This window comes from Telopea speciosissima, chromosome 6 (genome assembly GCF_018873765.1).
Source record: "Telopea speciosissima isolate NSW1024214 ecotype Mountain lineage chromosome 6, Tspe_v1, whole genome shotgun sequence".
Classification (NCBI taxonomy): Eukaryota; Viridiplantae; Streptophyta; class Magnoliopsida; order Proteales; family Proteaceae; genus Telopea; species Telopea speciosissima.
In genome coordinates this window covers 59,244,799-59,316,887 of record NC_057921.1, presented here as the reverse complement: position 1 = coordinate 59,316,887, position 72,089 = coordinate 59,244,799, and the positions used below count along the sequence as shown (strand labels likewise).

The 72,089-nt window shown below is 37.4% G+C and overlaps 3 protein-coding genes and 1 long non-coding RNA gene across 6 annotated transcripts; 2 read left to right on the top strand and 2 right to left on the bottom strand.

The window, feature by feature from the left end:
- Positions 1-16,381: 16,381 nt before the first annotated feature.
- LOC122665289 (transcription factor LAF1) lies at positions 16,382-18,008 on the top strand. Its single transcript, XM_043861405.1, has 3 exons — positions 16,382-16,596; positions 16,961-17,090; positions 17,236-18,008. Exons 1-3 carry the CDS (start codon positions 16,461-16,463, stop codon positions 17,855-17,857), a joined length of 888 nt encoding a protein of 295 aa, XP_043717340.1. The 5' UTR covers positions 16,382-16,460; the 3' UTR covers positions 17,858-18,008.
- An 18,177-nt stretch (positions 18,009-36,185) lies between these two features.
- On the bottom strand, positions 36,186-48,966 carry LOC122664574. The gene is made up of 3 exons (XR_006333357.1): positions 48,955-48,966; positions 43,739-43,741; positions 36,186-36,485 (listed from the first exon to the last, which is right to left on the bottom strand). It is a non-coding gene; the product is annotated as an uncharacterized LOC122664574 (long non-coding RNA).
- On the bottom strand, positions 36,485-38,382 carry LOC122664573 (25.3 kDa vesicle transport protein). Of its 2 annotated transcripts, none has more exons than XM_043860448.1 (5): positions 38,126-38,382; positions 37,859-38,019; positions 37,237-37,368; positions 37,062-37,129; positions 36,485-36,627 (listed from the first exon to the last, which is right to left on the bottom strand). In XM_043860448.1, the coding sequence occupies exons 1-5, from the start codon at positions 38,314-38,316 to the stop codon at positions 36,529-36,531; spliced, it is 651 nt and encodes a 216-aa protein (XP_043716383.1). In that variant the 5' UTR covers positions 38,317-38,382; the 3' UTR covers positions 36,485-36,528. The 2 variants fall into 2 exon arrangements, with proteins under 2 accessions (XP_043716383.1, XP_043716382.1); XM_043860447.1 differs by having other exon boundaries at positions 37,237-37,380; positions 38,126-38,380.
- Positions 43,834-68,885, top strand: LOC122664572 (DEAD-box ATP-dependent RNA helicase 8-like). Of its 2 annotated transcripts, none has more exons than XM_043860446.1 (10): positions 43,834-44,438; positions 54,361-54,421; positions 59,556-59,790; positions 64,145-64,383; positions 65,227-65,478; positions 65,556-65,736; positions 67,171-67,259; positions 67,337-67,410; positions 67,511-67,619; positions 68,631-68,885. In XM_043860446.1, exons 1-9 carry the CDS (start codon positions 44,206-44,208, stop codon positions 67,587-67,589), a joined length of 1,443 nt encoding a protein of 480 aa, XP_043716381.1. In that variant the 5' UTR covers positions 43,834-44,205; the 3' UTR covers positions 67,590-67,619; positions 68,631-68,885. The 2 variants fall into 2 exon arrangements, 1 of the variants encoding a protein (XP_043716381.1); XR_006333356.1 differs by having other exon boundaries at positions 43,835-44,438; positions 67,511-67,667.
- Positions 68,886-72,089: the final 3,204 nt, after the last annotated feature.

Below are 72,089 nucleotides of genomic sequence, written 5' to 3'. Positions count from 1 at the left end.
GAGTTTCTATAGTCCACCAGTTTTTGTTACAAGACAGATTAGAGTTGTAATGTTTTGGATGGGTAAAACCTAAATGGTCCTTGCTCATATGTTAAGTTTCAGTCAGAACGAAATTGCTCATGCGACAAAATAAAGTTTTGAAAATTTATTGAAACAATGAAGTTTTTCTAAAAAGAAATGAACTGTCAAAAAATAAAATGAAATATGCAAATACATATATATAGGGTATGTGGTTGATTAGTGAGTTTGAAATTCGACATGTGATTGAATCAAAATCTTTTTCTAGATATTAGTACAATCGGAATCGTCACATCACCCTTTCATATGGTAAAACTTGTTGATCCAATCAAGACAATGTTTTCGATTGATATTAATATAGTTGAAATTATCACATCATCCTTTCGCCTCCTCGGCCTGTAGGTATTGAGTAAAGAAGCATATTTTATGTGAAGTGACCAATCAACATCATTTTTTAGATATTAATACATGTGGAATTATCACATCAACCTTTTGTATGCTAATTTTTGTTGTCATTCTAAAGAAAAATCTCAGCCCGAGGTATAAAGTAAGGAAATAGGTTTTATGGGTAGTGACCAGTCAAGAAAGTTGGAATTGTTACATCACTCTTTCGCTTTGTAAAACTTATTGTTGGTCTAAGGAAAACTCTCTAAACTTATAGATATAGAATAAAGGAGTAGGTTTTATGGATGAGCCTGTCCATAAGGTATCTATGGATGGTTCACTTATTTATGCCACACAGCAGGCCTACAGGGGGCTGAAATTTTATAGCCAAGTAATCCCAAAGGTCCCTTGTTCATATGTCATGTTTTAGTTCAATAAAGTTAGCCAAGTGGCAAAATTAAGTTTTAAAAAATGTGGGATTACCAATAGGCCATTACAATGCTTAGACTACCAAAAAGGTGCATGACAATAAATAGAATGGTATGCGATTGAACTTAAATACGAAATCTGGCAAGTGGCGAATCCAAACCATTCTCAAGATATACAATAGTTCAAATTGCCACATCATCTGTTCAGATGGCACAACTAAGTGGGTCATTCATAAATACTCTATGGATGGGACTGTCTATAAAATCTTACCCCCAAAAAATTAAAATTGAAAATTGAAAATTTTTATTTTTTTATTTTTTTATTATTTTATTTGTTAATCACGTTAATTTTATGTAACCTTAGGCTTATATATAAGATTTTAAATTCTGCCCAGTCCACCCTATCTTGGCCCATTAACAGCTCTATTTATCGTACTTGCTCATGTGATGTTTTTGAGTTTCCCCTTAAAGCAAAAGGTAAAGGCAGAAGAGCTGAACCTGTGGTCTCCAATGATGATTGCACTCTACAGATAGGGTACCAACCAACTGCATTAATATAGATAATCCCCTGGATCCGGCTCTTTTCTAGAGAGCCCAACACCCAGGGGACATCCACCGGTTAGGTTGTGCTGCACATATCCCGGCACACGCCAATCAGCCATCGAAATGTGTGCGGCACAACCCAGCCATTGGCTGCCCCCCTGGGCACTCCTTGGGCGATGAGCTCCTTGGAGAGGAGCTCCATCCTAATCCCTTACCCCCAACCCCCGGACTCTTTTTTTAAGAACAATACATTACTAGTAATGCAACTGGTCAAGATACCTAAACCTAGAACTTGATTATCAAACACCACAATATGATCCCCCCCCCTCAATAATATGATTAGCCCAACCCCCGGACTCTTTTTTTAAGAACAATACATTACTAGTAATGCAACTAGTCAAGATACCTAAACCTATAACTTGATTATCAAACACCACAATATGATTAGCACAACCCCCCCCCCCCTCCCTCAATAATATGATCACTTGTCCTGATTCATCAATTCCTACCAAGAAAATAGTATCACTCATTTATTTCATTAAATTACTACCACTTGCAAAGTTAATTGCTAAAAATTGTTGACAACCAGGGGAAGTCATAAACTGTATCATAATTGAGTAATTAAACATTTATTGAGAAAAGATAATTAGATTTCTTTGGTGGAAACTTCCTAGTCTAAACAGGATCCATATGGCTAGTTCATAAACCCCTAAAGAATCATTGTAATCTGAGTTGTTTAAATGGAAGCCAAATAAAATGTAGTAATTGTCTAGTCGTTTTCTCTATTATTCTGAATTAGGTGTAATACTCACTTGTCTTGTTCTCTAAACATGATAGAGTGAGTAGTTTGAACTTTGAATACAGCCACTTAACTGGTTTAAAATAACCTAACAACTCTATATTATGACTACTATGATATGTGGCATATCTTCTGACAATCTTTCAAGTTCTTGTTAATAATGTTCTTCCCTAATTGTTTTTGATATAATAAATTAGACAAGTAAGCATTTTTGTCAAGAATGTTAAACCAATATTTTTTTTTTAAAAATCTGTCTCTATCTCTCTCATACTTACATTGTTTTTCTTTGTTAGGTAGGGAGTGATTGTTGTTAAATCCCTTGTTAAAAAGGGTTTAGAACTATAAAGATCTTCAAAATAAGTGATCATCGAACACGAAACGCCCAAAAAAAAAAAAAAAAATTCAGTATTTTCTTATCATAATATTCATAGAAGTCTAAGTCTTAATATTTTTGTAATTGGAATGTTAAACCACATGTATCGTGTGTGGACAGTGTAATCTTTTCTGGGTAGGCACTAGAATCCATTGTTTATATTGATTATGCCCATAAAGATAAGGATGGAGGGAGGGAGGGGGTACTATGATACTAAAGAAGAATAAGAAAAGTTGGTTAGAAAAGAAAAGCCTTCTTAATTAATTATAATATTTTTGTATTAGAACAGAGATTAGTTTGTATTGTTAGGAAGACTTTTGATTATTTTGTGTTTTTAACAAGACTTGTATACTTCATTCGGTGTATAGACACGCCATGAAAACCCATTTGAAGGGAGGTTAAGAACTTTAACGTAACCTTAAGCTGACTCGCCAAATTGTAATATAAAAAACAATTTTGTTTAGTATTGTCTAATTAATTAAAATGTCATAATTTTGGTAAACCTATTTCTTGAAACGTTTTACTGATTTTTAAGAGTTTTATCTGTTTCAGAGTCTTTCATCCGTTTCAAGAGTAACTCAGGCTTGTCAATTTAATTTCATATCCAAAAAAGGATTATAATTATCAGCACAGTTAAAATATGGCTATATCCAAGCTGATTAATATAAACTAAATTGTTAATGTCTGATCTAATCATCGTTGTTTCTTACCCCATAAATTCTACTAGAAATTGTCTGGTTTTTTGGGGTGGGGGGAAGGGGGGAGCAGCCATTCAAGACTTCCATTGCAATAAAGAAAGATGGGTGCAAGATTCACAAGCAACAGGGGAAATAAAATTTCATTTATCAGTTGTTCGAGGAGATCATTTTTATTCACGCCCTTAGGGAAGTCAATGGCGTCGCTGACTGTTTAGTCACCTTAGGCTCTTCTTCACAGTCTTTTTGTTTCTGGCAAGATGTTCCTCCTTGTATTCTGAATCCTTTGTATGCTGATGTTTTTCGAACGTTGTTCCTTCGGTAATAAAATTCTATTTATAAAAAAAAAAAGGAGGAAAAATAAAATCAGGAAAAGACTAAAAAAATTAATTCAATGAGTAGTATATGATGGGCCACAGTTTGAAATTTTAAGGACCAAGTGAACAACAGAAAGAGAAATCTTGTAGGAACTGATTTGGGGCCTTAGCTTGCAAATGAACAATAATGTTCTACGTAAAAATAAAATGAACTAAGTTTCTTCACACGTATGATTGGGTATCACGCGAAAGCACCAATCCCACATCCACTTATAAGGATTGAGGATTTGGGTGTCTTCTCCTTAACGACTAGCTTTAAAGAGTGAATTCTACTTAAGTTCCAACAAGTGCTATTTGTTAGGGTGGTTGGATCTTCTATTGTCGAGCTGCCTGGCAGGACCGTGCTGCCCAGACACGGTGCTGCCCTCAATGTCCGCCTTACCCTTGCCCACACACCTTGCCCGAGTGGGGGTAAAGCGGTCTTTGTGGGCAGCACCGTGTCTGGGCAGCACGGTCCTACCGGGCAGCTCGGCAGTAGAGGATCTGGATCCGAAACTTCGATGATGGAAAAATCCCTCGAGAAAGATCTCGATCAATTCCACGATATGCTTGGAGAGATTGTGGGATTCCACACAAAAGCAATTATCCCGTATATAAGGACCTCTTAATCCATGGTTGACCATTTGATTGGGTTAGAAAGGACATTTCAGCTTGGTAAATAGAAGGTGGCCGGATGTTAGTGATGAAATTCCCTCTTCTAAGAATCCAATCGTAGCTTCAAATTATCTTGGACGAAGGGATTCTCTCTTCACCTTGGGTGGACGAAAACATTCTCCTCCTAAAATTATGCGACAGAAAAGTAACTAAAAGCACTATGTGGGCTTTGTACTTAAATAGACCCTTTTCTGGATTCTGAAACCCATCTTCACGTTTTAGCATTCTCATGGGCCAGGAGTAAGGCCCAAGTAATTGTATTGTCAAATTTAGTGCACACATTGGTATTGGTTGCCATTGATATCGATATTAATACAGATCAATCATATGATTTGTATCAGGTCGGATCAGACCGTTTTACCCTCCAAATACTGATACTGTCGTTTTTTGAATCATTTTACACTCCCTTACTCTAATACCATCACTGATAGAAGGCCACGGCCGATACCAATATCTAAAATGAGAACAAAATGGTGATGACATGGACAATTTAGAAATGAGAGAGAGATGGGCATGAGAAAGGACTTGGGTTTCCTCCAGCTGTGGCGAGAGCTGGAGGATCAAGCCCAGTAAAAATAGGGGACCACCTGTGAAACACCTATGAAATGACCCAAACACCCTTTGTTTTGCTGTGGTGGATCCTCCAGCTCCCGCCACTGCTGGAGGAGAACCAAATTGCTTGAGAAATGCCTGATCTCCCTTCCTGCTGTTCCCTGGTCCGTTCTTTTTCTCAATTCAAAATGGTTCCATGTGAAGCACAATACATGCACTGTTTCACCATAAAATCGATAAAAGCACCTGACCTGGCACCAAAATTAAAATGAAAAAACAAAAAGTATGCTGATCAGATCCAATATTTTATCATAAAGTAATAAAAGCACCCCTAGCTGGCATTAAAAATATAAAATAAAAAAAATTCTATAGCTCTTCTTTGCCTCTTGGCTGCATCTGGTGGCCGACACAATGGAATGTCTATTATACATTTTCCGTATTAGTACTCATGCATTGATACATATGCAATACATATAAGGGGGTATTTAATTATATTTAATTATTAATTAATTTAGACTATGTCTTCTCTACTCATTAATGGTCCAAAATCCAAATAGATACATCATTTGTTAGTGTGGCAGAATAGATGCTTTGTCAAATAAAAAAATTACCTACCCCTATGACTTGGGGCTGTAGCTGATGACCTAATATTCTGTTTTCTTCCTTATTGACGGTGAAACACACACACCCTCTCGTGCTCTTTGTATACATTTTTTTTTTGGTAATCATACAAATCACATGCCAATCCCAATCGAAGAATACCAAATGGGTCGTCATGGACAGTCTAGATTCTAAAACCAACTTTTAAGTTCCATAGGTAAGGCCATTGACCCCAATTAAAAATCATTTCTTTGAAACCTTTTCTCCTCCTACCCCCCCCCCCCCCCCCCCAAAAAAAAAAAAAAACATAAAAAAGAAGAAGCAAATGCGAGCTTATTAATTAAGTGGGCAGTGCAAAGTTTTTGTTAACCTTAGATTTCTACCAGGTGACATGCTAACTGAACAAATCTAGTCCATTGAATGAGAAGTCGTCATATATTAATCAAATTAATATTAAATTTGGGACTAATTCAAGTGTGTGATATACATTCTATTGACATTTTTCTTTATTTTTTTAATGATTCAAAATTATATTTACCAACAAAAAAAAAAAAAGTTCAAAATTATTTAAAACTTTTTTTGTTTTATTTCTACACTTGGCAAAATCTAATTGAACTCTAGTTATAATATATAGTGTTGGGAGTTGGAGTTTACCTTCTATTAAAATTTAAGATTTTACCAAAAAAAATTCTATTAAAATTTAAGCAACAAGTGGCAATTAGGGATGGTGTGGTTCCACTTGATGACCTGTACCCCACCCATCCCTTTGGTTAGAGAATGGATCATTTGCACAGGTGAACATACATGTGAGAGGTAGCCACTTGTCCATTTTCTTTCCATAATTACCCCTCTTCCCCTTGTAAATGGCAAAAATAGAACAAATGATTATTACATGTGAGAGGAATTGGACTCTTTTGATTATTGAGTTATCTCCATTCAAAAATCAAGGGGAAAAACACTACTAACAATTTTTTTCACTTCCTTCTATATTTAATTATATATTTAGTTATTTACTGCATCCTGTAGTTTTTGTTACTTCAATTTCTTTTGAAGAAGCCCAATTTAAGGATTATACAATGGCTCAAACAATATTTTATTTTATTTTATTTAAATATGTTATCTTACGGTTCCTTATTGTCAAAACAAACCTTTGAGAAGAAGCCTTTTATCTGATAGGAGCACTTTCCATTTATACCACTACCCAATCCCTTACTCTCCGTTCAAGAAATAATAATAATAAAAGACATATGATTGAAGCTCTCAAATAGTTTATACTGAGCATAATTTCTTATTATTTTAACTTTTAAGGGTATCAGTATAATTTATTATATTGTTTAGTAGTCTGTGTTACAAAAGGTAATTAGTTTTTTACTATGGTTTTCCCACTCTCATTTTTATTTTTTTTTTATTTTTACTACTACCATTGATTCTATGATTTAGAATATATAAGAAAAGGAAATACAACATTGAAAACAATCTACCAAAGGACAAGAGATCACCTGGTCTCATGGCCTCTATTCCTGCATGGGGGGTAATGAGAGTGCGTGCAAGGATATTAATATGGATAAAATTTTTTATTTCATAGAAAGTAGAAGGATAATTTCACGCACTCCAATGTCACTTGTTTCCACAATTATTAGTTATTATGATCCAAAATCAACTTGGACAACCCTAATCCCAAACTAGATTGGACGATTCAACTAATCTGATCTCAATCCTTGAAACCATGGGTGTCGTAATAAATACGTGGTTAGTTCCACTTTACACTTTTGATCTATACAGTCACTCTTTCTCGTAGGGTGGTGATTGTGTCACCCATAGGTGAGGTGAGCAAGCATGCTCACTTGATTAAATCACACGGAAAAAACACTATCTAGGGGTATTAATGTAAATACATTTATGAATAGAAAATTATATTATAGAAATACCTCTATTTATTTTTGCTTTTGACATTGATCATCATTTTTCCCTTCAAGATCAATGCCACCACTTACCGAATTTTGGATTAGTTTGTCACAATAAGTAATTTTTTCTCTAGTAGTTTATAGTTTACACTCCACTAAACTCTAAGGAGTTTGCACAAATATTTTAAACAAATAGAGAGATGGAAGGTGTCCCATTTTGGAATAGAATCGGTTGTCACTATTTTTCATAAATTATTTGGTGCATTAAATATCAAATTATAAAGCATGAAAACTCTCATTTGTCATTTATTATGTTATTTACAAAAAAAAAAAAACTCATTTATTTTGTTATTGTAAAATGTTCATAATTCTATCTATGAGTAGCTAATGCAAGTTAGTTACATGAATGTTTCATTTATTTTTCTAAATTTATTCACAATAACTAATAAGCAACGAATGGGGCGGGGGGGGGGGGAGAGGAAGTTGTCATGGGAAATTACAAGATTTCATACTAATTAACTTGCTTCAAGTCTAAAAGATAACAATCAAGATACTTCACTATTCTCCATCGATTCAATATTTTCACCCACAAGATTTTCATATTAATGATTTCTAACACAAATCAATTACTCAATGTTTAATAGAGCTTAAATTACAAGGTATTTGACCTTTTTTCATCATTGTAATAGTTTCAACAACTGATGCTTTCCTAAATTTCAACATCTAAATGAATGAAAATAACAGGAGAATTTGACCATGGTTCATTATTCTAAAACAATTTTTTTTGTATAATTTTTTGTTTTGAATAATTTATTTGTTAAGCCATAAGATATCGATTTGTTAAGATACAGACATAAAATATAAAAATATTATTGAAATATTGTAGTACCGTAAAATAAAAATGAAAAATGACTTGCAAGTCCTTTTCATTTAGAGAAGTGAAAATGTGAACCTTTAAAAATTCGGATTTATGAACTTCTATCACTATGTTGCCATCGTAAATAATTATAGTAGTCCTTATTAGCAACAAGAATATATTTTTTTTTGTCATTCAGTAATTAAGAAAAGTTTCTCCATTAACAAATATTTACTGACTTTACCAGCAAGAAGTTGGCTTCTTCAGCTATGAGGCAATTGGACACATTCCCTGAAGTTATTTTCTTTTTCATTTACAAAATAAAATACCAAAAATAAGTATTTGGGAAAAAAATTTCTTGAATGGTTTATAATTGTTTCCTCCAAGTCCCTATAATCTCATTAAGTAATTTGTGTTATTGCTTTTCTTGGAAATTTCTGGCACGACCTACCAGTCATCAAGACCATGGAATGACATTGTAATGTGGAGTTGTTATCCCCATATTCCCAATAGCCTTGACCGCCCTTTACTCCCTCTCTCATTTCCTATGGACATTTAACCTGCTTTGATTATAACAAATAACATAATTAATGGGGTATTTTTCCATTGTAATTATTAATTATAAAAGGTCCTAATGTACTAATAAGAAAATATTTGTTATGTTTGAGAAAAGAGCTAACAATTTTTAATATTCAGAATTCCAAGTCACATCATTTGGGTCTAATCCTTTGATGGAAGAAATTGCAATTTTATATACTATCTATTAGTAACTAGATATCAATTTCAATAGATTTTAAAATTTAAAAATCATTGTTATATAGTATTAATGGTTTATACCTATCAAGCTTAGAATTCGCTTTAGTTTATAAAATTTTGAGTCTCAAAAAAAAAGAAGAAATTTTCAATAAGCTCCCCATAGAATATATTGAGAATTTGGAGTCAACACTTAAGAATTTTCTGTTAAATTTTGGTAAGTCAAAAATTGAAGATTTGGTTGCACCCATCGTACTCTGTAATTTCTTTAGCTTTACGTTTTCTTTCTTAAAATCCTTTTTTCATGCAGTATTCCTTTTTTATATTTTAAAGCTTAACTTCAGCCAAAAATTGAGCATACACAATATCCAAATAATAATTACCTCCAAGCATTGTAAATTAACACACTTACTATTCCAAGATTATTTCCAATATTAACTTTAAAAATTTGGGCAATATCCTCAACTATCAATCTAGATAAACATAGAACCCCTCAATCCTAACCAATTAAATTGTAATTTAAGAAAAAATTTCAAAATTATAAGTTCAATGTTGGGTCGGGTATATTTATCAGTTGTAAAAGGATTGTCATTTATCACTGTAATTAGATGGCAAAAGAGCATTAAATCTATTAATATTTACAATACTTGGCATCAATGTCAAATGATTTGAGTTCAAGTTTTCAAACTTAGAATTGGATACAGGACCGGTCTCCGTCAATTTCGATTTGATTCTGATCCTAATCATCGACCAGAATCATACAAGGATTAGGACTTGGCCGGAATGGGCATATATGACTCGCTCAGATCACTAATGATGAATTAGATTAATCAAAATCAGTGTTAGTCGATCTCGATCCAATTTTAAAACCTTGTCTAAGTTTAGAAAATTATATAGGCCAAGTCTAAGAAAATGATAGAAGTTTTCTAAAACAATGTGAAGTTTCTTTTATTTTACAAACTTCTTAGGGTTAACTTTTGTGCATAAGGTGAGGATGATTATTATAGTCATTAATTAGGGCATTTCCATTAAGCACGTGGATTAAAATGAAAATTGATATGAAATGGATGGGAGCAGAAGGAGAGAATAATCATGGATATTGATTTTTAAAGTGTATAGGGGGATATCCCTAAACTTTTTTGTGATCTATGTGTATCCATCCTACTTAACTTTCAAGAAAGCAAATTAAAAAGGAATATGAAATAGATGGGATTAGTTGATAGAGGTCTTGTGATCTTGCATCGATAGAAATTTGAGTTAAGAAGCTTGTATTACCTTAATTTTTTTTATGGGAATTATATTATCTTAATTTAATAACCTAATTTGCTATTTAAAATTTTTGCTTGATGAGACATAATACACGTTGTAGGATTCTTTATGAATTTATTTTTTGTTTTTCCTATCTTCATTTCAACCTGCATTTTAAATCAGGATTAATTGGGAGTACACATAAAAAAAACTTTTGTGCCTGTGCGAACCTCTGATACTTTGCTACGTAGCAAATGATATGGTCATTCTGAACGTTGGATTAAGAAGACTTAGTGTTGATTAGTGATGTGTCAAATTTTAGAGTCTAATTCAATCAAATATTGCCTTGTGTATTGGTATGTATTCTCTTTTTTTTGTGTGTGTGTGTGTGTGTGCCTATTGGTACTTTGGCTATTTCTTTGCAATCTCTCGATTCTTAGATATAATAAAGCTTTGATTTTCATCCAAAAAAAAAAAAAGCTTTGTTTTGCCACTTGGAAAAATCTGTTTGAGCTAAAATTTGATATGTGAATCGAGGATAATGGGGGTAATCACGAATTTAAACCCCACCTAAATTACCATGTGGCAAATATTAAAAAATGCAGAAAGTCCTTCTAAAGTGGGTTGTGCAAAAACCAAACAGAACCCTTCAAAATTATTTTTTTTCCACCATTATTTATATGTTGAGGAACCAAAGGGAATGATTCTAAACAATGATTAATGAAAGATGATGTATGTGATTGTCATTTTCAAAGGTGTAGACTAAGACCTTGGTTTAGGTAGTTTGGCCGGGTTTGCATCATTGCCCTTCTAAGGATATTTGAAGTTAAATATTCCAAAAGGTTAAGCTTGGGGTTTTAAACCCCTTTAAATTTTTACTTATCAACCTTGAGCCCACTCGTTTCTAATGTGCAACAAAAACTACCTAAAGAACAATAAAGCATAAAAGAACTTAGAGAAAACAAAATCTAGATCTGACAAAAATAACCCACACCTGACATCAATATATAGATTATAGCAAAATTTTGTAAAGGGTAAATTATACGTCCCCCCTGGTTTTCAAACGAAACTCAAAAATCACCCCCTGTATTAGACCCCAATATGACAAATTAGTCCCTACCGTTAGTTTTATGCTGTTAAGTGATGATGTGCAAGTTAAATAAATTTAAATCTCTAAACTAGACTTGACATCCAAACATAGATTTTGAAAGGTAGTATTATAAATTTAATTCTAATGTTTGAGTATAAGGGTAAAATAGTCCTTTCATACCAATAATTAACAGTAGACTAACACCGTTACTGTAGAAGGGGACGGATGAGTATTTTAAAAAATCAAAGGATGATTTGAGTTTAACCAAGGGTGATGTGTAATTTATCCTTTTATAAAAATGAAAGAGTGATGATAAATAATTGGGGGTAATTTCAAAAGGAGACAAATTAGGGCCGTGAGATAGCCTTTAAGGCTTAACCTTAAAAAAAAAATAAAAAAATTTAACCTTTAAGGGGGAAAAAAATTGTTGGAGAAAATAAATATTTAGAATATTATTTTTTTTTATGATAAAAAAAAAAACATAAACATTAAAGCAAAGAGATAATACTCTGCAAGTTTTCTTAGTTGTTTTAAAGGCCAAGCTTCCTCATCTATGACGTTACCTCTATTATTTCATTCTTCTCTATCTTGTCTGGATCATGAGACTTGTCCATTTCATTTTTTTTTATTCAAAATTGTGTACAAGTCCAATGTAGAAACTTAGGCAGGGTCGTTACCATCTTCCAAGTGGCAGCACCAAACAGTTTTTTTGAATAACAGTATAAGGTGTGATGACTGGATAAACCATTCTTAATTACCAGTCAGAGCAAACCTAATACGAAACAAATCGAGAAAGTCTTTCTAAAAAACTAGGGCAAGTGAAAACCCACCTCAAGTCTTTCAAATAATAGACAAGTTTTTCTTCATCCGTGTAAGGAAATGGGATGGGTATGCTAGCAGTATACACTAAGTCCGCACCCTATGTGATTCTGTCTTTCTCTCTCTCTCTCTCTCTCTCTTTTGCTTTTGAAATGATTCCCTTACCCCTCAAAGGGAGGAAGAGGAATTTGGCATGTCTTTAGGGAGCCCAGCATGCCCAGGGTGCTGTCAGCCGTTGGGCAGTGCTGCACACATCCCTAGGCATGTATCGAGATGTGTGCCTCAGTCGTGGGATACCTCCTGGCAGCACCCTGGGCACTGGCCGGGCTCCCTGAAGAAGATCCTGATCCGAGGAAGAGAAAGATGGACACATAGGGTGCGTGCTAACATACCCAGCCTTTTTCCTTCGTTTAATTAAAGAAGTTTTTTCCTAATATGACCATGCGATTTAACACTTGGGTTATAACTACAATTCTACCCTTTATTGACAAAGTAATTTAAAATTACCCCTCTTTATTGACCATGTGATGCAAACCAATGATATCTAATATGGAGATTTCTTCCATACCCACACCATATAGAGAAAGTCAGTCCTCGATAATCTTTACCCTCCAATTAGTTCTATTCAAAGTCGCCTTAGCATAATGTCATAATATTATAAGGTTGTAAAATCCATTTAAAAGGGGTTAGGATTTTATTTAGATGTCATCTGCCAACTTGATGCACCAACCCTTCTCCTTTAACCGGGTTTGGGACAGACTGCAAACACTAACAGAGTTGACTAAATGAAGGAAGCAATAGCCAAAAATAAGGATCAAACATGAAACCGGACAATTCAAAAGAGAGTTTCAACTGGAATCAAGATTGATGACACCAATTTAGAATGAGGCGATTCACCTGGTTTGATTCCAATTCCTCAAACTTGAATCCCACACCCAAAATCCAACCCAATCCCCTAGGGCCCAAAAGCGTATGATGGATCATGCCGGCGATGGGATAACCTATGTTAGTAAATGTGTTGGATGAGAGAAACTAAAATCCTCTGCAATTCCTTCATCTTGCGATGCATTGCAGTTCGAGCTAGCCTGAGAGCTCGACATATGGAAGATGCTTCATTCAATGGTGCGAGCTCAATTGACCCAGTTTTTTTTCTTTCTTTTTTCTTAAGCTCGGCACTGTTGGATTTCACATCTTCCACTTGTCGAGCTCTTAGGCTAGAACTGTAAGACACCACAAGATTAAGGTTTCTGAGAGAGAGAGAGAGAGAGAGAGAGAGAGAGAGAGAGAGAAAAAACACATATAAAATGAGTGGGACTTATAAAGAGAGAATAATTATAGATGATGTTTAAAGGGGCAGGGATATGTCCCCCAACTATTTCGGAGTGTAGCGTCTCCAGCCTACTTACCACCCGAAGAAACAAATTAAAAAGGAATATGACATAGATGGGATTAGTTGATAAGCATGTATATTAATTTAATAACTTAATTTATAATTTCAAACCTTCTTTTTCCCCCTTTTTTTTTTTTTTTTTTCATCAAATCTTCATTTGATGGGACAGAAAACACGCCAGAAGGTTTTTAAATGAATTTATTTTTTGTTTATCTTATTCTAATTTCACACCCAATTTTTAATTTGAAATTGAAAGTACAATTACCCAAAAAGATTTCAAATTTGGCAAGAAGCCCTTTATTTGGCCAAGTGGGAAGGGTTTCTTATGCGATCCTTTGTCATTTTGTGTCATTGGACAAATAATGCCACAATGTTGACCGTTGGATAAAGACGACATAGTCAACATCATTAGTGATATATCAAATTTCAAAATCTAATTCAATCAAATAGTATTACCCGTGTATTGATATGCACCACGTACCGTGTACATTTATATATGCCTATTGCTACTCTAGCTCTGGACATTAAGTACTATGTACACTCCTAACTTTTAAATTTCTCGAAGCTCTATTTTGCTACTTGGCAAAATCTATTTGAAATGAAATTTGATATATGAATGAAGGACATTGAAGTCTAACTATTTACAAAATTTGAAACCCAATTAAACCTGTCATGTGGCAAATATTAGGGTTATTTAGAAAACCCTTACTAACTGGGCCATGCTGGAACCAAAAACCCTAGAAAATTATATATATGTTTCCATAGTCTATATGTAAAGGAATCAAAGAGAACGATTCTAAAGAATGATATATTGAAAGGTGATGTATGCTATTGTCACTTTCAAAGAAGTGGACCAAAGACTTCATTTAGGTAGTTTGGCTTGGCTTGCATCCTCACCAACTCATCCTTTAAGATTTGAAGTTAAATACTCCTTTGAGATGGTAATTGGTTGTAAGAATGAGAAAAAAAAAAAGGGTTACAGTTGCGATTTCAAATCGCTATCAGCTCTTAATTAGTTCATCTATGAAACTATTTGATTGTGGGCTTTGCTGGTGGATGTGGATGTATTAACCATGTAATTCTTTGTGTTTCATGATTAAATCACGTTTTCGCATAACACATTTTTAGATACTTTGTGATACCAATATTAATAAAATCAAAGTCGCGATATATATCTTTTTCATCTAAAATTGATTGTGCAATAATGATCTTTTTCGTTTAAGCTGCTGATATTTCAATCTTCTTTTGATTTTTAAATCCAATTTAAACTTAAATAATGAATATAATAAGGGCAAAATTTCCCAAACAACGTCGATCAGTGTACTAACGTCCTTTCACATGGGTTTTTATTATTTTCTCTCTCCGACCCTGACCATATGGGTTCCATCCATGTGCTGCCAATAGAGTGACGTGGGAGATTCCCCCACACAGTGGCATCGTGGCGAAACCTTCCTCAATTACCTTATCCTATATCACCAATATATAGTATGTTTTTTAAGAAAAAGAGTGATGATAACTAGTGTGTTATTTTCTACACTTGAAAAAAATATATCTACCATTATTTGAAGAATAATTGATAGAAAAGTTTTAAAAATTTGTATATTAATGAAGACTTGTGTTAAATAAAAGTTATTTTCAATACTTTAAGACCATAAGGTAACTTTGTTTAAGAAAAATGAAATTTTTTTGGTTTTCAACTTCTTGTATTAATTAGGTTAATTATTAGAGGACTATAGAAAGTTCACTTTTAGAAACTAGAAGGGTCTTTCCTCTTCCAAGTAGTAGCACAAAAAAATTTTGGTACATGGTGTGATGACTGGATACACCTTTAAAGGGTCTAACCCTAGTTAGTCTCCATCAAATTTCAAGGTCACTATGTACATTGATGAAGAAAATTTTAGGGTTAATTTTTGCCTTTCGGCTTCATGGTTAGGTCTTACCAGTCAGATCATACCTAACACGAAACATAAAAAGGTCATTCTGACAAACTAGTTGCTTGGAAGATAGGATTCTGACACAATTAATTGATGAAAACCTACCCTTAATTTCTTCACTTATCTTCTTAATATAACATGAATTGAGTTAAAAACATTTCTAATTAACACTTGCTCACTGCTCAGATGGTTGTGACTTCATTGTTGTCAAATCGATTAACCACTTCAGATAATTACTATAAATTAAGAATCAGATATATTAAATGAATCTAACCATCATCACAGCAGACTATCATTTTTATTCTCATTTCTTTTTTTCATAATTGATTAGACTCCTAGTCTATTGGATCTTAGGATTAGAGTTAGAAATATTCTAATTAACAGGGACCCATCAAATTGGAACATATTCTAACTGGGACCCATTTATATATGGTCCATGCTGATCATACAATCCTATCAAATAAATATTAAGTAGAGATTATCACCAATGTTATGATTAAAACCTTTATGTTAAGATGTAATTAATGATGAACGAACGCCCGTGGATCACGTTTGATTCGATCCCTATTCTCTTAAGGTCATCAATTATGACCTTATGAGTGTGTATAGAACTTCATTATTAAGGTCCCTCAAGTAACAGTAATACCAACTCTATCAATAAGCAGCTTTTAACAAAGAAGACCTTAATTAGTTGCAACCTTAATAAACTAGTCTCAAGTGAGGTGGAGTATAGTACGTCATGAGTTATTCTTGAAATTTATTATTTACATTTATATAATTTTAATTTTGTTTCTATTTGTCTTTGGGGACCGTGGGGCTTTCTTTTTTTAAAATTTTAATTTTCTTATTAAAAAAATATAATAAATAATTAAATAATTTTAATACAGAATTATTCAACTAATCCTTCTTTAAATTCCAAACTTTCCTTGTCGGAAGTTTCATTCTTTCCTCTCAGAAGAACAGTTCCAATAATCCTTATACCCTTACCAGCTCTCACTCAGAGAAGAAAGAAGAGAAATTCTTCCAAGTTTCAGAAACAGAAAATGGGGTGCAAATCGTGTGAGAAGCCAAAGCAGAGACACAGAAAAGGGTTATGGTCACCTGAAGAAGACGATAAGCTCAGGAATTATATAATTCAATACGGTCATGGCTGCTGGAGCTCCGTTCCTGTCAAAGCCGGTGAGTTGCACTCACAGTTTACATTAGCATGTAATATTGCATTATATATCCATGTTTTATTCAGCACTTGCAATCATGCACTGGGAGTAATAATTCAGGCTTCCGGGAATCCGGTGCACGTTAGAATTAGAGTTGTTCTGTAATGGGATAGCGCATTGTGCACCATGCTTAGGTTGAAAAGTAGAATTAGAATTTAGAAACAACGCCCTGTATAAGACAAATTTCTTTGCTTAAAGAAATGAGAGCAAAGCTGGCAAGTAAAGAAGCCAATGGTCGTCGATGAGACCAATAGGAGAAGAAACAGTAGAATGACCACTATACCCTCAAATTTGACATTTTGAGTTTGTTACTGATATTGCTTCAGGTTTGCAAAGGAGCGGGAAGAGTTGCAGACTAAGGTGGATTAACTACTTGAGGCCTGGTTTGAAACGCGGGATTTTCACAGTTCAAGAGGAAGAGACAATCTTGGCCCTCCATCACATGTTAGGCAACAAGTAAGTAATCTTGAATCACATTTGATGTGGATTTCATTCCGGACCACGTCACAACCTTGGCTCTGATGGGTAGAAATAACTTTCGTGAACCCCAAAAATTAGTTACTAGCAAGTTATTAACTATTAGTTAATTCGTTTGATTCAGGTGGTCTCAGATCGCTCAGCATTTACCTGGAAGAACTGATAATGAGATCAAGAACTACTGGAATTCCTACCTGAAGAAGAAAGTTGTGAAAGCTGAAGCTTTTGGAGCTCAAAGTAGCAGTTCCCAATCTCTCATGGAGTCCACACCTACACAAACACATCCCACCACCCAAATCACAAGTTTGGATTCTTTCAAACTCGTGAGAGATTCTCCCACTAATACAGACCAATCCGTTCCACAGATTTACGATTTTCACCAACCTATTAAAGAAACAACCCAGAGCTCTCTCCCCAAGCTTTTTTTCGCCGAATGGTTCTCATTAGATCATATTCATGGCCGGAGCAGCTTCGTCAGCGCTAGTGAAACGGTGGTTCCAAGAGATAATTCCAACGATTTAAACATCGATGATGATGCATTTAGTCAAAACTTGTTGCAATTTGATGGACCTTTTAGTGGTGGATATGATGAATTCCCTAATGTGTTCGGTAATGGTTCTGCCGCCGGCGAGAAATTCATACCTCATCAGTTCGATTCTATCGCCGGAAACGGGTTCTCTGATTTTGTTTCTGTTGGACAGAGTTGCATTAACGATTTCAGCCTGGTCCATGATATAATCTACTGAAGTGTATTAAACTGTTAATTGTTGATTATTGTTATTATTATTATTATTATTATTATTTCTTTTTATGTTACATCATCAATTGTTGATGTTTATATTTCATACGAGGTTCGTTATTAAAGGATGTGAAATTGTGAATATGAAAATTAATTTGGTTTTGAGTCAATGTTTCTTGTGATTATGATGTGATAAATTTAAAAAAAAAAAAAAAAAAAAGACTCGAGGTTGGTGTGGATTGAATTAGGTTTATATATATAAGTGGTGTCATGATCTGAAGAAGCTAATTAGCGGTGATCCCTAAGTTAATAGCAAGGTTTGATATTTGTAAGGGACACTTGTCAGTTGACGGAAGGAACAATGACATTGATGAACTGCTCCTCCCGGGTCTTAACGGATTGGTCATTATCAATCACAGCTTCCGTTTTATAAACAAATAATTTTAAGACAGTGATTGGATCACCCATGGGTGACTGGGTGAGCTAGCCAGTATACTTCAAAAAAAAAAAGGGCAAGCATTCTCTATGGGGAGCGTGGCCCCTACGCGTGTGGAGGCCAATAAGAGTGTTCACATTAGTACAATGGGGGTGGGATTTGTGTCTTTCATGAGGGGTGGGGCAGTCATTTTGCTCCTGTCTAGACGTGGATGGTACACTCCCCCCATAAAGAACTTTTCTCCTTAAAAAAAGTTTATATTTAAGGAAAAAGGAGGTTGTTTGGGAGCGTGGCTCTTATGCCTACACACAGGCCCTTGCAAAATGACTGCTCTACCCTCATGAAAAGCAAGAATTCTGTCCATGTTGATGCTTTTGTGTGCATTCCCATTAGCCCTCATGTTGGCGTAGGGGCCTCGTTCTCAGACAAAAAACTCTCCCAGTCTCCCCTCTACATTTATTGGGAGGAGGTTTCTAAGGATGCCTGAGGGGGAAGAGTTTCTCATGCCATACCAATGGGCGAGGTTAATCGATCGGTTTCATTAGTATGGGAATATGGGTAGAGAAGAGAGACTATGAGAGCATGGACATCTAGTGTTGTGGGAAAACTTTTCCAATATTTTTATTATGGGGAAGGGTTCTCTGAACCTAAGGTGTTTCCTACGTTATCTCACAATATTATTTATTTAAAAAAAAAGAAAAAAATTTATTTAAAAAAAAGAAAAATAACAAAAAAATACATATATGAGATAGCATAGGAAACGCCTTAGGCTCAAAGACACCTTTTCCCATTTATTATACATAGAATAAATAATGTCAAGTATTATTGTAGAAGTTACTCTTAATGAATATTTTTATTCCCCTATTAAGTTGATTAAGAGAGTAACCCTCCTCAAGACATTTAAAAGAAAAGAAAAAAAAGTTCCTAAGTCCTAATTACAACGTCTCCTACACTTAAAAAATGTACATCCTCTCCTCGATTATGGTGTCGGTCCTATAATACCCTTCCAATCTTGCATACCACATTCAATAATACCCTTCCAATCTTGCATACCACATTCAAGTTTAATAGGAAATAAAAAATGAATTTATAACATATATATAAGAAAATTAGTTGAATAAATAAATTTTGGGAAAAGTCTCTACGAACCAAAGGCATATCTTATGTCTACTCACATGACTCACATCCCTGTTTTTTATATTATTTTTCTCTTTCCTTAATATATATGTATAGGCATAGGAAATGCCTTAGGTTTAGAAAATCCTTTGTCATAAATTTTAATTATTTTGGGAGAATGTTCTCTGTGCCACAGTGCAGCCTACGCCCAAGCACATGGGCAGCCTGTGCAGGGGGGTAGGGTGGTCGTTGCACCCATCCTCATGTCCTGGGCGCAGGCTGCGTTGCTGCACAGAGGACAGCGCCCCTTTTTTTTTCTCTATTTTTCCTCTGCTTTCTAGGTGTATGGATGATATTGGATGTATATTTGCAAAGGATCTTTCTTTTCTATTTAATCAATTAAAACAAAATGTGAGAGAAAAAAAAATGATCCTAATATTAAATATGATATTTTTAATGATTGAAATACACACTGTCAAAATTTTTGGACATAAGTAGCAACTGATGGGAGAGTCTGGACCACACTATATTTGAAACATGAGGCATCCTTGCCTATGAAATGGATTTTCTATTTTTGTCTTTTTTTTTTTTTTTTTTTTTTTTAATAGTTTGTGTATTTTCGCCATTTGATGCCAAGCCAACTGTATAGATCTGCATGCTTAGAAACACATGTTATTGTTGGTTCCAAATCACAACTAGTATTCTTCATAAAATGCATATCATATGAGATTGGTGAGCTTGCTCCATCAACTAAATTAAGGAGAAAGAACAAAGACACAGGATGCTATCAAACAGTAATTAATTATTAGAGTTACATCTAATTTTTAGAGGAATTAATTTGTTAAGTTCGCTTTACATCGTTTTCCTTTCTAAAAAAATTCAAAAAAATCTTAATTGTTTCGAACTTTCTATTTTAGTTAGTTTTCTTCAAAACGTGTCGAAACATGGCATGAGACTACCACATGGATCTGAAACCTATACGATTTCATATTGCATTTCACTAGCTATATGGTGCTATCAAGCAGTAATTAATGATTGGAGTTACATCTAATTGACGTCTCTACTTATTTGTATCTATGCAATACCTCTTTTTTTTAGAGGAAATAATTTGTTAAGTTTTCGTTATATCGTTTTCCCTTCTAAAAAAAAGATCCAAAAAAGTGTCAATTGTTTCGTACTTTCTATATTTAGTTGTTTCTTCCCCGAACGTATCGAGTCGTGGTGTGAGACTACCATTTGAATCTGAAAAGTACATGTTGATGCTCATGATTTCATATCATTGACTCGACTCAAAAATTTCCATTTATAGGACATGTAATAGAGAGCTTGAAAATAAATGGGAGACTATAGTAGAATTAAGTTGCCGACGCTTTTAGTTCGAGTAGTCAAGCAAACAAAATAGTTATTGTCATGTGATAAAGACTTATGATTGTTGCTTCGTCATCACTAATATTATTGAGCTTTCATATGCAATCAAATAATAGTCATTACATGAGGGTGGATTCGTCATGGGTGAAGGGAAACTCGATCGTCCAATAATTCTAAAAGGACCCACCTTCTTAATTTTTCTGCAAAATTTCTTAGCAAAATCTTCCATAAGGAAGATCTCTCTCTCTCTCAAGCTAGGGTTGGAAGGTGAATATAAGGATCTTAAACCATAAGGAAGATCTCTCTCTCTCTTCTCAAAAGACTAGGCAACGGTTTTGATCACGGTAGGTGAATAGAACCTCCGCAACTATATGAAATCTACCATTTTTGGGGTATTTTGTAAAACCAATTTCTAACTCCTAAGATTCTCTCTCTCTCTCTCTCTCTCTCTCTCTCTCCTGATGGTGATGGGAACTTTAGCAAATATATCCTATTTGACAATTGAGAACCCGAGTTAAAAAAACGATTTAAAACCATTTCATTCGAATTTATAGTGTTTTTATATCATTTTTATAAAAATAGAATTCATACCGTTTTTACGTTTTATATTATACCAAACCGCATCGTAGTATACCATTTTATATACGTATTCATACCGCATCAAACCATACCATGCGAGTGTTATAAAGTAGACTTCTAACACGACCTATTTTTGGTACATCAAACCGACACAAACCGACGTGACAAGCTAAATAGAACCTCCCAACTATATGAAATCTGGGTATAAGAATATTAGATTCTCTCTCTCTCTCTCTCTCTCTCTCTCTCTCCCACACACACACACACACACACACAAACCACCTCAAGAATAATTAGATAAAGACAAGGGAATAAAAAGCATAAAAGTCTTAGACCCTACCATAAGGCAATTAATCATGTAATCTAGGTTTTATTCCATAAACGTAAATAAGTATAAGATCTCAATTTACTATTTTACTATGTTACTTAAGAGAGGAAATCATTTTATTAGTGTAGATAAAACTTGTAAAACCAATAATTAAGGTCTTTGGTTTCAATGACCGAAGGAATATGATTGCTGCTAATAAAAGGAACAGTTTTGGGGGTTGCTAGTACCAAGCAAATACTTGGTGGGTCTATGCTCAACCCAAGGTACCTTAGCCTTGGCCCAGGTCCTGCCCGGTCCAGCCCATGCCCAGCCCATCAGGTTTTGAGCTGGGCAGGCCGGGCTCAGGCTATAGATGAGGATTGGAAATTGTATAGGGGAAAGTTTTTATACACGGGTGACACAGCCGTGTATGTGAGAGGGTGGGAGTTTCAAGGCATTAATTAATGGATAGGGGTTTATTGTTTTTTCAACTCTTTGTGAGAGGGGACACGACCGTGCATGCTTACACGGCCGTGTATGAAAACTTCCCCCTAATTTTAATGTTTTAAGACTAAAATTTAGGTTCTTAACTAGCTTGACGGTTTATGCTTCCTTATTTTCTTACTTGTCATGAGTTGAAATTAATTTCCAAATCTTCAATTTTCAGTGAACCCACACCGGCCCCCCTTTAAATCGGACTGGGATTTTCGGGCCCAAGCCCAGCCCTTGAGGTAAAACTCAGCCCAAGCTTGGAAATTTTTGGGCGAGGCTGGAGCTTGTTGGGCCCAAGTTACAACCCTAGAATTTGAGTCCTTATCCGGGTATTGAGCTGGAACCTGCATGAACTACGTGGGGCTTTTGGATTGGTTACTTGGTGGACAATACCAGCCTAGTGCTGCTGTTTCGAAGCGATTCTACACGTAATATCTGAGTTGGCTTCGACAAAATTGTTAATTTGATAATAATTGTCTACATGGCAAGTAGTCCAATAAAGTAACCTAAAGCCACGAGGTAACAAACAATAAAAAAAATGGAGATACTGCAGAGAGTTTCAAAGGGAGAACATACCACGTGGGATGGGCAAATGATCTGACACACCATGTCAGCTTTCCTCGTGGCTGAAGAATCCTTTTGTTACTGTACGATTCAGAATTTCAGAGAGAGCATTCGGTTTCATGTCTTTGTCTCTTCGATGCACTTGCTTCACGAAAGGGTAGCGTCAGTGTATCGGTTAGTCCTCTCTGCAGTGGCTTCTCGAGCGCTATACTTTGGATGCCGTTTCCTTAATTTCTCGAAGATATTGTTAATGGTGAGGTCTGACAGCTGAATTTCAACATCCAGAGTGAATGTGGAAATATTTTCGTTCGATTTCGTAGCCTGAATCGCTAGCCAGAGCAAGAAACTGTGTTTTTAAGGTAGTTAGTCGAGACAATTCTTCAAGTTGGATTCACTATACAACGTTGGCTTTTATCAGTATCTCATCACGAAGACAGCATACCCTGCCCTGCCATCAATTGTGCTTTATTTGGATGATTTTGAAAGGTAGGAACTTGTTTTGTCGAGCTCCGTTTCTTGAATTGAATCTCCGTGAATTCACTTCTAAATGTTTATAAAAGCTTTCTTCAGCTTCTACTTGAATTGTATAAGATTCCATGACTCCTCAACTTTTTTGTTCTAATCTGTACAATATAAATTAATTATGATCACGTTGTTGGTCTTTATTGTGTTTTTTGTGAAGACTTATGTTAATGTTCAGTATATGTTTCTACATAATCCCACATCGGACCTAAGGGCTCAGATAACTTCGTATTCCATTGGACCTCTCGACTTAATAGCGTAAGCTTTTGGGTTGAATAATTCAATTGTTTGTCTGTTTTACTATTAAGCTTCTGTTCTTAAAGTGTCATCGTAATGGATCAAATGCAGTAGAGTCCTGCTAAAGTATAGTATCTTCTATCTTTTAAAGTTTTTCCCCATTTTTCAGTGTATTTTACTTCAATCCCCGGATCAACTGGACACTATTGAGTCATTTCTCAGAAAAGAGAACCCAGTTGCAGAGTTCCTGAACTGAGACTTCATTATGTACATGTAAGCTAAGAAACTAATTAGTACGTTTTTGGGTGTGTTCATATGTGTTGGATGAAAAATTAGTGTTGCAGTTCTTAATCTCTATATCTGAAATGAATACAAAAGTTCACTACAGTTCAGCTCTTAAGTTAATTAAGGATATGTTTTGTTTTTGCAGGAATGCTGTACTGAAAACTTTATTCTGGACTAGCTTACACAAGTTTGCTTTCTACATTTTGAAATGAGTACCATATTTTTTTTCTGTTCAAATTTTTGGTAAGGAGAAAATCAGGGCTTTGCATCTGGATCACAAATTTGCCTTGGAAATAACTTATTTCCTAGTTATATGCTTAAGACATATGAGGGGATTAATAGAATTTTGGTGAAGGATTCAGAGCACTCTATGATTAGAAGCCAGTGTAGCTTTGGTGTTTAGCTAAGGTCAAAAACGGGAAGAATAATGATTCCCCATGGCCTGATGACATTGATCCAAATATCAAAAGTAGACACTTGCCATACCTCTCTCACTTCAAGCATTTGTCAGAGAAACAAAGCTGGTGACACTTGATTTGGAGAAGCCACTGCTTGATCTGAAGAAACAGATTATTGAAGTCAATTACTTTGTTGCAGTCGTTTTATACTTTCATCTTACATGTCAATTTTACTGTTGAGATTCAAAATGAATTATTGCATCTGACCGACAATTAACTGAGATTTAGAAAATGACACAGTATGCACAAAGGGACAGTGGTTACTGAACAAACTGAATAGCCAAAGAAATGACGTTATTTTTCAGTCATTGCAGCCTCTTGGTTCCATGTCCAGTTCATGATTGAAAATTCTACTCTAAAGACCTGCAGATTCTTCCTAAAGCTGCTTGACAAATGAGAAACACTAATCAATCTTTGATGTCATTTTAAGTTCAACTAGTCCATTTGAGAATTGAAGAGATCCTTTGGCAAGAATATTATGCATTATTGATCTTCTTCTTTTGTAACTTATATTATCAAATTAGCCTGTTGATATCATCGGGGGAAGAAGAAGCAGAAGCTGATCTGTATAAGTGGGCTATGAACAGGGTTTTAACAACTCACAATCCACAACTCTGATGTGATCATGACTCCAATCAAGTAGGCCTTTAATCAGTAGAATAGAACTCCAAAAACTGAGAACCATCCAACAATTAGATAGGATGCTGAAATAATCAATCGGAGATATTACACTCAAGAATTCCAGATTTTGAGATACCACCAACCAAATTCCAGATCTGATCTGGACCAAAATTTGATCAAAGAAGGGAACTGGTTACTAGATTATAACACCAGAATCTCTCAGGCAGTCGATGGTTATATACGGAGATATAACCCATCTATAGTTGCAGTAAGGGGCACAAAAACAGGAGAGCCACAAGTCAGATTTGACTGCAGTAATCCCAGCAGAATGCCAGATCTTTTGTGTCCCCAATAGATGATGATAGGTGGCTCTTAACATCCACAGAACAGCAGCAGCAGGTAGATAACCAAAACAGTGATCAATACTCATGTGTACAGCAGCAGAGAATAGAAGTATCCATGTGCAAAAACCTTAATCTGTGTAGGGCAGAAAACACAGCAGAAGGTGAGTACACTCCAGCTGACTGTTCATGTAATCAGCAGCAGATAAACCTTAGTTATTCATAGTCCTTCAACTAGGGTTTAAGAGGAACAAACCAAAGAAAAGGAACATTCTGAAAGGTACTCTCAAAACAAAGATTTAGAGCTTACAAGTACTAATCAAACCTGCTCTGATACCATGTGACGAAATCAGACAGGTTAGAACAGTACCTACAAGTAGAAGAATGAAGAAAAAAGGAGGAGAAGAATAGGGGAAAAAACCAGCTTACGGTTGTGTATCTATCTACCACCGTAAGCCAGCAGTATATATTAAGCATGAAACGACTCCTTAGAGTCATAACAGATTACAACTTGAAGAGATGAAGTGATAGCAATGGGATTCTAGATTCAGAAAGAAAATAAAGAATCCACCCACAAGGTAGAACTGAAAGGTATCTTTGGGCAGAGCCAGAATTGAAAGTAGTGATATCTGACAAACCAGAATTTAGACGGGATTGAAATCAAGGTCAAACAGACCTCTACAATGGATGAACAACACCTCAAAGTGTAGCGGAAATCTAATGGTTAGATTAGAAATTATAGACGCAGCTCTGAAATTAGCAATTAGGATCAGAATAAAAAACTTACTGAATCCTACAGATCTAACCGGTGAATGGGGCTCAACTTCTGGTCAAATGAAAGTACTACAATTGGATGAAACTCCCCAAGTATCACAACGATCTGCTGGACAGATTGAATAATAATACGAGAAAACAGTCTAATGCAAGAGTCGATCTCGAACCAGGGAAACCAGTGAGAGATCGATTGCAGCAGGATCGATACAATGAAAAGAACAAATTAAAAAATGAAACTCTTTTTTTTTATTGGTACTTTTCTGTTACATATGAAGAAGAACAAAAAAAAAGATAAGAAGAACTCCAGAATAGCTAGCCATAGGGTGTAGGAACACTGAGATTGAGATTCAATCAACCTTAGTTGTAACCAGTAGTAAGTTCTCCAATAGATCGGCAACACAACTTCAGAGGTAAGGCTTGGGCAAGTTCAGAAAAGAGTTATAGGGATCAAGGGATTAAGTGGAAGAAAAAAGAAAGAAAGGGGATACAACCAAGGCTTCTCGGTCAGCATCTCACCCTGTTGTACTGCATCCCACAGAAGTCACAAACCATAGCCAAATATCCAGCTTCATTCAATAAATCATGACAGTGGCTTGAAGCATTACACTTGCTTATATGGATGTAACTTCTAGAAAATAGAAACAAACTAAAATAGCAATTAGCAGCAACTAATAGGAACCTTCTCATTGTAGAGAGAGAGAGATGTCCTTTTTACAAAACCAACCTCACAATAGAAAGTTCCTAATCTGAAAAATAGAAACAACTACTTAACCCCGTATAAGACTTAAATCTTTTTTAATTGGGCTTATAGAATTGGCTCATTACAATAGAAAACCCAAAAATAATCAGCCCATGACCCATATAACCCATTGGGCACTCAAAATTAAGCCTAGAATGGACCAGTTTGACCCTTGTAGTAGCCTTCCTGGTTCTTATGAACTGCATCAAATAGAGTCCTCCCTTACGGTACAACTTAACTACAAGGCTTAATCATCACCAAAAATATTAAACAGCACCATGTTGTTAAGTGTCACTATGTTTGCTAAACAACACCACAACTTAGAATACTTAGAATTTAACAGGCTTCACGTGCCAAATGCCCCACCAGTTGACTATCTTCAGATGCATTTGAATAAAATGCAATTTTTTGATCTTTATGCATGATGTCATGGGATGACAAAAAGGAAAACTTAAAAGGGACCCAGCTGGGGATGCTCACCCTGATGCAGTGCATGCACTCTCAACTCTTAACCAGCATACCATGTCCTTTCTTTTGAATGAAACTGAAATTTATCTTATTCCAACACCTTGGTGGGAAAATCTGTTTAAAAATTAGCTGTAAAAAGCAATTCATTTACATCCTATCACTGGATCATATACCAGGTTACCTCCTATCAATCAGAAGCAAATTGAGGCTCCATGGCATGTGTTCTATAAACAATTTTTCTGGATATTTGCTTCTGCGATTTAGCACTGGTATTGTCCACAAGAGTTTGTCACCTGATCATTTCCAGTATGTTGTATTAACATGGCTTGCTATCTATGAAATGAAGATTGTGAAGGTGTTTGATAGGTCAAAGTTCATCCCAAAATTGGTCCTATTCATTAATCTTTTCAAAAGGGCTTAAAAACATCTCCTTTCTTGGGAACCTGTGCTTGGTGCCGACTAAGTTGACTGACTTCACATACTGAGCTCAGGTGACAAGTTTTGAGAAACAAATTTGTTGTTTCTTGACCAGGGTGTATTGTAAAACTTATGATGAGATGTCTGAGCAATATCAGCACTTATTATCATTCAAGATACGGTTTCGTAGATGAGACAAAAGAAGGGATTAGCACTAAGTTGGAGTTATGGAGATCAACCTTGGAATCAAGAGGTTTTAAGATAAGTAAAACAAAGACGGAGTATATGGTATGTAACTTTAGCGACACTAAGACGGATAACGAAATGGTGAAGATTGAGGAGAGAGAAATACCTTGAAGTGATTATATTAGATATCTAGGGTCAATCATAAGCTAAGAAGGTGACAGAGGATGATGTGCCACAGAAAATTAAAGTGGGATGGATGATGTGTTCGGAGTATTGTGTGATCGACGTACTCCTTTAAAGCTTAAAGGAAAATTCTATAGGACAGTTGTATGACTAGCTATGATATATGGGATGGAATGATGGGTAGTTAAGAAGCGGCATATAGATAAACTAACTGTGGCAAAAATGAGGATGTTGAGATGTATGTGTGGCAAAACCAGGAAGAATAAAGTAAGGAATAACCATTGTAAAAATGTTAGAATGGTAAAAACAGAGAACCGAGAGGGATGGGAGAGAAAGGGGGACTTACCAGAGAGCTTAGATCGAACTAGCAGCCCCCCCCCCCCCCAAATGTCTTCATTTATATTAAACCAGAATTACATAGAAGGATTCCTAATCCTACTAGGAATCAAAACTAGGAAACATAATTACACTTGAAAAATAAACTAGGACTAGGACTAGCCCTAGACTGACTTTAATTACAATAGGACAGGTATCTCGATTAGAATAAGGAATATTCTAATCAAGATACCTATACATATTTAACACTCTCCCTCAAGTTGGAGCATCCAAATCACCTAGGACCAGCTTGGAACAACCTTTTTGAAATGCAGGACCAAACAGAGGTTTGGTAAACATATCACCAAGTTGATTAGTAGTCGAAACAAACGGAGTAGAAACCAACTCTTTCATAACAGCATCATGCATCCCTCACAAAGTGACAATCAACTTCAATGTGCTTTGTCTTCTCATGAAACACTCGATTGCTTGCAATATAATTAGCGGCTTGATTATCAAAAAACATCTTCATAGGTTGAGTGATTGGAAACCCCAACTCCTGAAGCAATGATTTTAGTCACATTAATTCAATTGTAGTATGTTCCCGACACTCAGCCTCAGCACTCGATCTAGTAACAATAGTTTGTTTCTTGCTTTTCCAAGTGACTAAATTATCACTCATATAAGACCAGAGAACCGAGAGTGATGGGAGAGAAAAGGGGACTGACTAGAGAGCTTAGATCGAACTATCAATCTCCCCCCCCCCCAATGTCTTTATTTATATTAAACCAGAATTACATAGAAGGATTCCTAATCCTACTAGGAATCAAAACTAGGAAACAAAATTACACTTGGAAAATAAACTAGGACTAGGACTAACCCTAGACTGACTTTAATTATAATAGGACAAGGATTAGAATAAGGAGTATTCTAATCGAGATACATATACATATTTAACAACCATATAGAGCTGATTTGGGAGTTGCCCTGGTACAGGATAAGCTCCATGAAAGTTGTTTGAGGTGGCATGGTCATGTTCAACGGAGGCCTTGGGATGCACCAATATGGAGGAGTGGTTTGATTCAGATTGAAGAATCTAAAAGAGCTAGGGGCAGACCTAAAATGACCCTAGGAGAAGTAGTGAGGAAAGAAAAGCATAGTTTAGGCCTGGTCTCAAGCATGACTTCGAAAAGAGTTGATTGGAGGGCAAGGATCCATGTAGCCGATCTCATTTAGGTAGGATATTGCTGAGTTGTTGCTGACGATATTGTGCCCTTTTCTTTTACTTCTATTTTTATTTTTTCAGTGTTTGCGAGGATCCATGTAGCCAACCCCATTTAGTTGGGATAAGGCTGAGGTGTTGTTGTATTATTATCTCAATTCTGCTTTTATCTATGTAGTCATATCATTAATTGCGGAGACCTCTTGGTGGAGCGCATACTGATGTTGTTTGGACTTCCCAACAAACAAGGCTTATCATCATTATAGATGCGAAGGTAAAAATGTTTTATGTATTTGATAATTTGATTCTCAACATTCCCTGTGCATCTGCTCTTCTTAGTTACTCGGCAGTTCCTTGTATTATTTATTAAATTTGTGCACAGGATATTTAGTCAAACCTCTTCTATGGGTCAATCTATTGAAATCTCATCCACATCTACAAGAAATCACTTTTTGACTTGAAGCAGGTGCTTGTTCTATTAGCTTTTTTGCTTTCCTTGTGAATTATAAACAAGTAAAATTCTGTTGAAATATACATTTTTGAAACATCGAGTATGTTTATGAAATTATAGTTCTTCAAGATGCCAATATTTTAGCAGGGAATTTGGTCACCAACAATGGGGACTTTGATAATGGCTAATGAAATATGGAAAATGAAAGATGAAAGTAAGAGGAAAGAGGCACAACCCAGCAAGTCAGGGGAATCTCTGCCAAATGGGGTCTACTACATGGATCCTTGCCCTCCAATAGGCTCTATCCGAGGTCATACTTGGTATAAGACCTAGCATGTCCTTCCTCACAACTTCTCCTATGGTCATTTTAGGCCTGCCTCTAGCTCTTTAGCCTTCTTCAATCGGGATCATACTACTCCTTACTAGGGCATCCTAAGCCTTCGTTGAATATGGTCATACCACCTCAGACAAATCTCTCAGAACTTTTCATTGATTGGAGCAACTCCCAAGTCAGCTCTAATACGCTCATTTCGTACTTATCCTTCCTAGCTTTTCCACACATCCATCTTAACATCCTCATCTCTGCCATAACTTCTCAATATGTCACTTCTTAATTTCCTAACATTCTACCCCATACATCATAGCTGGTTGTACAACAGTCCTATAGAACTTTCCTTTAAGCTTTAAAGGAATACGTTGGTCACACAACACTCCAGACGCACCTCTTCACTTCATCAATCCCACTTTAATTCTTTGTAAAATATTGTCCTCTATATCGTTTTCTTTATTTATGATTGACCTCAGATATCTAAAATAGTTACTCTGCGGTATCTCCCTTTCCCCAATTCGCACCATGTCAGTATCCATAATAGTATGACTAAAATTGCACATCATATACTTCATCTTCGTTCTACTAATCTTAAAGCCTTTTGTTTCCAAGGTTGATCTCCATAGCTCTAGCGTAGCCTTGATCCTTGCTTTTGTCTCATCCACCAAAACAAAATCATCGGCGAAGAGCATACACCATGGGACCTTGTCTTGATTGCTCTTGATTAGGTCATCCATGATAAGCACAAATAGACAAGCTTAAGGCTGATCCTTGATGTAACCCAATTGTAATTGGTAATTCCCTGCCTGGCCTTCCACAAATCTCACCCTAGTCACCACGCCCTCATGCATATCTGTAATTACATCCACATATTTACTCGATACCTCTCTCTTCCCTTGAACATGTTGGATTTAATCTCTAGGGACCCGGTCATAGGCTTTTCCTAGGTCAATAAAGACCATGTGGAGATTCTTCTTGCAATCTCTATATCTTTCCATGAGTCTCCTCAATAAGTAGATAACTTCTGTTGTGGATCTACCTAACATAAAGCCAAATTGGTTTGCCGAGATTCTCTCTTCTCAAGCGGGCTTCAATAACCTTCTCCCAAAGTTTCATAGTGTGACTCATTAGCTTTATGCTTCTATAGTTATTGCAGCTTTGGATATCACATTTGTTTTTGTAGATCGGGACTACAATGCTTCTCCTCCATTCATCTGGCATCTTCCTTGTGTTCATAATCCTGATAACAGATTGGTTAACCAATAAACCCCACAACCTCCTAGGACTTTACATACTTCGATTGGGATCTCATATGGGCCCGCTGTCCTGTCTACTTTCATCTTTCTTAAGGCTTCTTTAACTTGCGCCACACTAAACTTTCGTACATATCTATGACGTGTGATGTGTTATTGTATATTGTAATTGTCCGGGTCAATTCTACTTGACCTATCTCCATTTAGTAGGTCACAAATATACTCATCCCATCTCTTCACAATGTCCTCATCCCTTACTCACACTCTTCCATCATCACCCTTGATACACCTCACCAAATCAAAATCTCTACTCTTCTTCTTCTCATCTTAGCTATCTTATAAATAGCTTTTTCCCCTTCTTTTGTATTTCGGTTGATATAAAGATCCTCACATTTCTTCTCCCTAGCCATCCTCTTTTTATCCTCTATTTCTTTAGTACTTTGCCATGTCTTAAAACAATCTTTCTTGATCTTAAAGGCTGCTTGGACCTCATCATTCCACTACCAAATCTCTCTAGGGGCCTGATGGTTACCCTTCGCTTCCCCTAGCACATCCTTGGCAACCCTCTTGATACAAGTCATCATCTTTTTCCACATCACATTGATGTCCCCTTCAAAGTCCCACTTTCCTTGTTTAAAATCCGTAAATGTCCTTAGGTACTCCCCTTTTAATCTCCACCACCTTATTTTAGGGTACATAGGTTCCCTCCTCCTATGCTTCTGTGGACTGATTTACATCTCTAATACCACCAGTCTATGTTGGGTGATTAGGCTCTCTACAGGGATAACCTTACAGTCCTTACACATCGTTCTGTCTGCCCTTCTAGTTAGGAAGAAGTCTATTTTGATGGTATGATTCCCACTTTTATAGGTAACTAAATGCTCCTCTCTTTTTTCAAAGAAAGTGTTCACAATGGAAAGATCATAAGCGACCGCAAAGTCTAGGATTGAGGTCTCCCCCTTGTTCCTCTCCCCAACCTTGAAACCGCCATGTACATCCTCATATCCTTTATGATTACTCCCAACATTTTCGTTCAAGTCACCTCCAATAATAATTGCTTCATCCTAACCAAACCCTACATTAAGTCGTCCATGTGTTCCTAAAATTGACGTTTACTACTCTCATCCAAACCTACTTGGGGTGCAAACAATATTGACAACCTTTTTCTCCAATACCAGTTTGATGGATATAATCCTGTCTCCCAGTCTTCTGACTTCCACTACATCATCCTTTAGATCTTTGTCCATAATTATGCCCACTCCGCTTCTATTACTATGATCTCCCAAATAGCAAAGTTTGATTTCATCCAACGCCTTAGCTTTGTTACCCTTCCATCTTGTCTCTTGGATACAAGCAATATTTGTTCCACGCCTCCTCATGACATCTACCAACTCCAGACTCTTATCCGTTAAGGATCCAATGTTCCAGGAAGCTAATCTAATCCTATGCTTCTAGGCCGAAATGTTTCCTCTTACTTGCCCTCGTCTACTTTTCACTGCATAGCACGCCACTTACAGGGGACACCCTAGTAAAATGAGGATGGAAAGACATGAGATCAAGAGAAAAGAGATCAAAACACAAAAGGATCCATGCAAAAGGTAATCGGCAGAATGTATTAAAGTGTCGGCTGCCGACCTGATGCACCACTATAAGATATATATATATATATATATATATATATATATATATATATGTATCATGTATGGCATGATATGATCGCCTAGCCGTAGCCGCATATCAGTTGTGTTCAACATGCGGGATTTCTGTTGGATCAGATCTTTCGCTTTGACGGATAGTTTTGACAGATTCTTGTTTCATTTTCAATTCCTTTTGGGTCGGAAACGCGGGCTGCTGGTGGGGCTGTGCCCATTCTCCCTCTTCTTCCGCTTTACAACCAGAGCGCACTGCGTCAGCACTGGTGAAAAAGAGGTCGGCTTTACTGAAGAAGGGGCGGGCCAGGTGCTTGTGGGCCCCCTCCGCAGCAAGTGCTCGTTGGACCCCCGCCCCTGTTTCCCTAGAGGGGGCCGGGCAAAAAAAATATATATATATATATACTAAAAATGTATATACGAAAGGGTAGAAAGGAGAGAACATACCTAATGCGTTAAAAAACACTCTCAAAAGGTAAGTAAGGTACAAAATCAAGCAGAGCAAGGCACATAATCAAGCAAAGCAAGGCACAGATATGGTAAACAAGTGCTTAAAACTAAACAAATAATGATGATGAAGTAAACATGTATTTCAGGTTATCGTCAATATGAGGGGCAAGTAGTACAACATGACATAAATAAAAATGCTATCAATGCTACAGCAGATCAGGCCGAAGAAAAGGAAATAGCTGGATTCAATAGCAAACAGAAATATGACGGGTTCTACCAGAAATAAGAATAGACAGTAGGATAACTGAAGGGTTTTGTGATATTAACACAACACCAATAAAATAAGCAATCAAGTAGTTGACACTGCATAAATAGACGACATAAAGCAATCAAAGGATGACAGTGCATATGTAAATATGAAAGGGTTAATGGTATCAACATAACAGCCATAAACGGTCTAATAGGTGTCAAAATATAGTGACATATCCAAATACGATCAAAGAACAATAGCACATCAAAATCTCAAGTTTTAGCACTAATTCAACACAAAGCAAGTACCTCACAACCATAGAGAAGTACATAAGCAAGATGAGGCACTTTCAAGATCAAAATATACAGCAACGAGCACCAGAAATTTAGCACAGTTGATAATTCAGATAACAGTAGGTCAAAAAAGAAAGTAGCAATGTTATCAGATGCTTATCTGGTCTCTTACTTATGGCGCCAATAGTTATTACCATGGGGAAGACTATGTCCGTTGTAATAAATCTTACCACAGTGATAACCCCGTAAATAGCAGCCACTTTTGCTTGAGTTGTTAGATAATGGGGGAGACGGGAGAAGGGGGTTATAAACGTGAGCACTGGGGGTTGGAAAAGCTGGGCGAGAAACTCGGGGATGGTGGAAGTGGGGGAGAGAGAGTTTGGGGTGAGGGGAGTGTGAGAGGTGAGCAAGAGAATTGGGGATTAGGGTAGCTGGGCTAGATAATCAGTGATGGAGAGGTGGGTAAGAGAGACGGGGGAATGGGCAAGAGAGTTTAGGGTTGGGGCGTGGACAGTGAGCAAGGGATTTAGGGATTGGGATAGTTGGGTGATACAATCGGGGGTGGGGTGTGATAGGGGTGGGGGGTGTGAGAGGTGAGTGAGAGAATTGGGGATTAGGGTAGCTGCGCGAGAAAGTCGGGGATGGGAAGGTGGGTAAGAGAGAAGGGGAATATGGGGAAGTGGCGAGAGAGAGTTTAGGGTTGGGAATGTGGGAAGTGAGCAATAGATTTAGGGATTGGGATAGTTGGGCAATAAAATTGTAAGTGTTCGTTCATGTTTCCTCTGTTCCTGTGTAAAAAGGAAAGGGTGTATGTTGTGTTCCTACTAGGTAACACCTTTAGATTTTAACTGCCATTTCAGGGCAAAATGTTAAGTAAGGGCTATGAGATTGTTTTCAATCATACCTCCTGTCATTGATTACTTGCTTATTGGCCAGTGAGAACTAATTTGTTGTCAAACCCAGAAGTTGGCAAAAATGGATATAGACAAATTGCTCCACCACCGTACGCTCAAATACCGGTCAATTGGAGTTATTCAGGAAGAAGGTATACCAGTAAACAGAACATGAAGCCCTCTGACATTGACAATTCATCAATGATTGCTAGTATGGAGTCAGAGATCAAGAGCTTCAAGAAGGATCTTCCAAAATGCTAAAGGGCCATCAAGTCCTATCACCAATGAAGCAGTTAAGAAGCTCAACAACGAGTTGGATCAGGAAATAACCAATGCTTTCATTTCGATCTGAAAATGGATTTATCTAATGCATCAGATATATTTCCAATCAGCCTCTTAACCCCAGCTTAAAGGAAAGGTGCACAAACTTATCCTGTAATTTAACCATAACTTATCACAACCTGGAGCATATCTTACTTGTCAAGTAGAAAGGAGAGAGAGACTGAGGACTCAGATTAATCAGAAACTCAATGCCAATGTGAAGGGGAAGATGGAGATGTTGAGAAATGCACAGCAAAGATTAATGAAGGGGAACCCATTGGATAAAAGGTATGGCAGAGGAAGTGGAAAGGCAAAGGAAGAGCTTGAGGGAGTACTGAAGTCGGCTAATTTGGACTTTGGAGATTGTGGAGGTAGGTAAGAGAAAGTTATAAAATTCTTCCAAGTCATTTGGAAGGGAAGATTTTGATGAATACAACTGCTGAGATTGCTATAGGGATTGAAAGAGCAATAACGTGGCAGGGTTGAGAGAATGAGAGCTAAGATTGAGGAGTTGAGGGAGGGATTGTTAAGGGCTCAATTCCAGATACAGTAAACAAATTGGAAGCAGAATTCAAGGAGGGGATCCTTAAAGCTATTGATTTGACAACATTGATGGAAAAGATTGAAAATCTGAGAGTAGCACTAGCAACACAACTAAATACAGTTGGAGAAGGGAAGATAGGTGCAGATAATGATAGAGAATGATAGAACTCAGGTCTGTTCTCCAGTTTACCCTTATCTGATTCCAATCGTTTCTCAGGACTTCTTGGGATGGTTTCTTTTGAAGGTGCAATACTTTAACTTTAAAGCAATGTATTGTTATTTAAATGAAGAAAAACATTAACAAGCCCTTTTCATGAGTTCTAGCAGATGACAATGCCTTCCACCATGTATCCTCATCCAGAATAATTGATTAATGCACTAATAAAGATGAATTTATTGGCGATTGACTATGAATTTCATTCCAAGAATAGTACACTTCTTACAAATCAGTTGACCTCATGTATGTCCCCAGTTTGCTACATGGATTTAGAGGTTTCACATCACATCTTCTAAGTTTCCTCCCAAAACACAAAGTTGTATCTTTCAGTATCTTAGGTTTGTAATAAAAATTCATCTCCCCCACCCCCCAACTCCTCTGATTGGGGAGATATCATGAACTAAACGACAACATACTCTGAGAGGATGATGTAGCTCCACAAGAGGACAATGGCAACAAGAAGAATGATGGTAATAGGTGTCCATTTCAAGGCAACCACCTGTGTATGAAAACAATTCAAATTAGCATAGAGAAGGAAAAAAATTATTTTTTGCAGTTTCTGCTATTATCTCTTTATTTTATTTTTTTTTTATTGGGGGGAAAAAACGCTGCCTAGCAGCGTCCCCCTGCGTCCTCTCACATGGGGCAGTGAAATGACCACCCCCCCCTTGGATGCCCATGTGCGTGCTCCCATTGGCCCCCACGCTGGCACAGGGTCCATGCAGCCTGGCAGCAAACCCATTCCCTTTTTTACTTATTTCTTTACTTAGGAATAATGCTAAGCAAAGCTTGGTCATGATGTACTATTGCCCATGGTGGACACATGGTCTGAGGACAAGTTAAGCATTTCTCATTCTCTTTAACATGCTAAAATTTGGTTTGCTCAGTTGAATAGCACTGGAGAACAACAATATAAATTGCCAATATACCTACCTCAAGACAAGGAGAACACCATATGGAAGATTCATTACCAGAGCTCAACAACACTTTCTCTAAAATCTCTGACCATACAGGAAATTACATTTTGTTAGATAACCACCTTAAAACTGCAACTTGCATATGAGCAGAACTCTTAAAAAAGAAAATGGAAGCAAAGAAGAAACTCTACCTGAATTTCGTTTATTTTCAATGATCTTGGACAAGTCTTCTGTTATGATATCTAGTTCTTGTCGACGATTGGCATTTAGCTTAGACAGATTTGCTTGCGTTCTTGTGTCTAAATATTGTTTCCTAATATTCCCTATCACAGTATCTGCACACCCATGGTAGAGTACACATAAAAGACAACTATGTTAAAATCTTTATGGCAGGTTCAAGATTCACAATGTCAATATCGACCTCGAATCAGGTTTACGTTGATCTACTGTCACATTATTAAAGCCGCTGTTCGAAACATGCACAACTGCAGCTTGATTTAGACTGTGCTAGTATGCCTGAGGAACCAAATATTAGTGATTTCCAGGGACCACCCATGACCCAACTGCTTACACTAGCTAACACCCACCACAAGTAAACATGGCCAAGGGCTTTTTGCCAAACGCAAAAGCATCAGTGCCACCCACATTTAGCAAGAAGACCCAGATTTTGCTCAACGAAAATGGTAAAAGCCTCGCAGTCTGATCACTTTTCAATCCTCCTATTTTTCATAGCCCGGTCCATTTTTTCCTAATATGGTTTACAAGTTACAAGCAGGATAAACTGGAATGGCATCCAAAAATAAGTAAGATTACCGAATCTAATGAAGCTATAAGGTCTGGTAATCGTCTCTACAGTTCTGGGTTCCACCTTCTCCAACTCTCTCTGTAAATCCTGCAGATACTGAAAAACTAATTTTCTTGGGTACGAGGATTCACACAACGTGCTATAGCAGAATCCATTATCAACCAAAAAGCTTTAGCATCAGCAAAATTAAAGAAAATGCAGTGGATATGGGGAATTAGTATGGAATACAAAAATGTTGGAGTTTACAGTAAAATAGAAAGAGAAAAAAAGGATACTAGAAGCAATGGTGGTCAATGCGAATAGACATCTTTGAAGGTGAGAGGACTCCTCGAGAAATTTCTCTGAGTATGAACTCTCCCTGTTGCTTGTAGAACAGCATATTATCATTCTCTTCATTCACGTAACGAGGGCCTTGGGCAATAGGCAACCCATCACTGACTCTTCCGATTATGGTTAGCTTAACCATTCTACAACAAAGAATGACCAAAGAGCCTCTGTTCCTCTGGTTTATCTTGCAATGCGAGTTCAGAATGTTTGAGACAGGACAAGAGAACAGCTTATAAAGAACGAAACAGAGAAGCAAGTGAGAGAACTTCGTAACCAAGATATCCCTCGAGTCTTAAAAGGGAAAACCATAGGAGGTGGATAAACGATGGAGAAGCCACGGCAGATACTTAAAACTACACGATTTGAAACATTGAATAAAGGGAAATCTTCATTTCCTCTATATCCCTCTTCCATCTGTTTCAGATACTTCAAATCTTTTTCTCTCATTTCTTACTTTTTATTAGGGGAATCTTCATTTCCTGTTATCCTTTGAGGAAAAAGTGTCAGGACTTCCTCGTTCCTCTAATGGGTGGAATTGGGCTCTGGGAATTATTATTGTATTACTCTTCTTGGTGGTTGTACTGTTCAAGATTCAAGCTTATCTACAGCTTAAATGCTTTATTGGCTATGTTTCAGTGAAATGTATATGGCCATAGAGGTGATAAAAAGTAATCAAAATCCCAAAATATCTGCCCCATTTAATTAACTAATCTTGCAAATGATATCTACAATTCTACATATGTAACCCTGTTAGCTACAAAATGTCAATCAAAATCCAAAAATATCTCCCACATTTATCAACTATCCCTGCAAGTGATATCTACATATGTAAGCCTGTTAGCTAAAAAATCCTTGCACCAAAAAAAAAAGGTAAAAAATCCAAAAGATATACCATTTAATTTGCTTTTTTTGGGGAATAAAGTCTTGTTGCTCTTTTTTTTTTTTTTATGAGTTTTTTTTTCTATTTTATACATAAAATGGTATGGTACTCAAGTACAATATATAGTATACCTAATTTTGTGAAGAAAATAAATAATGTTTATACAAAACAGATAAACGCATAAGTTTAATTAAAGTCGAAAGTTTTAGGAAAATTAACTTAAATCTCAATGTGATAATTTCAAGGACAAATATGCACATTTTATCCGTTTCATACACGGGGATGCCTCATATTGCGTAGTATAGTTCAATAATCTCATTTGCATGCTAGCGGTCAAAGTTTCTAAACATTGTGCAGTTTGGTCATTGAAATTGTCATAATAATTACTTAGTTTTTTTTTTTTTTTTATTATTTGGTTTTGTCTTCTATAATGTTGCAATAAATGATTGATAGTTTTTTTTATGTTTTTTGGTAGATATTCTCTGAGCTAATAGTATGGAGAATCCACTAATTAGGGGACTAGTAATAGTTCGTCAATAGGAGGGGCAAGAAATGAGAGAGTGTTAGGAGGAGAGAGATGTAGATTGGAGTGGTTGGTGTAGCTTCCATCGATAACTCATAGATACTTTTCTCGTTTATTGATAGTCAACAATCATTTTTTTTCCTTTGCCTAATAATTACTGCACCAATGCACTAGCCATTTTTCAACCATTGTTTTCCTTGGAGGTTATGGTAATTCTTTTACTGTTGTACTTCGTATAACAGCACTTTTATGATTGTTACTCAACTTCGGCATTTATTTTTAATTTTATGCACGAAATTGTATGGTACTTAAATGGAATATATACCTAATTTTGTGAATAAAATAGATAATGTTCAGCATGTGTCATCCTCTCTCTTCCCCTTTGGAAAAGACCCCCATGCCATCTTGTGTCAAGCCTTGTGATTGGTGTATGTCCAACCTTCTCCCATAATGTTTATACAAAACAGATAAATGCATGAGTTTTCGATAACGTAAAAAATTTTCAGAAAAATTGACTTCAATTTCAATATGCTGATTTCAAGGACCAAGATGCACATGGTAAAAAAAATTACAGATGGAAATATGCATTATATGAAAATCCATTTCATTCACAGGGTGCCTCATATTGCATAGTACGGTTCATGTAATCCCATTGGATACTAGATGCGTTCAAAGTTTCTAACAATGTGCAGTTTGGTCATTGAAACCACCATGTTGAATATTAAGGTTATTTTTTTTATTTGGTTTTGTCTCCTATTATGTTACAAGAAAATGTTTGATAGTCTTTGTTCTTTTAGGTAGATGTTCCATGAGCTAGTAGAATGCCGAACCCAGTAATTGGGGGGACTAGTTATAGTTTGTAAATAGGAGAAGTAGGAGGGGAGAGTGTGTAAGGAAGACAAAGATATAGAGAGGAGTTGGTGGTGTAGCTTCTACCGACAACTCATAGATACCTTTCTCATCGATTTACTGATAATAATAAAATTTTTTTTCCATTTCTTAACATTTAGTTCACCAACACTCAACTTTGGCATTTATTTTTTATTTTATGTACAAAATGGTATGGTACACAAGTGCAATATATACTTTAACTTTGCGGGAAAAAAAATAATTTTTATACAAAACAATGAAATGCAAGTATTAATTAACTGCAGAAGTTTTCAAGAAAACTGACTTCAATCTCAATGTGATAATTTCAAGGACAAAGAAACACATTGTAAAAAAAATACAAATGGAAACATACAACAAATCTCTTTCATACATGAGGATGCCTCATGTTTTTTTTCACTGAAAGTGTAATCACACAAATCACACACCAATCCCAAAAGGTTGACCAACTCTTAGGACTGTAGAAAGGCGGATATACACAACACACACCACACTCACACACCCAATGTGAGATTAAACCCACGCACCCCTTCTTTTTTTGATGAAAGTGTAATCACACAAACCACACACCAATCCCAAAAGGTTAACCGACTTTTAAGACCGTGGAATGGCGGATATATGATGATGCCTCATGTTGTAGGATTAAGCGCTTGCCAATCCCCTAAAAGACTTCTTGTGAGAGAAGGTGCAACTTTAATTTCTTATTGCACACCAGCCAGAGCGCATCGCTCCCTCGCCTGAGCTGGGATCTGGGCAGGGCATTAAAGTTGCACCTTCTCTCCCGAGCTGAGTGGGATCCGGCGAGCATTAAAGTTGCACCTTCTCGCCGCGAGTCGGGATCCGGGGCAGCATTAAAGTTGCACTTTCTCTCGCCCGAGCCAGCGCGCATCGCTCCCCCCCCAAATGCATGCCCAATAACAGAGCACCCATGACACCGGGGAGACTCGAACTCGCGACCACCTACTCTGATACCAATTGTAGGATTAAACGCTTACCAATCCCCCAAAAGACGCCTTGTGAGGGAATGTGCAACTTTAATTCCTTATTGCACACTAGCCAGCGCGCATCGCTCCTTCGTCCGAGCCGAGATCTGGGCAGGGCATTTTGGGTCACTCTCAACACATGTTGCTTAGTACAATTCATATAATCCCATTGGATGCTAGATACGTTAAAAGTTTCTAAAATTGTATAGTTTGGCCACTGAAACCATCATTAAATATTGAAGTTGTTTTTTTATTTGATTTTGTCTCGTATACTGTTACAATAAAAGTCTGGTAGTGCTTATTTTTCTAGGTACATGTTCTTTGAGCTAGCAGTATGGAGAACCCATTAATTAGGGGGACTAGTTATAGTTTGTCAATAGGAAGGGCATGAGGGGAGATAGTGTTAAGAAGACAAAGATATAGAGAGGAGTTATTGGTGTGTAGCTTCCACCACACGCACCCAGGCAGCTCTCTCTTTCTCCATTAAAAAAAAAATGCCAAAGTTGAGAAACGATCATGCAAGTGCCATTATACGAACTAATAGCAATAAAAGAATTGCCATAACTACCGAGCAATGCAATAAATAAACCTTAAACTATCTATGAGTTTTCAGTGGAAGCTACACCAACCATAAAAAGGGAGAGGAATCCTTGAAAGGCAATGTGGCCTCTACAACAATTCGAGACAAATGATAGCATGCACATAAGCATCAACAGGGGGGAATTTCAACTTTTAATGGGGGTAGGGTGGGGCAGTCATTTCATGTCCCTTTGTGATTAGGTGCAGTGGTCACATTGCCTTTCAGGTTTTTTTTCCCCAAATAAAAAAAAATTGTCAAATTTGACAAACAATCCTGCAAGTGCTATTATATGAAGTGATAACAATAAACGAATTACCATAACTACAGAGCAAAAGCAATAAATAAACCATAAACTATCTATGAGTTTTTAGCGGAAGTTGCACCAACTCCTCCTCTCCATATTTATCTCCTCCCGTACTTCCTGTCTTCCTGATGAACCATAACCAGTCTCCCTATTTCTTCTCTTTTTTTGTGTGGGTAAAAGAAGAATTTATTGAGGAAAGCCATGTGTAAAACCAATAGCTTCATTCAAACATAGGTCATGAAGCCACGGAATGGAAAGTAACCATTATGTCTTACACATGATAGACAGGGCCTTCCTAGCCAGGGTATCTGCTACACAATTCAAAACCTGTGGAATACAAGAGAAAGAATAAAAAAAAAAACAAAAAACAAAAAACAAAAAACAAGAAAAAGAAACCTCTACAAAGGAATAAGTTAGCATTTGTACATCTGAAATAATCGCTACAACTTCAATTGGTGTAGTTCAACTTGCATCCAGAATGTACCGAATTACCTCTTCACTGTCTGACTCTACCTTTAGATGTTTGTAGCCCAACTCCACTGCTGCTGATAGGGCATCTCTAATAGCATTTATTGTAACATTATAGAAAATAAAAATCAAATAAAAAATAACCTCACTATTTAATATGTCAGGTTCAATGACCGAACTGCACATTGTTAGAAACTTTAAACGCATATAGCATCCAATGGGATTATATGAACCATCCTACGCAATATGAGCCATCCCTAGATATGAAACAGATTTCATGTATTGCATATTTTCATATGTACCTTTTCACAATATGGGTCTTTATCCTTGAAATTAACACATTAAGATTGAAGTTGATTTTCCTAAAAACATTTAAATTTAATAAAAATAGATGCATTTATCTATTTTGCACAAGACATATTTTTTTTTTTACAAAATTATATATAAAATTGTTACATCGTATAATAGCACTTCTAGGATCTTTATTCAACTTTGGTATTTATTTTTATTCCGAAGAGCTAGTAGACATGGATTTTTTAGCAGCGTCATTGGTCAAACGATCTACTATTGGATTTTTGTTTCACAAAAACATGAGAGAGCTTCCACTTGATAGACGACAAATATGATTGGAGGTAAATCCAATCTTAATAAACAAACCATGGAATAGATTTACCATTCACTGCAATTACCATTGTAGTTGAGGCGCATTCAATGATTCAAAAAAGGTTTTGAATACCTAAGTCTCGGCCAATCCGATACCATATTTTGAAACCTTGCTCCCTAATCTCATCCATCATTTTCAAAAGGGGGAGGGAGAAAAAACAGAAAGTAGCATTTTAACAATTTGAAAACGTTAAAGGAGCTATCGCAAGTTATGTAAAATACCGGGGGCCTTTAGCAATAAAGGACATTGTGTAGCCTCAAGGTTGCCCTACAGGCTACAAAGAAAGGAGCATCCTTCGAGTTTCTTTCGAAACGGTTACGAAAACAGAAACCGCCCTTAAAACTTCAATATCTTTCCAACTAGGGCACATTGATCCTCTTTTAAGTGGACGTTGTCTTCACTGCGTGGAAAGCGAATTTCCCCCCCTTTTTAAAGTTTTTTGTAAACTTTGTTGGTTACATTAATCTCAGATCATCGGTTTCAGCAGCTCGAGTAATTCTTAGGAGTTGAGGCTAGAAATATTTTCACTCGGGCTCGAAAATGGCGTTTTTGGTTCGTGATTTAAGCCTAATTCAGAGATTTTTCAATTCAAGTCCCTCTTGAATCTTAGCTATATCTGACGTGCTGTTGGTGATTTGAGGATTCTTTGCCGGCGATTTGTTTGATATCTGCATCTTCCTCTTTTTTTTTTGATCTGGAAGTGAAAATCTCAGTTAGGTTCGTTCGGTTCTTCCTCTGATGAATACACGAGGCAGGTATCCACCCGGGATCGGCAACGGTCGTGGTGGAAATGTATACTCAAACCCTAACTTTCAAGCTCGAAACCCTCAGCAACAGTACGTGCAGAGGAATATTGTCCAAAATCAGCAGCAGTTTCAGCAACAACAATGGCTTAGACGGAATCCGATGGGAAACGATTCTAGTTATAATGAGGTTGAAAAAGCAGTGCAGTCAGAAGCCGTTGATTCTAGGTACTGTTTTCCGTGTCTTTTTCATTTTATACTTATAACTTGTTTCCTGTTTCTGAAATTCTTATTTATTTTAGTAGCTCCACCTGTTGAAGTAGTTACTTTGGTGACATCCAGATCACTTGCGTCTAGCAAGAGAAGTATAAGCTCAAAATGATTTTTTAGTTGATCTAGAAAGTTACTGTTGGACATGTTTCCACACTTGGTACACAGAGAGACGCAGTTACTTCAACTCTAAGTCTCTAACAAGTTAGTAACTGTAAAACTTATTTACTGTTTTACAGAAGAGAACATTTGTGAACAGAAATAAACGCGATTCCATGAAAAGAAGACTATAACATGAGATATGAACATAGGTAATTGTAATATCGTGTCATACAATAAATCCAATGCATATCAAATTGAGGTAATGAGAATTTCTGCTTTGTAGAAGAAATTGGAAAATCCTAAAAATAAAAGGGTGTTTATAGTTTTTCTTCCATTATAGTTATCTATTTTCACTGAAAAGAAGAAGCTGCTGAGATTAAGAATACAGTGGTCGAGGTGCAAAGGTAGGTTGTTTACCAGGTCCAGTCACATTTCTGTTGATATCATAGTTAGTAAGTTCGGGAACAGCAATGAATGGATACGGATACGTCCTGCAATTAAACAGACTAGACAATAATAATAAAAAGAGCAACCCAGAGCACTAGACTGCAATAATACTTTTAAAAAATTTGGTGCAATAAAGCGCATACATTAACAATATGATATGTGTTTAATACAGCTGATAAACAAAATAATAGCATGTAGAAAATGATTTATCAAAAGGAAGTCTCAAAACTGAAATAAACACAATATAATAGTTGAATACATAATCCCCTATTACATCCCATAAAGAAATTAGTAAAATCTAAAATTACTCATTAAAAACCGAACAGATATTGATCCAATAGAGAGTACTTCTTGGACCAATTTTTGATGGACTAAAACAACAGTTTAATGCACAAGCAACAATGGATGTGATATCATTTTTGTGCACAAGAAACAATGGATGTGATACCAAAATCAGAAAAATAAATGGTAATCCTTCAAAACACTGTTAAGATGGCAACGGTTGAATACCAAACAATAAATCTGAAAAGCAGGGTAATAGTAGCAATTCTAAAAATGAAAACCTTTGCTCATACGACACTAGTCAATCAAATCGTGAAGAAGAAATCTTAACCAGCAGTCACCACTGATCGAAACAGTTTAGTACAAAAAGAGAGGAGTTCATACCGATCATTTCTGCCTAACTTTACATTTTGAAGACACCAAGACTTGTGGAATCAAAGAACATTAGTTTTCTTTTCCTCTTGTAACTTATATAGCTGTTAATGGAGAGAGAGAGAGAGAGAGAGAGAGAGAGAGATGCTTACAAGGGGGCACTGAATCCACTGGAGAGTTGGAGAATGGAATGAAAATGCCGCTGCAATCGGAGACTGGAACGAAAAAACTAAATGCAGGTTGCAGAATATTTGGAGATCGCCGCTGCAACCATTGCTTGAAGGGAAGAATGAAATTGAGAAGAAGAGGGGGGCCTGAAGGATTTGGGGTTTTTGGAGTTTTAGGGTTCTAAACCAACCTGAGAAAGAAGGGCATGAGTGAAGGTAAATCGGGATTTTTGGGGTTTACTTTTGATTTCGTTTTTGGTTTTTTAAGCTATGTGTTTGAAGTTGTATAATATGCCTATATGTGTTTAATATGCATCCTTATAAAAACCGTGTATTTTACAGTATCTATGCATATATATGTTAAAAAACGTATTGTTGAATTAAACGTACATGTATAATACATGTATTTACTAACTACAGTTGAGATTGAGCTGGACACACAAATGGTCTTCAGAGTATAGTAGTGGAGGTGAGCCGGTGAGGTCAGGCACAGTGGCAGATTAGTTCTTAGGTCTGGTCCCCCTTCAACTGAAGTTGATTCACCTCATAAGTGACATCTCATTTCCATGTGGGCCAACTGGCCAAGATCCAACTTCTTGTTGCATGGGTTGACCAGACATGCAATGGGATGAGAAGGTATTTCATATGTGTGAGCTCATAATTCTAGACTGATTATTTTTATATTTGTTTCAAGTTGTGTATGGAGGTGCTATTTAGGGTTTATCACGGTGCTGGTCTCATGACATATTGAGCTATCCATTTTAGACAATACAATAACAACAACAACTCAGCCTTATCCCAACTAAATGGGGTTGGCTACATGGATCCTTGCAAAACAACGTAGGGAAAACAGATGTCCTCATAAAGTGTAAGTAAAGTAAGAGGAATGAAGAATAAAAATGAAGAAATGAGATAAGAAAAGTGATAAATAGAAAAATGAAAAATGAGAGTAAGAGGAAAGAGGCAAGCCCAGAAAATCAGGAAAATCTCAGCTACCTAGTGTCGACAACGTGGATCCTTGCCCTCCAATAGGCTCTATCTGAGGTCATACTTGGCACAAGACCCAGACTCTGCATGTCATTCTTCACAACCTCACCTATGGTCATTTTAGGCTTGCCCGTAGTTCTTTTAGCTCTCTCGATCGGCATCAGGTCACTCCTCCTTCCTGGGCGTCCCTAGGCCTCCGTTGCACATGGCCAAACCACCTCAAACGACGTTCTCGGAGCTTGTCGCTGATCGGGGCAACTCCCACATCGGCTCTAATACTTCCGTCCTCACTTTATCCTTCTTAGTTTTGCTGCACATCCATCGTAACATCCTCATCTTTGTAACACATAGCTTCGCTATATGGCACTTCTTAACTGCCCAACATTCTGCCCCATACATCACAGCAGGTTGGACCACAGTCCTGTAAAACTTTCCTTTAAGCTTTAAAGGAATGTGTCGGTCACACAGTACTCCGGGCGCTCCTCTCCACTTCATCCATCCCACTTTAATTCTTTATGAAACATCATCATCTATATCACCTTCTTTGTGTATGATAGACCCCAGATATTTGAAATAGTTACTTGGTGGTAACTCTCTCTCCTCAATTTTTACCATGTCATAATCCATCATAGAGTGGCTAAAATTACACATCATATACTTCGTCTTTGATGGTTGGATTAGTCTAGGTGGAAATTTAGGGTTTTGAGGTTTTGTGGAGATGAGGGGGGATAGGGTTTCAATGTTGAGATGGGTCTGAAACTAAGGTCGAGTGGAGGGGATGATCTAGGAAGGCTGTTATGTGAATTTGAAGTGATTCTACTGGTGGATTTGTACTGGACAGATTATAGATGGTATAGGGTCTGAAGGATCGATTGGGTTTAATGGGGGGATGATAATAGGGATAGATGGGGATTAGGTTAGAGGATTAGAAGGAGGAGGTTGATTACTAAAACTGTAAATTACTTACTTGTAGTAGCAGATCTTCAATGGCAGTAGCTAGAAGATCAGAATTAGGTCCTCCCGATCTACAAGATGCAAGGAGATGAGTAGCAGATCCTCCCGGTCTACAAGATGCAAGGAGACAACTGGAGATCCACCAGTCCCTCCACCTTGATATTACTCACAAGGCACACTCAATCGAGCAAGGCAGTAGCAGCCATGGCAGCAAGCAGAAAACTATTTTTTAAAGTCTGAATTGTGTGGGAAGCCTCCCACGATTTGTTTATTTATAATTTGGCCATAGGCCCAAATCGTATTACAAATTTAAAACACCCTGTCTACATAAATCGTGGAGGGGTGGGACAACTTAAATTAAAAGCTAAAACAACTTAAAAAGATCCCTAAGCAACCAATAGGATTAAATCACTTAAGTTGAACCATGGTCTGAACCGGTTCAATTTAAGTTTACAAATAGACTGAAAATAAACTAAGTATGGAATGTAGAAATAAACTAAGACTGAAATAAACCAAGTATAAACTAACGCTCCAAACACACTCGGCCCTACTCCTAGGGTTGCTTCTTCTTCTTCATGCAGATGTAGGTCTTTGGATATGCATCACTTGATGACTAATGTAGTTAACCGAATTGATCATATTCGAACTATCTCCATTTAGAAGTTCACAAATATACTCATCCCATCTCCTCACAATGTCCTCATCCCTTACCAATACTCTTCCATCCTCCCCTTTTATACATCTCATCTGGTCAAAATCTCTACTCTTCCTTTCTCTCAGCTTAGCTATCTTATAAATAGCTTTTTCCCCTTCTTTTGTGTTTAGATAAATATAGAGCTCCTCATATTTCCTCGCCCTAGCCATCCCTATCATCTTCTTAGCCTCGTTTTTGGCCTCATTGTACCTCTTTTTATCTTATGTTTCATTAGTCTGTTGCCAAGTCTTAAACCTCTTTTTATCCATTTTACACGATGCATGTCTTTAACATCCAACTATAGCAATCTTCCTTATTTTTGAATGGCAGTTCCAAAGAAACATAGTTCTATGTCAAAAATACATATTTGTAAAATATTTGGGAAAAAAAGGGGTATTGGGCAGCGCTAAAAGCTTTTTGTTGGTGAAATCTCTTTCTCCTGGAAATTCAAAGAGTCTTTTTGTGTGACAAATATGTAATCAAGCCTTGGACTAATTAATCAACATGGTTTGATAAATTGGATAATTTAATGTAAGTTTATAAGTTGTATGATGAATGGTTTTAAATTCACTAATATTTTATTTTTAACTGATCAGAAAATGCGGTATCTACCGGATTCTAAAAAGGATCCTAATTTTCTTATTTAAAATTTAAATAAGAAAACAAGAATAAACACAAGATAGGAACTTTTTGGTTTCCCTTTCTGTTTGGTAGGTTTTAAAATATTTGAGATGGAGATTGTTGTTTTCTCCATCAATTCAATTAACTTTTTTCACAATAATAACACTCAAAATTATGATAAAAATAGAATTAAAATAGAATATAATAAAATAAGGATAACATAACTTTTTCTTTTATTTTGGAAAGGTTTTCTTGCCCCAATAATTATACATTACTAAGATGGACTACACTATTTAAGTTAAAAGTTTTTTAGAAGAAGACTAATAAGTCTAAACAAGGTTGAAAGCCTTTTTTTCTTTCTCTATAGCAAAACAGATATTTTTAATCAAAATAACTGAATCGAAGAAGATAGATGATGGGAGTCCAAGAGTTTTTATTGATTGAAGGTAAATGATTGATCGTGAATTGACGTCATTCATTTCCCATTACTTCCTGAATCACGGCTATTCTTCAAGTGGGCTATCCTATTCCTATTGGTTCTTTGGCTCAATATTAAACTCCAAGTGTCAAGTTCGCTTACATTACTTTTTGTATTGTTTTTTCCGTCAACATGGGCATGCCTTCATCACTATTCCAAGATGTAAGCCTACTTTCAATGGAGCATCTCTAGTGGCCAAACTGAAAAGCCTTTTTAGTTCTTTCATAGTCTTGGTCTTTGATTTCATCTCCATTTATCACCCAACACTTATGCACATACTTACATAGATCTCGGGATCCATATTTTTTATTCTTTCGATAGATCGCGGGATCCATATTGGAAATAATCAGAAACCCAGGAATTGGAGACATTAGAGTCAGAATTTACATTCGATTATTTCAGATCATCTTTGTCTAACTTTTTCTCAACTGTTCCTTTTTTTTCTTGGCCTCTTCGTCAGATTTGGGACTCCATTTCCTTCGACATCAAAGCCAAGCTCTCTGTTTTTGCTTCTTCTTGTAATTATACCCCAAGGAACAGGCATATTGTTGTATCTTGGGGTCTCCTCACCCCCTCTTCTTTCCAGCATCCTCCTCCCTTGGTTGAGGCTGTGTCTGCTTGTGCAATTGTATATTTTCTTTCTCTCCCCTTTTTTTGGGGGGCTTCTGTAGTCCTCTTTCTCTTTGGTAATGGATTTTTTATTCACCCAAAAAAATTAGTTTCAGCATATATATACTCTGATAAAGAAATTGATGTATCAAAAGCTGGAATCCGAGAGGACCCCCTAAGAGAGAGCCGAAAATAGAAGGAACAGGGAAAGAAGTGGTAGAACTAGAAGGAGAATAAGAAAAGTAAGAAGGATGAGTAGAAGGCATAAAAGGAAGGATTGCACTTGGTGAAGTAATCGATCAACTAGAAGAAGAAGGAAGAAGACTTAGGACATCAGAGGCTCAATACTGAAACCAACCTATTAAGTAATCGGTCCTAAAATAAAAAAACCAGGATCGGTTACTGAGCAGTCTGTCGGTTTCGGTCTTCGATCAGTTTTGGCTAATCTGTCTGTTTAGTCATTTTCTCTCCTTTATTTTTAAATATAGGTCCTTAAATTGGTCTTTGTCGGTCGGGTTTCGGTCTTAATAGATCCTTAATTGGGTTGAACTGCGATCAACCGATTATCAGAAAACTGCACAACCCAAAATCGATACCAGACTATAATGTAGCTCTAAGTAGGAGAAAGATCCTATTAGAGACCAAGCAACAGGATCTCAAAGGGGGCTGCTGTTTCGAATGGGCAGAATTAGGGTTTTAGGTCAATTTCTAGGGTTGGGTTTATGAATATGGAGATGAATCTTATAGGGTATTGATGGGCAGGTCTAGGAGAAGCTATTAATGTAGGTTTGAACAAGATTTGAATAAACATTCAAATTCCAGAATTTTAGGGTTAGGGTTTCGGGTTTTGGGTTTTAGAAATTAGGTCAAATTTAGGGTTTTAAGTGGGATGTAAGGGCTGGGCTTGGGGTCGAGTTTTCTAAACAGGGAGGGGAAGGTTCGATCCAAATATGGGCTGGTTCTGATGGTTAAATCAGGCTGTGAGGATTTTAGGGCTTTTAGGGCTTAATGGAGGTGAGGGGATTTAGGGTTTTGAGAGACAAATAGGGGCAGCAGCTTGGGTCGAGTATAGGGGGTGTTAAGGAGAGGCTGTGGTTTGAATTCGAAGTAATTCTAATGGTTAAATATGGCTGGGCAGCAAGATCTAGGGTTTAATGGAGTTAGGGTTTATGGGATTCAAACCAAAATAAAGGGGGTCGATTGAGGGAAAGGACTAGAGGGTTAGAAGAAGAAATTGGGTGTCTAACTTACTGGAGTCTCCACTAGCAGCAAGCTTCAACTGGTTGAAGGATAGAACCACCTTCAGATAAGGATCCTCCCGGCCGTCACGGCGCAAGGAGTCATAGGAGATCCACCTGCCCTTCTTTCTTAATTGACCCACAAGGCAAACACTCCAAGGAGCAACAGCAGCAGCAAATTCTATTTTTTTAATTCAAATAATCTATGGGGGAGCCTCCCACGATTTGACTATTTATAAAATAGGCTAACAGCCAAAACTTAGTACAACTTAAAACAGTAAAAAGACCTATTTAACCCTACTAAAGTTAAAAGGCATCTAACTAAATAACTTAAATTGACCCAATTGAACCAATTGGATGCAACCAATTTTAAACCGGTTCAATTAAAAACATAAAAATAAGACTAAGTATTGGGTTAATCCCGTATGCAACCTATATACCCCTATTCCAGGCCTATCAAAGTAGCCTATTACATAGAAAACCCTTGGGATCAAAGGCCCAACATATATATATACGTATATATATCTCAACCCTAGACTTATTCCTAATAAAAGAAGCCCAGTTTGGTGATAGTTCTGCATCAGACTATCTAGGGGTGCAAGTTTGGCCTTGTCGCCTCGAACCCACCCTGGCCTGCCCCGAGTCCAAACAGGGTTTGGGCTGAGATATTTGGCCTTGAGGGTAGGTCAACGTTGGAAATTTCTGGTCCTGAGTCAGGGTCGGGTTGGGCTAGGGTTGAGGCCTCGGACTAAGCCTGGCCCGGCCCAACCCTGTTTTAAGTTATGCTATAATATATATATATAAACTTTAAACGTCAAGCAATATTTTGTTATATAATATATTATATATGAAGATAATAAGACATATAATACATTTTATTATAGTGTTATTTTACTTAAAATTGATAATTTTCTCCCCGGCCCATTTCAGCCCATGTATTTCCTTCCCCCTCCCCATGATCAGGGCCAATTAGGGTCAGCCCGGCTGGACCCTGAGGGCGGGTTAGGGTTGGATTTCCAGGCCCTGAGTCAGGGTTGGGTCGGGCCTGGGCCCAGCTAAGGGGACTCAGGGTTGGGCTAGGGTTCTATAAACCCCGGCCCAACCCGACCCTGTTGCAGCCCTAAGACTATCTATTAAATAGTCGGTTCAGTTTTGGGCTTATTCGGTTATGGAGCATGTCCATGATTGCAGGCTTGCAGCCATGGGATCAGGTGGGGGTGGTAGTGCTGGATCAACAGTAGGATTGCCATGTTCGTCCATGGTTCTGATACCAATTTAATGTAGTCCTAGGTAGGAGTAGTCCCACTAGGAACCAGGGTAATGGGGTCACACACAAAGGCTGGCCGATTGGGTTAGGGTTTAGTAATTTAAGGCAAAACTAGGGTTAGGGTTGGATATTGGGAAAGGGGTTTATAGGGTATTAATGGGCAGGTGTAAGGGGTTATTATGGCATAAAAAAGTTAGGGTTTGGATGAGTTTTGAAATTCTGCAATTTTGGGCAGAATTGAATTTTAGGGTTTTGGGTTTGGGTTTTAATGGAGCAAGGAGATGAAGGGGTTAGAGTGGGAATTTGGGGCTGAAACTTGGATCGAGTAGAGGAGGGGATGGGAGGGTGGTTTGATGGTAGTTTGGTGGTGATTAGAGGGCTGGAAGGGGGTTGCTTGAAATTCAAGCTATGGATTGAATGGGTAAATTGCAGGTTTAATGGGGGTTAGGGTTTAATGGAGGGAGAGGGGTTTTGGATTAGGTCTAGTGAAGGGAAAGGCTGGACAGATTTTGAAGGCTTGGGTTGGAGGATGAGAAGAAGACGGTTTAAACAAAATTCAGATTCAAACTTATTGGATTTGAAGAGATCAAAAGCAGCAGCTTGAGAACTTGAAGAAACCTCCCGATCTTCACGATGCAAGGAGTCGCAGGAGTCCACCTATCCTTTACCACCTTGAGATCCACAAGGATGTACACTCAGAGAGCAATTGGCTATGGCAGCAGCAAGCTTAGAAGCAGAAAATTAATTATTTGAACTGTGGGGGAGCCTCCCACGAAATCCTTATTTATAATAAGATGGCCAAAGGCCTTACATCAAATCAGCTTGGGATCAGGGCCCAAGTCTGATTCCTAAAACACTAGACATTGAATCCTAATACAGATCTGATCCAATCCTCCAAAAGAAATCGTGGAAGGATGGAGAAGTTAAAAAAAAAACAACTTAAAACAATTAAAACAGGTAAAAGACTATTTTACCCTTGGTCACTTAAAACATTTAAAATAAACTAAGTATGGGAAAGAAAAGCTCCAACGAAAATAAAGCAGCAACAAAACAGCAGCCTCTTCAAGGCTTCTTATTCTTCTTCCTAGTGCTTGGACCTGCATCAGGGCGGGCCTGGTTTTTACACCCCTAGAGGTGTATAGAAATGTATAGCATAAGCTTTCAAAGTTTCTAATGTAACTAATAGAAGGACTCCTATTCACACCCACACTGACTTGACTTAATAGACTCAAAAAAGAATTCTATACTTCTAATAATTATGATCTAATCCTAATTCTTCTGACTACTAATCTTGTGTACTAACTTTACCCCCACTTTATGGGCTTATAATTAAGGCCTAATACAATAAAGAACCCAAAAATAATTAGCCCATAGAACCATCCAAGACCCAAAATGAGATCTCGATAGGCCTCATTTGGCAGTCTTGAGTCTTGACCATCATCTTAACTGGCCATGAAGGAAGCGTATTCCCCTTGTCATTGTTGTAATTATTGTGGGCACTGTGTTATAGTTGTTATCATTGTTGATATTATTTGCAAAAGCACCATTGGTTCTGGATCTGTAGTACTGGTTGTTTCTAAGATTTCTATTAAATTTACAGTGTTTTACTTGGTAGATGAATTGAAAATTTGAAACCATTTACTTTTCTCCCCCTGATTTTAGTTCTCAAGACTGGAAGGCACACCTCAAGATACCGACACCTGATACACGCTACAAGACAGAGGTATGAATGAAGAAGATGCTATTATACATGTGTCTTAAATTTCATGGAAATAATTATATGTACTAGCTACTACTCTGGGAAGATTTGAGACTCATTGCCTTGGTCATTGGGCTATCTCTTGATTACTGGGTCCTGCCTGCCACCCCCTTTTGTCTCTCTCCTCTCTCACACACACACATGTACACATAGTCATACACAATTATACACGCATATGGGACCAAAAGGAATCTTTTGTCATGTTCATTTTCCCTCCTTCCTGTTGCTTATGGGTTATCTTTATTATCAGTTGACATCTATTTTCTTCCTTATTAGAACGAAGTTTAAAACATTTCATCTTGTGTCCTTTAAAATTGGGTGGGTTTTCCCCTATTCTGTCACAAAGCCTCTGAAGGGGTCTCTAAATGGATTTCATTGCATGTTAGGCATCTTTTATCACCTGCATACCCATGCCACATTCATTCAAGTCCATGGGGGCGGGAGGAAGTAGGTGCACTGTAGGTAACAAGGTCACAGATGATTTATGTGCAGGCTTGGAAAGAGAAGGGGTGCAATCCTGGGTTCGAAAACCCCATTTAGGATCGCCATGGGCCCACTCAAAGAAATTTAGTGCAATTTTAAGGAGGTAATGGCCATCTGGTAATTAACCAGAATATTCAGGGGGCTATTTGGTACCTAAATAGGAAAAGGATGCACAGGGGATTTAAATTTATTGAATAGGGTGCAGACTTGGAATGAAGGCTTAAATAGGGACAAAACATGATAAGGGGATGACAGATAGAGGGGTAATAATAGAAAGAGGAATAAAAGGGGTTAAAATAATTCACGATAGAGGTTGTCTTCAACCTCTCGACACAAATTGCCGGGAGTAACCCAGCTACCCTGCAGGAGCAGCAGCTACCTCAAGGCTATCGGATGAACCTGAAATTTCAGTTGTGGAATTGCCATCCATAGTTCTAACGATTCCAGTTGGTAGCCATTCGAACAAGAAGCTGGAAAACTGGTGGAGGAAATCTGAAACAAGACCTGGTAGAAAACTCAAATAGCATAGTTGCTAGAATTCAATAGATATAATAAAGGACAGCCTCTGAGATCAGACTGATGCAAATAAAGAAAACAGAATAAAAGGCAACAGAAGTATGGCAAGAGATTAAAGAAGAAAGAACTAGTAGCAGAAATAACAGAAAATAAGAACAAGTATCTGGAAATGTTTATTTAAGCTTCTGGACCTTGTGAAGACAAAAACTGGAGATGGATTAGAAGTGAGAAATTACCTGAGATCGAAGGAAGAGAAAAGAAGGGAAAGGAGGGAAAATAGGAGACAGTAGGGAGCCGCAAGGGAGAAGAGAGAGAAGGGGACTGATTCTAGAAAGAGAAGAATTCTACCTGAAGGGGGAGGTTTCTAGTAGCAGGGAAGAGAGAGAAAAAGAGACAGAAGGAAGGAGTCAGAATCGCAGGAAGGTGGGAAGTAGAGCTCCATGGACAACCGGCTGCCTTAGGCCACACAAGCTTCAGCCACACAAACAGACTCAATTCATTCTTGTCCATCCCAACATTGAGATACATGTGTATAAAGTGCTTAACCCAAACGGAAAACTGAATAAAGAGGAGACAGTAGGGAGCCGCAAGGGAGAAGAGAGAGAAGGGGGACTGATTCTAGAAAAAGAAGAATTGTACCTGAAGGGGGAGGTTTCTAGTAGCAGGGAAGAGAGAGAAAAAGAGACGGAAGGAAGGAGTCAGAATCGCAGGAAGGTGGGAAGCAGAGCCCCATGGACAACCGGCTGCCTCAGGCCACACAAGCTTCAGCCACACAAACAGACTCAATTCATTCTCGTCCATCCCAACATTGAGATACATGTGTATAAAGTGCTTAACCCAAACAGAAAACTGAATAAAGACCCCTATTAGTCTAACTCTATCTAAAGCCTGACTACCATTTTGTATGTATTTTTTTTACAATCTAAGGGTTTCACTATGTTTAAAGGGCCTACAATAGGATTTCCTAGAAGTTTTGGGAAGTAATTTGGCCATTTGGGCCTCAAAACCATCAACCGAGACCTGGACCGATATTTCACGGTTTCATGAAATATTTCAGGGTTTTTGTGAAATATTTCGGTTTCAAGCCTGGTCAAAACCAGGCTCGAAATCGAAACCTTATACCTTGAGATCTGGTGGTGGTAAAGAAGAGAATATGGGGAGAAGAGAGCGGAGAAAAGAAAGAGAAAAGAGGAAATCAATTGGGAAAAAGAAGAGAGAGGAGAGACAAAACCAACCAAATACTAATCCATTCATTCAAATAATGGTGATGGCTATTATGCATTACACATTTATAAAACTGTATTTGGACTTAAATCATGTTTTTTTCAGGAATAAAATAATAAAAGAAACAAACTAACACTATGAATGAAACTCCTCCCATCGACCAGCCTGCTTGGATGAGTTAGAATTAAGTAGGACACTTACTAATAAATAAAAGACAACCCAAACTGACAAGGAAACTGATCCCAACCAACCAACTGCTTTGGGAGTTTCCTTGAATGACTGAACGACTTAATTGAGAAGGAAATAACAAATAAAATAAACCCAACTGGATATATGAGATATATGTTAATATTATTCCTAATTTCTAGTCCCATGAGCTGTTTTTAAGGAGATTGTAAATCTCCATGTGCAAGGCTATAATTAAAAACCCATTGTGCCCCACGAGTTGTGTCTAATACAATTACTAAAATCTAGGAATCCGTAGAACAGAAATCCCCAAATAACCCCACGATTTAAAAAAAAAAGGGCGTACCCAGTGCACGAGGCTCCTGCCACTGCGGAGTCTGGGGAGTGTCATAATGTACGCAGCCTTACCCCTGCTTTCGCAGAGAGGCTGTTTCCAGACTTGAACCCGTGACCACTTGGTCACAATGGAGCAGCCTTACCATTGCCCCAAGGCCCGCCCTCAAATAACTCCACGATTTATGGTTCCTTAAATAAACCATAATTGAACCATATGACCCAAAGATGAACTACAAACTGTTCCTTAAATAATCATACCTGAACCATATTCCCCTCCTGTTGAAAAAGCCTCGACCTTGAGTTTTGTAGAATGTGAGAATCTTCAATGCACGATCAATATTCATCCTCCTTGACCCACCGAAATAAACGATCTGACCATGACCCAATGGTACAAAATGAACGACAAGAACTTTGTTGTCGAAGATGCAACTTCGAAGCAAGAAATCAATCTGATCACTTTATACTCCTCCACAAGTTGATATTTGATGATCAGTGGTTCCATCTTGTCGTCCCATCATCGGTGGTTCGTCTTCTTTCTCTTTCACCCACTATTCAACGACTGAGATTAGTTTGTCGAATGAAGATTTCATACGATCGGATATGACTAGCGATTTGTTCTTAAATTCCTTGCATTGTCAACGTCAACGTTTCACTTCGAGATTCACGTCAACCTTTTTGCATGTTCTCTCGAATAAATTGAATTTGTAGGGGGGATAGCAAACAAGAGGATAGGATCCATGGTATTTACGGCCAGGTTTTGGCTCTGATACCTAGTTGATGCAGATCAGGAGAGGGAAGATCTGCTCGTGGCGGGAAAGAAGAGAATAAGAGAAGTGAGAGGAGAAAAGAAATAGAAGAGAGAGAAGATAATGTCAGGCTAATTTACAAGTAAACTAACCCCAGAATTATTTTCTACAAAATAATGGAACCTAGACAGCAAACAAACCCTTTATTCGCAGGACAGTCTAGGTTGAGAACTAGAAATTAGGAGGTAAGTACATAAATTAGAAAGAAACAGGAACTAGACAAACAGCAACAGGAATGGCTCCAAACTTGGATCGAAGGTAGGCCTCAATACAGCAGCAGCAGCAACAACAACTCAGCCTTATCCCAACTAAATGGGGTCGGCTTCAATGACAGGAAGTAATCCTCCAAAACATAGCTGATTCTGATCATTAGTTGCAAGGCTATGGAGCACTGAAGTTGCACCAAAATCTGGGCAGAGAAACCCAAATCGCAGGAGTGTAACAGTTCTCCTATTGGCAGTGTGCAACAGTAGCAAGCTTGGGTGATGATTAAGAGATGATTCAGGCCTTCAAAAGTTGCTATTGCAGTCTCACAGTAGCAGCAGCAGAGGAGATCGATGGGAGAGTGAAGAAGAAGTTAGAAGGGATAGGTAGATAGGGGATAGGGGATGGTTCTCTCAGCCTCTCATCCTCTCTCAGGACATTAAATTGCTAAAAGCAAGATTTTCATTCATCAATAAATCGTGGGGGAGGCCTCTAAGGGCATTACATTATATAGACTCAAGGGTTGAGCCCAAAATAGAAACAATAAAAATAGATAGTCTCCTATAACAGCTGAGACTTGAGTTACAAGTAATTGAGCAAAATTAGAAGGTAACTAAAATAGAAAATTTCCAACTTAGAAACAAATAATCAACAAAATAGAAGCTAGGCCTTTGCCAATAAGGAAACTAATTTAGTTCTTAAATCTTCTAGACCCTTAAGAGCACCAGCCGATTCATATAAGCTTGTGGTCCCCACTCTTTAAGTAACTCCATCAGCCAGCTGAAGAATTATGAAGAAAAGGCAAAATTGCCCCCCACAAATTTGGGTTTGAGAGACCCAAAACTCCCAGCCCATGTGGGCTGGCCCAGCTAGGCTGGTTGGCCCTATGGCCCATTGGGTTGGTCCACCAATGGTGAGATGGACCAGCCCCTTGTGGTGCTTGTGGCTAGCATGATGCTTGCCATAGAATCTGTCTGCATCAGAAGAGAGGAAATCGATGGGGGAAAAGAGGAGAGAGGAGAGACAAAACCAACCAAATACTATTCCACAAGCTGTTTTGAGGAGACTAGAAATCTACATGTGTAAGTCTGTACTTAAAATCCCCTTGGGCCCCACGAGTAGTGTCTAATACAATTCCTAAAATCTAGGAATCCTTGGAACCAAAATCCCCAAATAACTCCATAACCTCTGGTTTGTCAATGATAAGTTAACCATATGACCCAAAGATGAACTATAAACTGGTCCAATCTTGGTTCAACCCAATCCAATCCAACCAAGACAATTTTGGTACTGCATTACATGTTTTTAGCATTTACTGATTGGTTTTTCTTTGTTACTCCCAGGATGTGACTGCTACTAAAGGAAATGAATTTGAGGACTATTTTCTGAAGCGTGAATTGCTTATGGGAATTTATGAGAAGGGTTTTGAAAGGCCATCTCCCATCCAGGAAGAAAGTATTCCGATTGCCTTGACTGGTAGCGATATTCTTGCTAGAGCTAAAAATGGAACGGGGAAAACAGCTGCATTTTGCATTCCTGCACTGGAAAAAATTGATCAAGACAATAATGTTATTCAAGGTGCTGTTCTAGTTGCAAGTTTTCAGACAGTTATATAGTTGAGTAGATTTTGAATGCTATACCTGTGGTTACTGGAATTTCTTTTTTACTTGAGCAATGTGAATCTATTGTATTATTTGATTTTTTTTTTGGGGGGGTGGGGTGGGGTGGGGGTTGGGGAAACGCTCCCAGATAGAGCTCCCAAGCTTACCCAACTTAGACAGACATCCCAAAATTGACAGAAAATTAAACTTTCTCAGATGAAAGCCAAACTCTAGGAATCAAAAACAGATATAGGGAATAGGTTCCCTTGAAAAGATGGGATTGATCCAACAGCTAGATTTTAAAGTAGTTTGAAATCAGTGATTTCAGAATCTGAGATCCAGGATATAGGAAAACTGAAATTAAATCAGATCGAACCAATGGAATGAGCTGAAACTTGGATTGAATCTCTGTTTCAGCAAAGTAATACTATTCCCAGAGTATGAAGTCAATCAGATGGTCTGATTCAAAGTAATTTAAAAGGGTTTTCTTTTATGTCACTACGCCTAGTGAAACGATTTACTTCACTATGACTTTTTTGCTCAATTGCTCCCACTTTTCACTCATGTTTTTCAATATGTGAAAGGTTTATATAGCAATTTCACAACCTAAGTAATACTTTACCAAATCTTTACTGACCTCCTGTTCCCCTTCCTCTCCCTCTCCGGAATCTCCCACCCCAATGTTCAAATCCCCATCTTCTTCCTATGCTACTTGAACCCATGAAGCCAAGTCCGAACCAGGAACACGGACACTTAAATTTTTTCCCGATGTAAAAATCTTCTGGTTTTGTGTCTTTGGGTTTCTACTGACGAAGAACTCGCTCTGAAATTGTCAAAGAGTTCAATTATTTGTTTGCTCCCATCAATTTATCTGAAATCGGTTTCTACCTGTTGTGATGTCCACCTTGGGGTGAGCAATCATGGAGGACCGAGCTGGTTGGAGAAGTCAAACCGTCCATTTCACTCCCCCACCATATTCCAGTGTATCACATTTCCATTGACAATGCTGCTCAGTCCATGGATTTTCTTCATCTTAATAGCTACTTAGCACTGCAGAAAATGCAATTGAATGGAGCTGTCCTTGACTTCTACATCTCATAAAAACAACGCCATTTAATCCGTTTTTTTTTTTTTGGTTTCGTGCCTGAGATGGGATCAAAGGGTGGGGGCGAGGAAATGCCAAAGGACGGGGGAGATACTGGGGCGGGGAAGATACAAAGGGCGGAAGATAGAGGGGGGAGGGGTGGGGGCTACTGAGGGAATGGGGGTGGTGGCTATCGAAGAGGGGAAAGGGAAGGAGATACAGAGGGTAGGGAAGGGGAGAGTTATGGAGGGGTCAGGGCTGAGTTGGAAGGGGGGAAGGAGATACAACAGGAGGGGCGTGGCGACCGGCGGCTACAAGAGTTGATAAAAATATAGTGAAATGATCTACTTCACTCTTCTTAGTGACATGTAGGAGGACCCAATTTAAAAATATTAGATCTGAGAAACTAAATTTGCAGAAATCAGAGATTGTTAAGTGGCATCAAAATCAGAGCTAAGAATCATCAAACCCTGGTCGAGTAGAGCCCTAGGGTTGGCCTTTGATTCCCCAAAGTTTGGGTATCCACCAGATTAATGGATCAGTCACAATATATAAATCAATATATTCTGAAATTGTCAAAGAAATGGGGTATTCGCCAGGTGTAATCAGTAATTCTCAGTTATAAATCAACACCAACAGAATACCAGTAGTAGATAGTATGTTTTAAAGGAATAAATAAATCAGATTAAACAATCAAAACACAGATCAGTAGAATAGATTAATAGAGAATCAAATCAGTAATAGAAATCAGGAAAAACAGAGCATAAACAGGAAAAAGAGAGGGAAGAAGAAGAGGAAGTGATGCAGATAAGTCACCTAAAGGGCATATTTTATTGGAAATAAACGTTGGGTTGGGTTATGTAGGTGTTGAGCCTTTGATCCCATGGGTTTTCTTTGTAATGTGACAATTTAGTGAGCCAAAAAATATGGGTAGAAAGTAGCATGGAACTAAATCTCTTTTTGCAGCTGACCGAGACGAGTTGAAGGGGGAGTTTAAAAAATGCAATGTTTCGGCCCTGTTTCTACCATATTTCGGTAATTTTGCAAGTTTCAACATTGAACACCTATTTAAATTCACTTATCCTCATTGAAACTTGAGGAAACCTGACTCGAAACCAGGACATGCACTTATTTATTCAAATATCATTTAAGTAAATGTTTTTATATTCTTTTACTTGAGATATTATTCATAAATAAGCACACACCTCCCTATTTGAATCCAATAAAAAAAAATAGTAAACAACTCAAATTCTAATAGGATAAAAAATCAACCTCCTAGTTCAAGAACAAAAACTGGATTTTGGGCGGTAGGTGCAATTTTCAACTTTTAAATGCTGAGGTTTTTCTCAAATCTAAAAAATCCATAAATCTTAAACAACATTTGCGCACACCAAATTAAGTTTGACTAGAACATAACACCTTCAATATAAAGCAGATTTAGGCAATCTTGGGGATTTGTTGGAAAGAGCTTTAAACAAATCCAAGATTGCTTAAATGTGATTTATATTGAAGGAGTTATGTTCCGGTCAAACCTTATTTGATACCATGCCCAAGAACAATACACACCATCAAACTTGGGTTAAAACCACAAGTATTATGTTGAGTGTTCCCTATGTGAAACTAATGCATGGATTGGGTTCAAAATGTCAAAAATAGGCAGCAAAACCAAAATCAGGGCAAAAAAAAAAAAGAAGCAACTTCTGGGCCTCGAAAGCGTTGAGTTAGCCTGGAGGCAGTTCCAGGTTTCGACCGAGATATGGTCAAAACCGAGACATATCTGTTTCTGGCAGGTCAAAACCTAGGTCGAAACTGAGATTTAGAACCTTGGAAAGTAGGAAAATGGGATTTACTAAATTTGTTTAGTTAGCTTGCTGTTTTGAGTCAGTTTTTTTCATTATTTTAGTTTCCTTGTTAGTTTATGTTACCCTTTCTGTTAAGGATTGTGTTTTGCCTTTCCCTTTTTGGTGTTTGATTCTGTTTTTGAGTCTTCTTATATAAGTTTGTAAGGGGCTAGAGCCTTGTACACGAATTTGATTAATGAGATTGAGGGGAAAAAAAACTTTGTGCTTTGCATTGTGAGTGAGTATGGTGAGAGACCAAAGTACAGTGAGAGGCAGTGGGCGAGAGACCTGAATCTGAAAAGGACTACCCTGTCTTCTTCTTTCCCTTATTCGAGTTCTTGTTTTTTTGTTTTATTGTTCTGAAATTTTCTGCAAATCTGAGAACCGATCGAAGTATTTACTGTTGCTGGACATGAAGTTTGCGATCCTCCTGTGGACTGGTTATCACTTGTGACTAGTCTACATTAGGTAGAAGAGAGGATTAACCTATCTCAGGTTGTAGGCTTCTCACCCCATCTGTTTCTCACAGACCCCATGCGCAAGGCAACTCAATCTTATTCCAAAATCCAAATGGTGGGAGCTTTTTGGGTCCTTACGAAGTTTATATAGAAAGCAAATAAAACGAGTCCTATTCTGAATAGGAAATATTGATCCTAGTCAAATTACTTTATTTGGTTGCTGATTACAACCATAGATGAAAAAATCCTACTTAAACTAGGAAACTAAAATAGCAATTAATTAATTAACTAACTAAGCCTATGTGGACTGGATCAAGCCCACAATTTGGGTATACTCAGTCACCGTCGAGCTGGCTGGCTGGCTGGCTTGATCTTCCCAATGAACCTTGTCCACCTTATGACTAGGTTCTCGCTGATTCGAGTGGTCCAATCTACACCACTATTCCAATTGTTAATGAGAAGAGGTATTCTTGCTAGAGCTAAACTGATTATATAGCTGGTCCCTCTGGACCAGAAAGATTTAGTAATAATGATATAGGTATTGAGTTAATTGTGGATGTTACCATAGGGTGTGTTTGGCTCTTTGAGTATGAGGGAAGGGCTTCTTCTGAGTGGGTAGTCTTTTGCTTATCCATCCTTTTTTATGCAAACAGTTGGTAAGCTCTTACTCATGCAGCAAAGTACACCGTACAAAACCCTACAATTCCGAAGGGGTCAGTCATGTGAAAGAAAATCCTGAAATGTCTGGCTTCATTTTAATATATATTTCAGACACAAAGTAAATTATGAATTGTTAATCTGCACAGATATAATCTTGTTACTTGATTTATCTAAATATAGACCATTTTGTTTATTCATTCTATGAAATCATTACTTCTTGGGATGAACAGTTAGCTTTGTTTCATTATATTTGAACCCATCTCATCTGCTTTTTTTCCTTTGAAGCAGTTGTTATATTGGTTCCGACACGAGAATTGGCTTTGCAGACATCACAAGTCTGTAAGGAGCTTGGGAAGCATTTAAAGATTCAAGTCATGGTTACTACAGGAGGAACTAGCTTAAAGGATGATATCATGCGTTTATATCAACCTGTCCATTTGCTTGTTGGAACACCTGGCAGAATACTTGATCTTGCAAGAAAAGGTGTTTGCATCCTGAAAGATTGCTCAATGCTTGTTATGGATGAGGTATTTTATGCAAAACTTTTATTCTGTTGGATCCTTTTTGTTTGAGATGGTCCAAGTACAAATTTACATGTGTTGTGTCTTGGCGCATTCTTATCTGTGGACATTAGCTAATTTCATGGGATCTTCTTGTACTGATGCTCTTCAGTTTCTATTTTAGTAGGTGCTGTTATAGGACGCACTTGAGGTGTGAAGCTTGATGCTTGAGGCACAAGGAATCACCACTTATCATTTGCATGTGCTTGGTGGTGACACCTCATAATACTTGGCAGTTGGCACATCTGGGATATGCAGCATGGTTTCCTTGTGCCTCGAGTTATTGCTGAGCTTAATTGATGTTTCATTTGTCTAGTGCTTAAAATATTAGTATGAAACACACCTCAAAAGTTTAACATGTTCCACTTTTTGTACTTTGTTTTCTGGTTTGGGCCATACCCTATTTGGTTTGTTGTCACCTCTTGGGATATTCTGAGTTTCCGCACTTCTTCTTTTCCTGTTCCTCAAATGAAATACCCCTTCATAACAGTTTTTTTCCCACTCTTTATCCTGGAGTTGTTTGGGGTAGGATTCCCTTTGCCACCAACAATTCATAGTTTTGCCGCCTTGCCTTAGTGATTGAAGAGTTTAGCAATACTGAGAACTTCATACCTGTAGTTGATGGCCTTTCTAACAAGCAATTTTGATTGACTATCACTCGGCTTAAAGAAACATGAAATTTACTGTCTTATCTAATATTTTTTGGGTCGGCTGGAAAATGAACAAGTAATTATTAAACGAAGAAAGCTATTTCTGTAATACAGAATTGTGTAATTTTGTAAGTTATAATGCCTGCATTTTGTGTCACAGGCGGACAAGCTTTTGTCTCCAGAATTCCAACCTTCAGTTGAGCAGCTAATTCGTTTTCTGCATGCAAACCGACAAATTTTGATGTTTTCAGCTACATTTCCTGTAATGGTGAAGGATTTTAAAGACAGATTTTTACACAAGCCTTACATTATCAATCTCATGGACGAGCTTACTCTCAAGGGTATAACACAATACTATGCTTTTGTAGAAGAAAGACAAAAGGTCCACTGCCTAAACACTCTTTTCTCCAAGGTTTGTACTCAACTGATGCTTTCGCCTTGTCATGTTCCTCATTTATGAATATGCTGAAAGTATGGGTTCCTGTACAGCTTCAAATCAACCAGTCAATTATATTTTGCAACTCAGTGAATCGGGTAGAACTGTTGGCTAAGAAGATTACAGAGCTTGGGTATTCTTGCTTCTATATTCATGCTAAGATGTTGCAAGATCATCGAAACCGCGTATTTCATGACTTCAGAAATGGTGCTTGCAGGAATCTTGTTTGTACTGGTATGCTATCGGTGCTTTCTTACTATTACTCTTGCAGATGCTTCTTGGGCTAACTTCTGTCAATTTAAGTCCTTATGTCGATTGAGGCAGCATTTGATATGTTTCTCTTTGGTTAACAGCTGGTTGAGTGTTTGAGTCGTTCCTCTATATTCAAAAGTTCATATTATTTATTATTTTCTTTTCTTTTCCTATTAATCTGTTATTTCTCACATATTCATCCCATTTACTGCTGCCACAACAGTTCTATCAATGCTCATCTGATGGCTAAAAACAACGGTGAACCTTTCAAATAGGTAGTTCCAACTTGTAATGGGATGAAGTTGGGTGTTTGAGCTCCCTATCAGTATCACCTAGACTTTTAATTGCTGATAAATTATATTATCCTCTAATTTTAGATAAATAAGCTCTTCACTTCATTCAGATAAATTGTCAGCTTACCTCCATAAATCTATGGATCAAGTGTGTTGTCATCAATGGGGGAAGAATTTCGAATTTACAAATATGGAAGCCTTGGGTTGCAGGACTTTCAGCTAAAGATGTGACTCTAAGTTAGCTTTTAACACTCTCTCTTGGGAGCACTACTGTATTTCCATCAAAGAATATTCAGCTTACTCAACTAACTCTTAGACAGTTTTCCCCCAATTCTTTCGTATGAAGACACAATAAACTGATAAATTAGTTTTTAATTAGTTAACTTGTATTTTTTATAAATAATTTTAAATTCTTAAATTACCATTTTTTTCCCTTTGCCTTTTTTGGATATAAACAATGGTGTATCAACAGTGAAAAAAGAGCGGATTTAAATTTCAGGCCAAATGCAGGTGGAGAGCTCTTGATAAATCCCAAAACTAACATACAACATCTACTATGATTGATCATCACCTTTACCTTCCTATTGCTATTTGTTTTCCTCAGCCTGTGATGGGTCATTGACTCATCATTTGATTCCTTCAAAGAGGGTCATTTGGAGTAACATATTTTGTTAAATAATGTATGTTCAAATTCCTCTTTCACAGTCTCAATTCTCTTCATTCTCAGCTCTCTTGAATAGTGTTTGGATTGATTTATGTTCCGTGGATTTAGTTGAAAAGCCACATTCATGGAAATAGTATGGGGATGCCTCCGTACTTGAGAATTGTGTGAACAGACTTGCTAGTATTTACAGACTCAGCTGCTTGGATTAACATTGTTCTATATGTGAGTGCCAGAAACATGCTTATTTGCTTGAACATTGGGCGAACTAAACTAGGTGTTTATCACATTGCTTGATGTGACCTTGGACCAAGTTTTAAACCTGAGTAACTTGGAGTTTCTTCACCCAACCCCTTCGTGAAATTCTAATTTCTTTAAAACCAAAATTTGTTGCTATATAATGAAAGATGAGATAAGATGCATTGTGGATGGTAATGTTCTAGAACTCTTTCCATTTTGCAGATTTATTTACAAGGGGGATAGACATTCAAGCAGTCAATGTCGTCATTAACTTTGACTTCCCCAAGAACTCAGAGACATACCTGCATAGGGTATGTTCTATTCGGTATTTTATATGTAGAAAATTTATTATCTTCTTTCCTGATTAAAGTTGGTTTGACATAATCAGGTTGGTCGATCGGGTAGGTTTGGACATCTTGGATTAGCTGTTAATTTGATCACCTATGAGGACCGCTTCAACTTGTATGTATCTTTGTTTTTCTAAGATTGTGAAGAATACTAGTCAGTCCTTGCATTTTTGTTTCATTCATTTGATATATCTGACGCACTTGTATTTTTACAGGTACAGGATTGAACAAGAGCTTGGGACTGAAATAAAGCAAATTCCTCCACAAATAGACCAGGCTATTTACTGCAGGTGACATGTGGTGGTAATCTCTCCCTCAACAATGATGAGTAAAAGCAAAGATCTGGCTGGTGTACACACCGAGGAATATAAAGTAAGTTGTTTGTATCTGAGAGATGTTTTCCTAATAATAATGCCCAACATCCACCAGACTCTACTCCATTCATCTTCTGGAGGGCAAGATAAAACTGAGACTTAGCTTTTCCTTTATTTGTATCACCATGCTCTTCATACTTATATTATTTCAAGGGCTTGGTTTCCTCAAGGTTCTGTCCAGCAAATGTTGGATGGGTTGATTTTCTAGGCATTGAAGTTGAGGTGACAACCCAAAGTTATAAGTGTTATGCCACCTTATTCCAATTTGGCAGGTTTCAACCCGATACCCTTTGCCATGTGGCACAGCATCCTGTAGCTTCATGTGGCTACAGAAGGGAGTATCATCTGGAGTAGTCTGATTGGTCTCTCCAGAAAACCATTTGTACTTGTTAATTCCAAGAGGGAATGGGTAGGTGTTTAAGGTATGCAGGAAGATGGGAATCTTTCATCATGTCTTCTCTGTTAATATGGGGAGTCTTTGGTGCAATAGTCATTTGCCGAGTGGAAACCGGAGGTCTCTAGCATTTAATGGTTAATCATTTGGAACTTCTATTGCTGGGACCAGTAGGTTGAAGGGAAATTGTAGTTTGGAGTGTATACTGCTAATGTGGACTGGTGCATCATGTATGCCCAGCAAAGAGAATGATCTATTTGATGGACAGTCTGGATCTGCCCCATCATCAGTGGCTGAAGAGATTTGATTATTTGAATGATCCATCTTTAGCTACACACTTCAAACAAATGTAGAAAATACAAAGGCATCAATAGTTTTTAATGCCCGACACTCACACCATGAGAGCTTGGAGCAGGGCTCATAACTTTGTATACATAGTTATTGGGATCGGTGCTGTGGCTTACCCCGCCAAGAAACTTGCTCTTCATAAAAGTTTAAAATCATTATACCCTTTTCTTTTCCCTCTAATTTGTATCTTATTTTTATCTTTTTATGTGCTTTTTTCAGGGTTGGGTAAGCTTCCTGTACCAGGAGGTATATCTTTAGGCTGGATCCTCATGATTCATGGTTGTCTCCTGTACGTCTGAGCTTGTAGATTTACATAATGCTGAGACATACATTAGGCTGTAAGAAGCAGCCAGCTTTAGAATGGTTTATAATCCAGAGGATTGGATCTCTTATGCTGGATTAACGTAACAATTCTGTGCTTTAGTACCAAGCATATTTTTGGTGCTCTTTTTATCTATGGATTTGTCATTTTCCAAAGCAATTGAAGATTGCTGGTTTAGTTTATCCCTTCATTAGGAAATGGCCAAAAGAATGTGCGATGATTTGTGTTTTTTGTGTTTTTTTTGTGTATGTCGGGGAGGGGGTGTTTGGTTGTGTTCAAACCATTTCTTTTTAAAAATAAATAATAGAACAAAAGTCCCAGTTTAGAACCTAGAAGTTTGCTGTGCGGTCCCCTTCATATGCTTTGTGCTCTGAACTTGTGTTCAAGAATGGTTTTGGTTGATCATGTTTGATTGTTTTCAAGCATTCTGTGGGGATGAAAGCTTCAACTTATTCGTTACCTCCAGTTCAGTGTGTTGGTCACATAATGAAATGACAGGTATGTATATTACTCGAACTACATCTCCCACGATTACCTCAGCCGAAGACCAAATTCATTGAGGATACACACCCTATTTTCTCAAACATGATTTTAGTTTTACGTAGATAAGAAAATTTTTTTTTTTTTTTTTGGGGGGGGGGGGTGTTGTGGTTTGGGTTGGGGTTGGGGTTGGGGTTGAGGTTGGAAGAGAGTGTACCGCCTATGCCCAGATACAGTTTGGGGTGAAATGACCACCCCTCACCACGTATGAAAGGCAAAAATTCTGGCCTAATGATGCGTCTGTGTGCCGTCTCAGTGCAGGGTGGTCACACTCCCCCTAGTAAAATATGAGAAGAGGAAGGCTACCAGGTTGTGGCTCTTGCATCTGTTCCACGCCAGAAGGAAAAGGTATTTTAGGTATTTTTATCCGCTTTATTTCCTTTAGTTCCTCTAATAGATGGGTGGATTCCACTTGGACAGTGTATTTGGGAAGGATTAGGGTGGTCATTTCCATCCCATCTGCTAGAGTAACCTGGTGAAATGGAGCAGAAAAAGGTCCCCCTCCCCTGAACGATGAAAATAGAAATCAATAACAAGATCTGTCAATTGAATCCCTGCCAGCGCACTAGACTGGCAACTTCATGTGCAGTTGAATATGGAATTGTAGTTCTTTACCATTTTATTTACAGTGTTTCTAGCTTACCCAAAGGCCAAAGCAATGAGAGTGATCTTAGCCAAAACAGTGGGTTGTGGTCTTTCATCAATGAAGAAAAGAAACCCCTCATGTAGTGGTGTCAGAAGCTGGCCTACACCGTCGGTAGGTTTGATTGGAATTGACCGGTTAAATACCAAAATTTTACAGACCGGTTAGTTCGCTGAGGTGCTAGGCCTAGAATAATTATAAATCGGGTGTTCATGGTAATTCGTTGCAAGGATAAAAAAAAACTCGGGTTTTGATCAGGTTTTGACCTGATTGAAAGCCTGATCGAAACCCAGTTTTGGTCAAAACATGAGACATTTTCTCATTAATCGGGAAATCATGGTTTGATTTAAAAAAAGGGTTTTTGGGGTCTTATTTTTTGCAAGTAATTTATTTTTGACATAAACCCAATTCATGAATGATTTTTATAAAAAAATATTCAAAATAATATTTGTGGTTATTGATCCAAGTATACTAATGTACGCGTTGATACAGACACTAAAATGGTATTATAAATACTTAGTTCACATAATTTTAAAGTACATGAACGTTAAATAATACATATTATCCAAATAAAACATTAAATTGTTTTTTTTCAATTTCATGCGGAGTTTCTTGTTGGGTCTAATCCATGAGTAGCGAACAGCTGAAGATTGCAAAACCATTCCTCTGAATGCACAATATACATATTCCATGACATATTATAGGATCAATTGTTCTTGTAGTCCATTACTATCCAATGATAAGTTCTCTTATCAACTTGTCCAAGATATGCCAATCTAGGGAAACACTATTACCTTCTTCAAGAGATGATCAAATTAGAGGCTAAGATGCAAATCCAAGCTTTTTGTAACAACTTTGTGTCAAGTTTGGTGCAAAAATGCAAAAATCTGGGTGCAAAATGGTTGTGAAGGGTCGAAACCACCAAAACCAGAGGTTTTCTGTCAAGTTCTTGGGGAGAAATGGCTTTTACAGTCAAAATTTGGGATTTTATCAAGTTGGTCTTATATGGTTCAACCAAGTTTCGGTTGAAACCTGATCCTGATCGAAACCTTGGATTTTTTAAATTCACCTTTCAACTCATCTCGAAAACTTGCGAAACCGAGTTAACTTAGTGGTTTCGACAAATTTCGATTAAGTTCTTCTTCCATGCTTGGTTGTGAACCAATGAGTGTTCGACCGGGATTGATCGATACTGATATCTCACTATTTATAGTTTATTTATAGCATGATCTATTTGTTTATGAAATCGATATTGAGCTCAAACCGGTATAAAATCGATAAGAAATCGAAACCAACCTGAAAATATTAAAAAGAGGAAAAAGACTCTATGTTTGGAGTGTAGCCCCTACGATCAAACAGAAGATGCAGCAAGATGACTATCCCAACCCCCATGAAAGGCGGAAATTCCATTCCTATTGATGCCTTTGCGTCGCATTGGCCACCATGTTGGTATCGAATCCACACTTCTAGACGGAGAACGCATTCCCTATACATATATATACATGGTAAACTGAACCAAAACCGTTTCCAAACCTTCCCCTTCTTGGTTTAGTTTCAAAGTCACCCCTTCTCACACATTGAATCCACTGATTCAAACCCTACTGAAAGCAGACTAAAACAACCGAATGACACCCCTACTGAAATTGATGGGGATCTATTAGATGAATCCGGATTAGCTACTCACATGGGGACGGGTGAGGAAAGATCTGACTCCTTCATGGGTAGTGAGTCCCACATTCTGGAGATAGACCCTACACTCCTATGGAGGGTTCAGATCTGTTCTCACCCGTCCCCATGTGGGTAGCAGATCCAAACTTGACTCCTAACTCCTACCATCATGTGGTGGTTCTAATCTCATGCCCTTGTGGTCTTATCATCGTATGGGCTATGTAACAGTTCGAACTTTTTCTCTGCCTTCTACGGTACGTTGACCAAAGGTCAGCCCACGGTGTGGATTGCGGACAGGTACAAATGGGGGAGAATATGGTAGGGTCCTGCTCTAGAGCTGTTTGCAGGCTCGACAGCTCTACAGAGTAGAGACTTAAATATACATTATGGAACTATGCAAGTGCTAACTGGTGTTGCGAATTGATGTCAAGAAGAGAAGGCAATTAAATGTAGACTGTCGTCTCGTCACGTTATTTCCCCGAATTTCAGGATTCTCTCTTCCAAA

Excerpts from the sequence above, each read along its gene's own strand:
- LOC122664573 (XM_043860447.1), bottom strand. The coding sequence starts at position 38,316 with ATGGTTAAGCTAACCATAATCGGAAGAGTCAGTGATGGGTTGCCTATT. Across the intron at positions 37,130-37,236 it reads TGAAAATAAACGAAATTCAG|AGATTTTAGAGAAAGTGTTG; the intron begins GTAGAGTTTCTT and ends CTGTATGGTCAG. Across the intron at positions 36,628-37,061 it reads GGTGTTCTCCTTGTCTTGAG|GTGGTTGCCTTGAAATGGAC; the intron begins GTAGGTATATTG and ends TTTCATACACAG.
- LOC122665289 (XM_043861405.1), top strand. The coding sequence starts at position 16,461 with ATGGGGTGCAAATCGTGTGAGAAGCCAAAGCAGAGACACAGAAAAGGG. Across the intron at positions 16,597-16,960 it reads CTCCGTTCCTGTCAAAGCCG|GTTTGCAAAGGAGCGGGAAG; the intron begins GTGAGTTGCACT and ends ATATTGCTTCAG. Across the intron at positions 17,091-17,235 it reads CATCACATGTTAGGCAACAA|GTGGTCTCAGATCGCTCAGC; the intron begins GTAAGTAATCTT and ends CGTTTGATTCAG.
- LOC122664572 (XM_043860446.1), top strand. The coding sequence starts at position 44,206 with ATGAATACACGAGGCAGGTATCCACCCGGGATCGGCAACGGTCGTGGT. Across the intron at positions 65,737-67,170 it reads CAGGAATCTTGTTTGTACTG|ATTTATTTACAAGGGGGATA; the intron begins GTATGCTATCGG and ends TCCATTTTGCAG. Across the intron at positions 67,260-67,336 it reads CAGAGACATACCTGCATAGG|GTTGGTCGATCGGGTAGGTT; the intron begins GTATGTTCTATT and ends TGACATAATCAG.